The following is a 72,089-nucleotide window of genomic DNA, read 5'->3' as shown; positions in this document are numbered from 1 at the left end:
GTGGAAGAAAGGGAGTATTGCTTCCTAAAGTATTGTTCACACTTCTATGTTCACCTGTGTTCTTCTCTACAGCTGCGTAATGCATTTAATACTTACCACACCAATAAAACCAGCTCCAATGATGACTCAAGTTCACATCACCACCGAGGAGTACAGTATGTTTTTTAGGATTGCGACATGCTGCACATTCTCCACACAAAAACAAACCAAAACACACCATTTGGGATATTACTGTGTCTTCTCCACAGCAAAATCTCACTACATGGAAAGCCACCACTGCCTAACTCTGCCCCCACCCTGTTACCTAGCAACTGCCTTATCCTAGCTGAGGAAACACAAATGTCTGCTGATTTTTCTTTTCACTAGAGATCTTTATTTAAACATTTAATGACAGACAGACATGTGTGGAATTCATGCATGAAAACGATTCCAGACAGGAACTAAGCATATTCCTTCTTGCTGTGAATGGTACAAATTTTGCTGGAAAAGAAACATAATTATTTTGCAATAACTGAAACACAGTTTTTGTGTGAACTGTTTTGGTCATAACTGATTTGCTGGATTATGTGGTTCCTGTACAACCACTGCTTGACAAAGATCCATTTAGATAGATAGATAGATAGATAGATAGATAGATAGATAGATAGATAGATAGATAGATAGATAGATAGATAGATAGATAGATAGATAGATAGATAGATAGATAGATAGATAGATAGATAGATAGATAGATAGATAGATAGATAGATAGATACTTTATTAATCCCAATGGGAAATTCACATTCTTCAGCAGCAGCATACTGATACAATAAATAATATTAAATTAAAGAATGATAATAATCAAGAAAACTTGAACTGATCCTGTGTTATTTCGTACAGCAAGAGACCTTTTAAAATCCTGAACCCACTGATATTTCACGTCTGTTATCATCTATGCAGGTTATTGATGAAGTCTGTTACAGATCTAAATAAATAAAGGCTCTTTGTGGAATCTTCATGTGGATGGTTATGGCGTTGCTCTGAAGAAACACATTGGCACTTTTATTTTTAAGAGTGTACTGTTACTGTGTAACCGTAGTTGTCTATATATATATTTGAGCATCTGCCTGAATGACCTCAGTGCAAGTTACTCCTGTGCACAAATTAAATGAGCAAGTTTCCTTATTTCTTTGATTTCAGCACCAACTCAACTATGCTACCCCAATATTAAGTACTTTTTATCCATTAATGAACCTTCATAATCTACTTTTAGTGTTGCAAGTCTTGCCTGATGGCATTAGGTGCAAGGCAAAAACCACACTCAGGACTTGGCACTTGTTTGTCACAAAGAAACAGAAACTCATAAACATACACTCAATCACAGAGAATCAATTTAGCGTCACCAATCAACCCAACTTGTTATCCTTTATAATATGGGAGGAAGTCCTAGAAACGTGGGGAATAACACCATATGGACAATGCACAAACTCCACAGAGTGAGTGCCAGGCCCATCTTTGTACGCAGAGACCCTGGAAATGTGAAACAGGAGCCCTAATCACTGTACTTCACTATGTATTACCAATCTGTACATTCATTATTAGCCCTGCCTAATCTAGTTCACAGCGACAGAGCTGTATAGATTAGTTATATGCAAACACAATAATTGGAGTGGATGCAGAACAAAGTTTAGTCAACACAGAATAGTGTTAACCAAAATATCATAATTTTTTCTCCGCTTTCTTAATTTCTTGATATCTTTGATATATACTCTAAATTGCCTTAATTTACATACATTTTGGCCTCTTAGAACTAAAGTATAATCTTGCTCTCAAGTAATGCTCCAAAATATTTCTCAATTAGCCCAGTGCTCAATGAGTCCTCCTCCCTTAAAACAAAAGTGGATACTGGCAACACTGAGCGACCTTTCTGACTTGATAGACACCATGGCAACCCCTTATTTTTTTCAATTTAATTTTGATGATAGCACTTCAGTTATATTTTAGATACTGGTGCACTTGTGGTACAAATTGCTCATTAAAAACATTTGCATATTCTTGAAGAGGTTACATTTATCTGCATTCTGTGCCAAGCTATTAAAGTACTTGAAGGGTATTTAATGGGTACAAATAGCATTTCTCTAGTTACTTAGGGAGACGGAAAAAAATAATAATCATCTTATTTTTTAGAAGGATATCTGTTTAAATAAAATCAATGATACATTAAAATAAAATTAAAGTGGACACCAGATAAGGAAAAGCCATAGACAAAAATCAATATGCTCTTTACAATTAAATCAGATTACCTGAGTATATTTAAATATACTTGTAAATAAATTTGGAAAGACATGGTGGCATAGTGGTTAGTGCCACTGCCTTAGAACTCCAGGAGACTGGGTTTGAATTTTGGCAAGTCACCGTCTATTTGGAGTGTTTTGTGCACCTCTGGTCATCCCACTACAAGAAGGACATAGCAGTACTTGAAGCTGTGCAGAAGAGAGGAGCCAGGTACATTTCAGGACTCAAGGACATGTTATACGGTAACAGACTCAGTGAATTTAAAGAAGTAAAACCTCTATAGCCTTGAGCAGAGAACACAGTGTGAGGACCTAATCCAGGTCTTCAAAATCCTCAAAGGCATTAATAAAGTAAATCCAGCAGTTAAAGCTGAATCACATACTCAAGGACACCAGTTGAAATTAAGGGGAAGTGCATTTAAAACTGAAGCCAGGAAACACATCTTCAATCAAAGAGTTGTAGGACTCTGGAACAAACAACTGAGCCATGTAGTTGAAGCAGAAACCTTAACAACTTTTAAGAAGTATCTGGATGAGACATTGGGACAGCTTAGCTATTAGCTAGACAAACAAGCTTGATGGACTGCTTGCTTTCCTCTTGTTTGTCAAATTTCTGATGTTCTTATGTGGATTTTACACATTTAACGGAATGATTGGACCACTTAAATATTTCAAAGTGGTGCAAGGCTTTTGAGAGCAATTAGAAAAAGAATTCAAACAGGTGGAGTCAGTAAAAACATTAAATTCACCAATGGCACCTAAACCAAAAGTGGTAAGCAGGTTCCATACAAGTAAGTGGTGAAAAACCAAAAGAACACCTGAAAACAAATGAAACTTCTCAAGAAGCTGATCATCTTGTGATGGTGAGTCTTTTGATTTGAGAACTCAAAGTGCAGATGTCATTTTGAACCCTTAATATTTCACAGACACACACATACACTGTGCATGTGCAAATACAATCTAACTATGTACAGTGTTGTAGCAACACAATCACAAATTGGAAACATTGATGTTGTCAATGACAGAATCGCTAAAATGTTAAAAAATAAACAAAAGCAAAATAGCCTTACTGTTTTTTTCAAGGTATTAATTTCCTTACACATCCCAAGGATGTGCATGTTACATTGATTAATGATTCTACTCAGTAATCATGTTGATTAGCACATAAACAGTTCACTCTGGTCTCTAAATGTGGCATAAATGACCCTGTAAACTGGCAACATGCCAATAAGAGGAGGAAACCCTGAGATGCTCTAGAGGACCTGCAGATTTCCAAAATATTCTCAGTGCAATAGTGTGTTTACATGCACTTCAGTAATCTGATTATTCACAGAAACCTGATTTGTAAAATGGCATGTAAACACTTATTCCTAATGGTGAAATCAGATTAGCAATCTCTGAGAAACCAGATTAAGAGAGGTAGATTTATACGTAAATAATCTCATTATGCCCTGCGGTGGACTGGCGCCCTGCCCAGGATTTGTTCCTGCATTGCGCCCTGTGTTGGCTGGGATTGGCTCCAGCAGACTCCCATGACCCTGTGTTAGTATATAGCAGGTTGGATAATGACTGACTGACTGACTGACTAATCTCATTATTATCCATATAAACCCATAACTGGGTTGTTGTTAAGGATTTTTGCAACCTGTTCATGTCCGTTGCACTCTATCAGCCTGCGCACATATTTGCTTTGGACAACTTTCAGCAGCTTTGGGAGGAAGCGTTAGCGAAATACATTTCCAGAGGCCAATGCTCAGGTGATTGCATTACTCCTTTTCCTTGCTGAAATAATATGTCTCAATATTTCAAAAATCACTAAATATACAGTAGGTTGATGAGCTGAAAGTACAATGTTAAACTTAGCAACACCATCTCGAGGGAAGTAGGGTAACACGTTAATAATAAAATAATGTTATCTTGCATAGTCCAATTACTTTTTAAACAAATAACCTAATTCAATAATTAATTTATTAAAGTAAAAATACATTATTATTGCAACACCACTGAACAAGTTACATCAGCCAGGAAATAATCACCAAAAGAATAAACTGGCTTTACATCATCAATAGCAAGAGTGCTTATAAAAATGGCCACCTCAAAGAGTCACTTAAAGAACAGAAAATCCATCTATTGAGGCACTTGGCACTGATTCTATGTTGGTGTCAGAAGTGGGATATGGATAAGCCCTACAGTCTGACTTATCAGAGTACTGAGTGCTTTAGAGACCTAAAACAAACCTGTTGGCTCATCTGAGGAGGAGGTGCTGGAAAATCTCAAAAGCTCAGATCTGCAGTCTGCAATGTCATTTGCAGCAGCAGTACAGAGATAGAGACAGCTGAAAGACTATCATCTGTGCAGCTCCAGCACCACTTCTCCATCTGTTAAGGTCCAATAGGCCAGGTGCGCCGACACCGGTGGACCTTTGGGCTCATGGAGCTGGGGAAAAATGTGGCAGATCGAGTTGCAAGTGACCCCCAAGTGAGCTGTAAGAAGCAGGGCCGGTGGTAAAAATGCAAAGGAAAAGGACAAGGCAGATCATAAAAGTGTTGTGAAGCAGCGGTGAAGGGAGAGCTGCAAAGATCCAGACCTGGAATGCAGTTTGCAGCACCAGTTCAGTGAAGGAAAACAGCCAAGTGACTGGTTGCCTACAGCTGACCAGCATTGAACACTTCTGTGTTGCACTGCATGACCATACAACACTTAACATCCCAGTTGTGCCACCTGCCAGTGAAGCATGAAACATCCCTGCTGTGCCATGTGACAACACAGCGCTCCCAAACCCAAAACATTAGGGAAGACCAACCAGCCATTTCGTTGAGTTTGTGCGCCATTGCAAATAGTTGGAAGTGGCTGATGGAAACAATGGCTTTGAAGGGAGAGCTATGCAATGGCACTCAACAAGCTACATCAGCCAGGAAATAGTCATCAAAAGAATGAGCTGGCTTTACATCATCAATAGCAGAAGCGCCTATAAAATGGCAACTCTGCACAGTCACACATGCTTTTCCAAATAAAAGGCAAGCAGTCATTTTAAAGATAGCGAGCCACCTCAAACAGCCGTGTAAAGAGCAGAGAATTCAGCCATTGTAGCGTTTTGTGCCAACACTACATTGTTATCCAGCAACATTGAATGTAAGGCAAGAAGCACACGTTGGTCTTTTGCCAGGCTCAAACACACAGCCAAGTGGAAAAGAGTTTCCTGTGTGCAATCTGGTAACAGAAAACCTATAAATAAAGTGTCAATTTGAATAAACATATTTTAAAACACAAGAAAGTTATCACATGCATCATGGTTATTTCCGGATTTACAGTGCTGATTTTTTGTGCAGTTTAATGATGTCGGAATGTTTTGCCAAATGGTTTTCACCATTTCACCATTTTTACAATTTCAACTCATTAAATTTGAAGAACATTGGAAAAACCAAGGTGTTCTAAAACTTTTGACCTGTACTATATTTATACCGTATATGCACACACAGGTACACATACTGCATATATACAGTGGATTCAGAAAGTATTCTGACCTCTTCACTTTCCTCACACTTTATTTTGTTGTAGATTTAATTTTAAATCAATAAATGTGCCATGTTTACTCTTCAATCTACACTCAATAACCAATACCCTGACAAAGTGTACACATTTTCAGAAAAGCTTGCAAATTTATTAAGAATCTCTGATTCATATAAGTATTCAAACTCTTTTCTGTGGCACTCCAAATAGTGGTCAGGTGCTTCCTGGTAGCTTTACATCTCCTTGAGATGTATCCAGAACTTGATTGGAGTCCACTTCTGTCAAATTGAATCAACTGGACCAAACTGTGAAGAGGCACAGATTAGGGCAAGGTAGAGAACTGATTCTAAATGTCTGAGTGTTCCCAGGAACACAGCGGCTTCAATAACTGTGAAATCGAAGAAGTCAGGAACCACCAGTCTCTTGGTGGCTGGTCAAACTAAGTTTCTGGGCAAGAAGGGCCTTAGTCAGGGAGGTGACCAAGAACCCAATAGTAACTCTAACCGAACTTCAGAAGTCGTCTACTGAGATGGGAGAACCTATCGAAAAAGATGAACCTTCTCAGCAGTATTCCATCAATCAAGCTTTTATGCTAGAGTGGCTAGATGGAAGCCACTCTTAAGTAAAAGGCATGTAAAGTACTCTGAGAGCATGAGGGAAAAGATTCTTTGTTTTGATGAGACAAAACCTGAAGATAAGGCGAAGATAAGGCACTGCTAATACCATCTCTAGGGCAAAGCAAGGTGATGGCAGTGTCATGCTATGGGGGTGCTTCTCATTAACAGGACTTTGTGGAAGGTCAGAATTAAAGGAAGGATGAATGCAGCCAAATACAGAGAGGTCTTTGAAGAAAACCTGCTCTAGAGTACACATGACCTCAGACTTGGTTGAAGGTTCAGCTTCAGCATTATAATGATCTGAAGCAAACACTCAAGCCAACACTGCAGTGGCTTTGGGACAAGTCTCTGACTGTTCTTGAGTGGCCCAGCCAAAGCCCAAACTTAAAACCCCATAGAACATGCTTGGAGAGACCTCAAGATGGCAGTTTACAGGCATTTCCAATTCAATATAATGGAGCTTGAGAAGATCTGCCAGGAAGAATGGGACAAACTCCCCAAAGCTTATAAAACCTTACTAAAGCTGACTTAAATCTGTACTATACTGCTGCCAAAGGGCATTCTATAAATTAATGAATTAAGAGTCTGAATACTTAAATGAATGACAGATTTCAGTTTTTGATTTTTAAAAAAATTGTAAACCTTTCTGAAAATATGTTTTCACTTTGTCATTGTAAGTTATTGAGTTTAGATAGGTAAAAATAACAAATGTATCCATTCTACAGTTAAATCTATAACACAGTAAAGTGAGCAGAAAGTGAAGTGGTCTGAATACATTCTGAATTCACTGTTTATACACCAAAAAAGGAGAGTAGATTACACTGCACAACAAAGTTTTTGTTTCTTTAACACTGTTGGGTGTTTCTTATAGATTTTTGGGTGCTGATCATGAATATCACATCAAATTGGCCCATCACGTACCGTTTCAGAGAAATCTTCAGTTTTGTCATGATTTTTTCTTATATTTATATCCAAACATTTTCGCTCCCGTAAGTGACTTATCAACAATGGTTTGTGCAGCCTGGGAATGTCCAGGCATGGAATCAGGCCAGGTTGGAAGCTGTTCTGTGGAAATTGACATCCTGTGTATGCCTAGGCAGGTCTGAATGAGCTTGACGCTGTCTCAGCATGCTATAAAGGTGGCTTGCATACACCGATCCTGCTCATTTGGTTAATATAGATAGTCAGTGTGTATGTACTGTATAGTATCAGTATAGTAAAGTATAATATCTGTAGCAACATAACAGTAAGTAAGCTTGATGCTATAGACGTTTTGGTGTTGGGCGATATGTCTCGTCAATGCCGTAACAGCCGTGATACATTCTGCTATATCTGTGGCGAATATACACTTGCGCCTCAGAGACTTTGGATGACTGCTTTTGTGAAGAAAGCTTATCATCTGTATTTCGGCTGCAAAATTGGTGATCAAGATAAGGAATGGGTGCCTCACATTTGTTGTGCGACATGTGCTGTCAGTCTGAGAGCCTGGCTCAGAGGCACTCGAAAGACGATGCCGTTTGCTGTTCCGATGATATGGCGAGAACAGAAAGACCATGTGACAGATTGTTACTTCTGTTTGACTAATGTGTCTGGTTTCTCTGCCAAAAACAAGAAGTCAATTGAATATCCTAATCTGCCTTCAGCAATGAGACCTGTGCCAAATAACGACAGTCTTCCAATTCCGAAACCACCAGAGGATTGGACCTTAAATGAAGAAACTGCAATGCAGTGACATTGACCCGGATTTTGAACCGTGCTCATCAGGCGATCCACTTCTGATAACACAGTCTGAATTGAATGATTTGGTCAGAGATTTGGGTCTGTCAAAAGCAAAAGCTGAGCTACTGGGTTCGAGACTAAAGGAATGGTGATCACAGCCCGGAAGAGTGGCGTCTTTTCATTGATTTGTCAATGTTAAGCCTGAAAGCTGTTCTGTTACACAATAGCAACGTTTATCCTTCAGTAACTGTTGGCTATGCATCACACATGAAAGACACATATGAGAATATGGAACTGTTGCTGAAGCACGTCCAGTATAGCAAGTACAACTGGAATATCTGTGGAGATCTTAAAGTCGTTGCTCTGTTACTAGGACTGTAGGTCAGCTATACAAAGTACTGTTGTTTCATCTGTGAATGGGACAGCCGTGCCAAAGAGTTGCACTATTCTCAACAGAACTGGCCACTCCGTAAAAAGTTAGTTCCAGGACAGAAAAATGTGGCACATGAATCGCTTGTTGACCCGGCAAAGATATTTTTGCCTCCTCTTCACATAAAACTGGGACTCATGAAGCATTTTGTGAAAGCACTGAACAAGGAAGGCGAAGGTTTTCGTTATTTAAGATGGATGTTCCCAAGAATAACTGATGCCAAGATGAAAGTGGGCATTTTTGTTGGCACCCTGATCAGACATGTTATGAGTGACAAGCAGTTTGAAGATCTGTTAGTTGGGCCAGAAAAAATTGCCTGGAAAGCCTTCAAAGACGTTGACAATTTTCTGGGCAATTACAGAGCCCCAAACTACATTCAGCTGGTAGACAAACGTCTCAAAGCATACAAGACAATGAAGTGCAACATGTCACTCAAGATTCATTTCCTCCACTCACACTTGGACTTCTTCCCCACAAATCTCAGTGCTGTCAGTGACGAACACGGTGAAAGGTTTCACCAGGACATTGCTACGATGGAGAAACGATACCATGGCAACTGGAATCCGTCAATGCTTGCTGACTACTGTTGGACACTGCAACGTGATGCACCAGACATTGAATACAAAAGAAAATCAGGAGCAAAACACTTTTAATTCTGTTGAATTTAATAGCTTATGTGAAACATAAACGTGACTAAATACGTTATTGTCAGTAAACATATAAATGTCTATTTTTCAGAGTTCCTACGTGATGCAGTAAAACCAAAACTATATTTGTGCATACCAGTAGGTACCTGTCACAATCAGCAAAAACTTTTCAGGAAGCAAGACTTTAAAAAAAATTGTTGTGCAGTGTTATTGTGACAGGGTCAATTTTTTTATTTCTATCTCTCAAACAGAATAACACATTTTAGAGCATGACTTGATTTTCTTCAATACTCTGGTTTCCTCTTGCATATGTGTGTTAATTTAATTGGTATTTTTCAAAATTAGCCTTCTATGAAACAGTGTGCCATTGAAGGACCAGCACACCATGTCAAATTGGGTCCTGCTTTGTGCCTAATGCTGCAAGGATAGGCTGCAGTCACTATGACCCTAAACTGGATAAAACAAGTCTAAAAATTGACATATAAATGTACAATACCTTTGCACATTCCTCTGCATTATGTACTCTACATTACAACCTACTACAAAACATCTGATATTTGCTAGTATTGGTAGACAATATTCAGTCGTTACTTATAGATCAGCGTAATCTGTGATCATCCTCTACTTATTTTCAATTCTGACTAAGTACATACAAGCACTGAAAATATAAAAAGAAAAAAGGAAAAAAAAAGAAAAAGTAATAGCTTTTAAATGGCTTGTTTAAAGGTCTTGTTTCATTGATGGGTACCATCTGTCCAAGCGCGAGCAGCAGATTCTCTGCCTTTTCCACTTTAATAGTGATTAATTAAACAGCTAATAAGTTACATACATCACAGTTAACACACAAAAAATTACAGGAGAAAATGTTATGAAACAAATTAGCTTTAACAATGATAGGAAATTACTTCACATAACTAAATATTACACCCATTTCCGTTCGCAATATTTCTTAATGAATTCTCTAATTAATTTAATTCACACATTTTGCATAATTTGGAATTTAAAATGTCACTGGGTCAGATTCTACCATAGTCTTTTGCAGCCTGTCTGTTTCGACAAGAGACATATTAGCAAAACATGACCTCTATGCAAATTACAATAGCCTAACTGGTGTAATTTTAATTCCAATCCCTGATTAGCATGTTGTTAAGATATACACTGTATCTAATTCCCTTTTCATAGAATGTTTTCTTCAGGCCCATGTTATCTATTTACTTATTTGTTATCCTAAAAACTGATTTCTTGAAGTAAGGTATAAAATCTATTTGCAAAAAGATAAACAATAATATAGCTTTTAGATAAATCATGTATCCACATAAAAAGGAGCTCATTTATTTAAATGGATATATGTATATTACTGTTTTCAAATACAAAACAATATGTTAATATGTTTTCATTAAAACAAAAATTTGAATTATGGTTGGACTACTGATTCACATGAGAATAAGAGAGGTACAGTAATCTGTATGTTTAATTGAAATCATACATAAAATGCAAACCATGGCTAGGGTCAAAAGGTGGTATCCTGTCTACATGGTCTTCAGACATTTCTAAGAGTATGCAAGTCCCTCCTTGTGAAAAATGCCGTCCGTCCTACCACCTCACCGTCAAGAATGTAAAATATTGTTGTAGTCAGCCAGGAGTGGCCAGTTACTGCCATAAACTCCTCTAGCTCCTTCAAACTTGTGTTTGCCTCCTTATGGTCTTTCTAATGAACTCTCAAAATGGGTGGTTGTCAATTTTGGATGGATGTCCTGATCATTGCAATGACCTGATGGGGTATTATTTCCTTCACTTATGGTCCTCCCAGCCCTCCATGATATATGCAACATCTTTGAAATCTTTTATATTCCTCTTCTGTTCAAACATGATATCCCAGAGCTATAAACCATAGCTCATTGTGGACGACGGTTATCTCTGCACTATGCAACCAAGAAGTCTTCCATGAAATTTTGAAAATAACATCTAATTTTATGTAGGATTGTTTAGAAACACTTCAGTTGATTGCCGGAGAAGTTAAGTTACATTTGTATATGACTTGGAATGTGATTGGGTAAATTGGGTTACAGCTGTAAATCCCATGATATAGTGTGTCCTATCCACATCTACACACTACTCAGTTATTCAGATTCTTTAATCAGTACTTGTGTTGATCGGCAAAATTCACCAAAACGTTTTTCTCAGCGAATATGCTGTATTCACCAGTGACCTTGATCGATGAATATTTTCTTGGAAATTCACTTTGCGGACAGCTTAGTTGAAGATTTTATTTTCAATCACCCCATAATGCTTTGCGAGGCCAGAATTTTCATGCTTGCATACTGTAAAGATCCTTGCCAAGCTTCTTCGGACATGTATGATTTCACAACCCAATCAGTACTCCAGCCTTCCACCTTACATGCTTTTAAAAAAGATATAAATAAGTTGTAGTATTTTCATTTCAGGGGTATATTAGCTGACCAAATTGAGAATATTATGAGTACTGCCACCTGATATATAACATTGATCCTACAGAACCTTAGGGATAATTTGCATGCATAATTATCCATGTGCTGGAGCTATGATTCAAAACAAGCCCTAAAGGAGCCTTCCAGCTCCCCGAGACAGAAAACACGTGTCTCTGTGAAATAATATTAATGAAAGATTTATTACTGTTTGTATTTCTATTTTCTTCATGGAAAAAAGAGCAAAGCATCTGCATAGAGATCAAAAAAATTCCTGCTGCACTCTGTGCTGTGACTTCAAACAATGGAACAAGCCAATCTCACACTGCAGGTTATGTACCCAAAGAATGGAACTCTGTGAGTGTAATGATATAGATTTTTGACTTATTGTTAGTTTGTGGCCATTTGTTGTATTTTGTTTGTATTATTGTTCTGTCTGTGCCTTCTGTTGTTTGAGGCACAGTTGCGCATTGACTTGCCCTGCTCACAGCTCACTCTGATCATATTTTTGGCCACAATAATGTGTCTATTATAAGCCACTCAAAACTTGTCCAGTTCCTCCCTGCCCTTTGACTTCAAAGCATTTTAAGCAGTTTGATGGAATTCACGAACATTTCTGCAGTATTTGCTCATCACTACTTCATTAAAGTACCTTTGTCTGAGATTTCAGAGTCTTCTTGGGTATGATGGGACAAGCTTTTCACATCTGTGTTTGAGGATTTCCTGCCATTCTTTCAAGCACTGGTAAGTTAGATGGAGACAGTCAGTGGACAGCTATTTTCAGGTCACTCCAGAAATGTTTGATTGAGTTCAAGTGTGGATTCTGGTTGGACCACTCAGGACATTAACTCAGTTGTCCCTAAGCTTCTTTTGTATTATCTTTATGTTGTGCTTAAGGTCATTGCACTGTTGGGAGGTGAATCATTGGATCAGTCTGTGATCCACAACACTCTGGAGGAGATTTTCAATAAGGAAATCTTTACTTTGCTCCATTGAGCTTTACCTTGATACTGACTAGTCTCTCGGTCTCTACCACTGAATAAAAAAACACAACATGATGCTGCCACCACCATGTTTCACTATTGGAATACACAGAAGGTGAGTTGTGCCTATGTTCATTCAGACATGATGCTAATCTTGGTTTCATCAGACAAGTGAATCTTCTTTCTCACAGTCTGGAGCAAACTCCTGTTTGGCCACTCTATCATCAAGCCCAGATCGGTTTGCATGTTTTATAATGGCCGTTCTCCAAAAATTACTGAATTTGGGTGGCCTGCTCTAGATGCAGGTGTGTTTTTTCCAAACCTCTTCCATTTAAGAATTGTGGAGGCCACTGTGCTCTTCGGACCTTTCAGTGCTGCAGGATGTTTTTGTAGAATTCCCCGGATTGGTGCCTCAACACAATATTGTTTTAATACTCTTAAGGGTTCTTCCACAAAGCTCAGGTAATTCCTTTGACTTTATGGCTTGGGTTTTACTTTGATACACATTGTCAGCTGCAGGACCTTATTTAAACAGGCAGGTGCCTTTCCTAATCATGTCTAATCAATTGAATTTACTACAGGTATGCTCTAAACAAAGCCTCTCAATGATGATCAATAGAATGGGAGGCACCATCTTTGAAAAATCATATTTTTGGTTTGTTACTTTGGGCCACTGAAGGTTGCTTGATGAGGTGAAAAATGGATTTAAATGATTTTGGCATAAGTAGCCATACCACATGCAGTTCAGAAGAGGTCATCCACCTGAAGCTAAGCATGTTCGGGCCTGGCCAGTACTTGGATGGGACACCAAGCAGGAATGGTCTCTGCTGGAAGAGGTGTTGGAGAGCCCAGCAGAGGGTGCCTAACCTGTGTTCTGAATGTGGATGCCAATGCCCCCAGCACAGTGACAGGGCCACTGTGCTGTAAAAATGGCACCATCCTTTGAATGAGAATAAAACCAAGGTCCGGACTTTCTGTGGTCATTAAATATCCCTGGGCATCCTCCGTAAAGAGCAAGGTGAATCCCAATGTCCTACATAAATTGTCCACCACAGGCTGGTCATTTTGGCCCCTTAATCATCCCCTATGTCTGACTGGGTAACTGTCTCTCACTCCTTCACCACCTAACAGGTAATGTGTGGCGAGCGTACTGGCACAAAATGGTTGCGTTACATCATCTAGGTGGATGCTGCATATTAGTGGTGGTTCAAGGGGCTCCTCACTCACTGTGTAAAGTGCTTTGAGTACCTTAAAAAGCGGTAAATAAATGTAATGAATCATTGTGTAAAGGACCTGCTCACTTTATTTGCCATCCTTCTGGTATTGCTGAATTTATAGTACTCAAGTGATCTCTTCACAGGGCCTGTGTTATTTCAAATCAGGGCATTATGCTGCCACTGTTCACCAGTACAGACAAGCAACATCCTTCACACAAGTTCTTGTCATGTACCGGGCACAATGCAGTGGATAACCAAAGCTGCCAGTCATACTGCTTATAATATCACAAATAAAAGCTCAAAATTCTAGATGATGGCTTTCCTGCTCTTCTAGTAAAGTATCATGAATACATAATGCATTGTGCAAGTTCAAGCAATTCACATAAATGAAACACCCCATTGTATTCAAACTGGTAGAGCCCTGATTTTTTGCAGTAGGCCAGATGCCCCACATCAATAGCCACAACTACTAATTAGTGAAACAGCAGAGCTTTGTTTCACATACAGTTTTGTGAACTTGCCCTTAAAATTTATTTGTGAAATGTGAACCTCATCAAAATTAAGTTTTTGTAGGTTTTTAATGTTTTTTGTGCTGTAAAGCAATGAATGTAGTAATATTGTTCCCTTAAGGGTTGTTCCACAACTTAAACTGCCACTTCCTTCCTCAACTGACCTCCAAGGCAAACCCAATCTCTCACAGCTTCTTCTTGTGGCTCCTCAGCTCTAACCTGGCTTATGCACTGCCTGTCTGCACATTCACTTCACTGGTTTGTGAAGCTGCTTATTCAGGCTCAGAAGTAAATCATCTGCGCTGACTTTCTCCAGCTCCATAAGCCAATCCAACCTAGGATCCTTCCAGAGACTTGCCGACAGCTGCATACCCAGGCCAATGGATTTTTGCAGCAGGGAAGTGCATGTTAGTGCCTTCTAGCCATGCACCCCATTGCATGCTCTTAACCAGAATAAATTCTGAAATATTTTTGCACATGGAGAAAAAGGTTCCTTGTGAAATAAAAATTTATACGCTAAAAGTGTGAATTTTATTTGTGGTAAAACACCAATTACTTTGCAAATGTTTTTACATTATGTTTCGCTACAAATTCAATTTCAACTGGCCAATGTCATTTATATAAGCAGGATTAAGTGATTAACTTCACAAGGAATGGAATTTGTTGTGTTGTGTTTTGCATATTATACTGGATGCTTCAGTGGATGATGCCATTTTAGAAACTTTTGAGGAGGCTATTGAGGATGTTAAGACTACTTAAGTGAAGTGGCGAGGAGAAGGACGGGTGTTTTTGAATGAATAAAGAGATAACTGCTTTTCATTTAGTAGTTTCCTGTCTCACAAAATAGATATTACAGACCTAACATTGTATTCTAAATTAACCAGCCATGGGACTATTATTTCATAGACATCTATTGCACAATGCTGATTGTGAGATTTCAACTACAATGCAGTTTTACTTTCTTCCATTATGCAGTTTCACCAGTATTTCACATCTGTTGGATAAATTTATGCTGCATTTGAGAAAGAAAAACTGAGAGGCGTTTAACAGAAATATAGCAGGGTGACCAACAATTGCGTTTTACTGTAGGCATATTGCCCCAGGCACCATACAATCTGTGACATTTCAGCAATGTAGGCCATCTCTGTCCCTCTCTCCACCCCTCTCTCATATCATTTCTAGCATTGTAAGTAAACAGTTACTGTATATATGACTACTTGACAAATTTGTCTTGTTTTTATGGAGAGGTACTAGGGAGAATAAACACAAGTATAGAGGGATTTCTGTGGTCCTCAACCCAAACTAATTTGCTTGCATTCATGCATCTTTCAGCTCACTAATCCAATTTTGGTTTGTGGGGAACTTGAGCTTTTCACAGCAAAAAGTACATTCTGAATCAGTTCTGTATGAGACAGCAGTCCATCGTAGGCAGCACTCATATTCACACCCTTACCCTTAATTCATACTGGGCCAATTGACAATTATACTAATCTGCAGAGGCAGCCTTAGGGGTGTCCGGGGCCTAGGGCTGACCAACCTCACTCAGAGCTGGTTACGTCAAATGTTACCAGTATTTGTGGACTGTATAAACTTGCACACAGATTTAATAACAATAATGTTAACATACACTGGATTTTCTCATTACAGTATTCATCTAATTTTTTGCAAGATAACATGCGGACTTTATCAAAATATAACAATATAATCTATTAAAAAAGTCCAATTCATAATTCATGACAATACCACGACAGTGCGAAATGCGATGCAGTGTCATGCAGAAATTAGCAGGGTCTCTTCTAGAAAAGTACCCAAATTGCAAGTATACTCTGAGTCTCGATATGCAGGATGTCATAGTCATAACTCACGCTTATATTATGGCAGCCAGTTATCATTAGTAATACATGTTTTTAGTGCATTAATATTCGGACATATTTATGGCCTACAAATAAAATATGAGCTTCAGTGTTTCGAACAGGAAGTGTGAAATTAGCATAGAGGTATCATCATGAAATCTCTTACCGGTTTCTAGGTTCAGAGAAAATTCACTTTTCCGATTAGAAAAGTCATTGATGACATCTTCGTAGTCTAATCTGGATGTAATGTCTTTTTCTATAGATACGATCATCAGACTGCAAAGCCTGTCTTGAGACATGGTTGATCTACCCTGTATACTGGAGAATATAACTTGACAAATCCACTCAAACGGGACACGCAGATCTCAAAAGCGGGGGCCCCTGTAGACTGTGGCCGCCTGTGGCGGTCACCCCATTTGCCACCCCCAAACGCCACTCTTGCTAATCCCCTAATTGTAATGTGAGAAGTGTGAGGAAACCACTTTTATACTTTTAGTGTACTTTTATTTAATTCACACTCACACCAAGAAGTGCGGAAGTCACCTGCTTGGCAGTAATGCCCATAGCTTTCTAAAAAGTGGATCTTAAACTGCTCTTCATGACGTAATTAAGCAGCATTAGTGCATGTGATTATTATCTTGCCATTTCTCTCATTTATAGTAATGCCACTCATCTGTATTTAGTCAAAAATATAAAAACCTAGCTTTATCTCTGTGTTGATAATCTTGCAGGTCCATTGTTATCTTTAAGAACATAAAAACATTAGGGAAACAAATTTGATAAGATTAGTTCATTTAGCTCAGCAGACTAGGCATTTGAAAGTTCAATGACACATTAACATGGTAGAAAACAATTTGAATTACTGTAGAAGCTGATCATTGACTCAATATATTATACATAGTATTGATTGGTGAAATTCACCAAAGTATTTATTGCAGCAAATATTCTGTGTAAACCAGAGACCTTGCTTGTCGAATATTTTCCTGGAAAATGGCCCTGTGGCTATCATAGGCAAACATTTTTTTCCAAGCTCCTCATGATGCACTTGGAAGAGCTTGGTGATTTCAATCAGCAGACATTTGATTGTTTTATCGAGTGGAGGTAGGTGTACCTCTTTTTGATTTCTGCCTGCAGACCCTTGATTGTTTCAGAGTCTCTCTTGGTGATTTTAGCTCGTGGACACTCAATTGTTTCATCAAGCAGGGAAGGGGGTGTCCTCTTGGTGATTTCAGCACGAAACACTGTACAAAACTTTTATAGACAGTCATTTGGGTGTCACTCCATCTAATGGTGTCACCTGGTGCGATCCAAAGCCCCCTGCACCTCATAAATGATGTCTCGGATATAGATGTCCTTGTTGTCTTAATAAGCTAATCAAACATATTAAACAGTCCTGCGGTGGGTTGGCACCCTGCCCGGTATTGGTTCCTGCCTTGTGCCCTGTGTTGGCTGGGATTGGTTCCAGCAGACCCCCGTGACCCTGTGTTCGGATTCAGCGGGTTGGAAGATGGATGGATGGACATATTAAACAAAAACAAAATGTTCTTTGCATTAATAATAAAATCACAACACTAATGATTCCATAAATTACAAAAGCAACTCAGGGTAATCTCTTAACTGGTTCCTGACAGTAAGTCGTAAAGTTTTTATTGCTGGACAGAGTAATCTCTATATATATAAAATCCAATGTCTGTCTGTCTGTCTGTCCGCTTTTCACTACTTAACAGATTTAGATTGGGTTATTTTCTATAATTTGCTTGAACATTCCGGTTGATTTTACAACTTCTCTCATCGCTCTAAGTATCATAGTTCAGTTGCAGCACCAATTTATTCAGGCGAATCAAAGAGACAGGCTGCGCGCCAAGGGGAGGGGGCAGCAAGACCTGAGGAGTAGGGAGCTGGGTACGCCCATCCTCACTCACGCGCCAGCCTCCTTTCAAGTCGCTCTTCCTTTTGGTAACTGTTGGAGCCTACTTTGCCTCCGCTTAGCTATCGATACCTGTTTGTTTGGCAGACATTATCATCTAGAGATGGATAAAGAGTAACGTTTGAAGTTTTTGAGAGAGAGATCACAGCTACAAGTGTTTTAGAGAGTACCTGCTCATTGGCAGAGATATCACGGTCACATGCTCTTCTCCTCACATGGGGGATGCTCTCCCATCAGAGCTGAACACGATCAGATACAGTGGTAGTGTTTGACAGTGGAGCGTAACTACCTTCCACTTGGCCAGACATACCTTGCCAACTTTTTACATTTTTGGCAAAGAGATCACAGCTACATTCTCGCCCCTGATAGCAAAACCAAAAATATCGTATATCAAGAGGCCCTCAGATATGAAAACTATCAATATAAATTCTTCTCAATACAAATTACTTTTTTTTTTTTTAATTGATTTTTAAAGTTTGTCCTGGTTCAGTACTATGTGGGTAGAGACACGGGGGACAGTTAGTCTTATTATTATTTTTAAATGGCACCTAATCACCACTATGGATTAAGACTTCCCTAACTTTCAATTATATACTCTATTTTACTATTTTTGTTTATAATACTTTAAATTACAGTACTAAAATTCAATTATGTTACTAATACTTAATCTGTTTAGTTTTATTATCTGCAATTTACTGAGGACTGGAGTCTATAATGGAAGCAAATGGCACAAAGCAGGAACTAAACAATGAAAAAAAAGATTAAATTCTAGGGTACATTCACACGGCGGCACGGTGGCGCAGTGGGTAGCGCTGCTGCCTCGCAGTTGGGAGATCTGGGGACCTGGGTTCGCTTCCCGGGTCCTCCCTGCGTGGAGTTTGCATGTTCTCCCCGTGTCTGCGTGGGTTTCCTCCGGGCGCTCTGGTTTCCTCCCACAGTCCAAAGACATGCAGGTTAGGTGGATTGGCGATTCTAAATTGGCCCTAGTGTGTGCTTGGTGTGTGAGTGTGTTTGTGTGTGTCCTGCGGTGGGTTGGCACCCTGCCCGGGATTGGTTCCTGCCTTGTGCCCTGTGTTGGCTGGGATTGGCTCCAGCAGACCCCCGTGACCCTGTGTTCGGATTCAGCGGGTTGGAAAATGGATGGATGGATGGATGGATGGATGGATGGTACATTCACACACACCTACGTTGGGTCTAAATTTAGTTTCAGCCATAAACCTGATTTAACAATATAGGTCTCAGACTGTAGTAGGAAACCTATTTGGACACAAAACATATAAACTTCATATGGAAGCTACTTAATTACAAACTAGTTATTCTAAAAGAAAATTTGCCTCAGTGTCAATGAGTAGAAAAGTATACAATGTATTGATCTTATAACACTGTTTTTTAGTTGAATCTTAATCGAATTACGATTGCAATGTAACTATAATACAATTTTTAATAAAAATGTAACACTTCTATTCATTGTATGTTATAGTGGAAAACCTACATTTTTTATTAGGGCTTCTAACTTTACATTTTATTTGATATAAATCTCTTACTAACGTCTAAATGCTAGCTTGGCAAAAAATAAATTATGCATAAAGTAGCTTAGTCCATTAACTAAATACACTCAAGGAAATATCAGCATCATGGGGAGCCATAGCCTTCTAGCAGCTCCAGGTGCAAACCAGGAGCCAGCTGTGGATGAAGTGTCAGTCAGGTGCTGGGTGCACTCATACCAATGCTATGCCAAATTAAAGTTAGCAAATAGCCTTACTTTTTTAGTATATGAAATAAGTCCTCTTAGGTGGACTCACTGCAGTTTGCCTATTGGACAAAGATTGGAGTGAAAGATGCAATTACAGTATCTACTGTATCTGTTCCACAAGGCTTATTCACATCTGAAGAAAGATGGCAGCACTGTGATGGTTATATTTTTTGATTGCTCCAGTGCCTTCAATACCACTCAGCCATTTCTGTTAAGGGGTATAAACTAAGATGAGCCTATGGTGTCCTGTATAGTGGACTATCTGTCTGGCAGACCGCAGTCTGTGAGGGTCAAGGACTGCGTTTCAGATGAGCATGTCATAAACACTACATCACAACAGTCCTTTCTCCTTTTCTCTTCACCTTGTAAAATTTGGACTATAAATATAACACCAGGCCATGTCATTTCCAGGAATTCTTAGTTGATTCTGCACTTAGTGGGCATATTTATAAGTGGAGGTGAGACAGAGTAGATGAATCAGGTGGAGAACTTTGTGTCTTGGTACAAAGAGAACTGTCTGCAACTCAACATCAGCAAGGAACTGGCACCAAAGGGTCTCTACGACCAGTCACTTTTTAAGTAATGGTTAATAGTGTAGTACACTGCCTTAAGGACTTGGGGCCCACATCAGTGATAGGCTGGACTGGTCTCGTAACACAAAGGAACTATATAAGAAGTGACATTCTTCACATCTTTAACAACTCTGTGATGGTGAGTGAGATTTTCTGTGCTGGTGGTGGAGGTGTATCTGGGCTGATAATATCACTCAAAGAGAGGCCCATCGAATTAACAAGCTAATTAAAAGGGCAAGTTCAGTTATGGGACGCATTCTGGACCCACTGGAGGTAATGGAGGAGAAGAGAATGAAAACAAAAGTGAGTGCCATTTCGAACAATGCTATCTATCTATCTATCTATCTATCTATGAAAACTACAGCAAAAAACACACACAGCCATGGAGAGAATATGCAAAGCCAGCTCAGACACTGCATGTGCTGAGGATTCAAACCAAATCTCCTTCAATTGTCAAGCACCCTGCCTGACCAAGCTGCCCAACAACAACTGGAGTATGCATGGTATGTGTTTTCCCATTTAGTAGATATATTACACATTTCCACTTGAATGCTAACTTTCCCTAAGAGTTCTTAACAACAGTCCATTTTACATCCCATTATGCAGGCACTTTTAAACTAAAATAACTGTGTTCAGACCAGGCTTTAACTGGCATCCCCAAGCACTCTCACATTCAGCACAAGGGAATACTTAGAACAGATGATGAGGGTTACGAAAAGAGCAATCTCGCTTTTAGCCAGGGGAAGTAATACTTGTACATATTTGCAGATAGAGCTTCAGGGTTTGCTGTGGGCAATTGTTTAGCAAAATGTGTATTAAAATTGTCAACTCCTATTTTAATGGCAGCCATCAAGGGATATAAATCAAGCACAAGTTACACTGAAGGACATTATGGAGGGCAAAATGCAGCAGGAAATGTACCATGCTAATCAGCCAAATTTAAATGCCAGTACAAAACTGGTTTATAATATTCAAAATTTAATTAAACTAGCATTAATATTTAATCCAAAAAATTTAAATTCACTTATTCCCACACACAGTTACAAGTAGGCTGGAGCCTACCCAAGCGGTGCCGGGCACAAAGAAGGAACTACCCTGGGGTGGCTGCTAGTCTATCATTGGGCACAATTAGCACAGTGACAGGTCCAGGATTCGAATACAAAACTCGGGAGACTTGTAACAATGGCACTAATTCATTGCACCACCTTGGCCAAAGACAAAAAATGCAATTTCCAATTGATCGGCTAGGATTATAAATATCAATGAAAGGATTTTATCTTTTTCAAGGCACAATAGTATTTCTTTCTTTCTGCTTATCAGCAAAGTGCACCATTTCAGAGTTAAATATTAGAGACAAAAAATTTAAAAAGCTGATGCTTTGGGAATAAATGGAACCTGTGGTCTGTTACCAAAGGCACAAGGTGGGAGTTGCTAGTGGTGTGTTGGATATATATCTACTCTATATATATAAAATCCTAAGCCTAAAAGTGCAACAATTTTGTGCAGCGATTTTATGCCACATTTTAGTCAATGTTTTAAATCGGGCTTATTTTAAAACCTACATATATATATGTTTGGTATCATTCTTTTCAGAATGTATCGAACTTTAATGTGATGTTGTAGATTTTAAGAATCTTATTCCGTTTTTAAATTATAAAGTAAAATATCAAGAACTCACATCCCATGAGAAGAGATTTTGTGCCAACAGATTTAACCATGCCTGGGGCCGGAAATAAAAGACAAAGAATAGATAACAAAGACAGCTGCTGTACAGGCTTTTAAATGTTTGAAGCGCCGCATGAGATGTAGCGGTGGCGGCAGCGGCAGCGGCAGCGGCAGCAGGAAGCCAGCAGCTGATCGAGCAAACAAGAAGTAAAAAATAAACTGTATTTGTTTCCATTGTATCACCGATTAAGAGTGGGTTTCGGAGGAGCACGTTCAGCCCCCCTCTTCACAACATGAGCAGCAGAGACCTATAGCACAGGCAATGGGGTTGGTGAGCAAAGCGAGCAGGGGGCAAGCCCCCTAGTGTATATATAGTGTATAGTATATATAGATATATACACTGTGGCCAGTAGATGGTGCACCAAACACAAGCAGACTTGGACAGAAGTATAAAAGCACAACAGAGTTTATTCATGGGAAACCATTCTCTGTATGTGTTCCCCACAGCACCAAGCACAATTACAGCAATAAAGTACAGCAATACTTTGTCTTTCTCTGCTCTTCTCTTCGTCACAGCCTCCTCCACTCCTCCTGGCAAGCTTTGTCCTCCTTCCCTCCGACTCTAGCGCCCAGAACTGAGGCTGGCAGCTCCTTTTGCCTACCACCCGGAAGTACTTCTGGTGTTCCTTACATGTGGTCTGACAGCACTTCTGAGTGAGGCGGAAGCCCCATGTAGTAGAGCTCTCCAGTCCCTGCAGCACCTCCAGGCTGACAAACTCCAAGTCCCATGATACCATGTGGGAATCTGTGGCACAGCTGTAACCCAAGGGGGCTGCCATCTAATGTTCCAGGGGAGACAATGTCCTGTAAGGACATCCCTCCTCCCCTCATATACACATATTATATATATATATATATATATATATATATATATATATATATATATATATATATATATATATATATATATATATATATATATAGTATATGTACATACTACTACATTTACAGTGTAAATGTTGTCCCCCAATTCCAGAAAACTAAAGGTTTGTGATTTTTGCCCTGTAAAATAACATTAAAAAATTACAAAATGGTTTAAGGTACTCAAGGTAACACTATTTAATTGTCATTAGTGTAAGACAAACTATGCAAAGTTAAGTTATTGTCATAGCAATACTGATGCACTCCATACTGTGGGTGTACTAGAACTGAGTCTTATGTGAAAGACTGAAGCCAAAGAAAGGCTTGAGATGAGGCTATTGTTCTTATTCTGGATTGTGGTTTTCAGTTATAAGGGTGAGGAAAAAGTATAAGTGACTGAGCCACATCTAAATCCTATGCCTGTGCATGCTCAAAATCGATCCCAATAAAAGGCACACTATACTCTTCTACAATTATCTCAAAGATATGCAAATTAGGTTGATTGTTGCCTCTAATTTTTGGTAATAGCTTAAGTGTGCATTAGTATAACTGGATTATTGCATGTGCATGTGCATGTGACACTAAAACTGGACCTAAATTTGAATTGGACATGTTTGGTAAATAGAAGAGAAGGAAAAAAAAGAATACATCTAGGTTCTAGTCTTCTAACAAAAGATGTATGCAGCCTCAACAAATGAATTGTTAAATTTCTACCTTTAACCTATATATTTTTCCATTTGCAGATAATAGTGCAGTTCCCTTTTCCTTGTTGCTTAGCTCCTTAGTTCCTATTTTTAGATGCTTAGATTTGAGTTACACCAGTGACAGTTCCTTTAAAAGATCAAACTTCTACTGGATGAATAAAGGTGTCAGTGACAACTAATTAGTATTTGTCGCTCACATCACTGTAGGCTACTATTTAGGAAATAAGTGATCTGAATAAAAGCACAAAGAGGTGATAGAGGGCTAACACACATATTTGCTAACATTAAAAAGGGGTTCTTTTCAGATCACTAAGCCTAAAACTAACTGCAGAGGAAACTTACAGGTACCACACCCATCCAAGATTAGGGACAATTAAATCCTGGTTTAGCGGTACATGCTGATTTCATTTTCATATGACACACAGTCTGTATTTTCTATTTTTTTCAACATCTTGTTCTAATGGTTAATAGCTCCATTTATTGATTTTGAATTAATTAACAGTTTATTATTCTGTAAAGAACAGCCAGTAAATACATTTTGTGAGGAATTAAAACATTTTTGCCTTTTACTCTGCTGTACTTTACATTATCTTTACTGAAACCTTTGAATTATCGGTCTCTGCACTCCACCCTGAACTGTACACAAAGTTACTAACTCAGAGATCTTAAAGTACATATTGTTTAATATGATTAACACTTAACATCAGAATTAATATCAACAGGTAGTCCTGGTTATATGAGGTCATTTCAAAAGCCCTTGGGCTAACTGTAGTCCTCTAAGGGAAGATCCTCTGGTTTTTACAACACCAAACATAGTTTACTTTCCAAATCTTAATATAAAATAAAATTCTCAAACCCAATTAATCCAATTCACGGTCATTGATGTTCTGAAGTCGATCCCAGCAGTACTGGGAGTGAGGCAGGAAACAGGCAGAGCACTAATCCATCATAGTGCCCATCTACACACACCACTGGAGCGAAATTAACCTAATTTGGGAGGAAAAGAGGAAATCCCAGAGGGAAACCCACACATCCACACAGACAAAGGCAGAACATTCAAATTCTATACATACAATAACTGGATATGGAATTAGAACTACGAATGCTGGAGCCATCAAGCAGCAATGCTAACTACTGTGCAGCTCACCTTCTTTTCTTTACTATTCTTTACACTCTTTTCATTACTGGACATTATGAATTCTTCATAGTTTAGATTCATGAGGGTGCTGGAAACATTCAATATAAATTTTAGTCCTAATTGACTCAATAGCATCAGTCAGTTCTAGAAGATTTTTAATCCACACATTCAGGCTGAGGTCCTCCATTACACCTCATCTCCAAGGTGGGTGCTGTACTGAATTGAGATCTGAGGACTATGCAGCCAATTAGAGTAACTAATGAAAGTATAATTTTCTTGGAATCGTTTTAAGATGATGCATCCTTTGTGACAAATTATACTGCTGTAATTATCTATTTGTAAAGAGCTAGACTGTGGCCTTAAAGGAATGCACAAAGTCTGCAAGAACGTTTAGGTACACGTTGGCATTCAAAGTCAACTCCAGTTGGTTTTAAGAAATTCATTGTGTGCAAAACAAAACTGTCTCCACACAATTGCAGTTTTACCAGAGTGCTTGTTAACACACTGCAGAATGAAATCATGGATTCATGCTGTTTACACCAAATTCTCACTCTACCGTTTACACACTGCATGTGGTAGAAGTCAAGATTTGTCAGAGGAGGTTACAGTTTCCCAGTCATCAGGTCATTACTGTGTAGCTTTAGTTTTATGCAAAAGATCTTCACCCAAGAAACAGGTGCTTGCAGACTGCATTAGATTTTCCTACATGATTTCTTTGTACTATACTGCATTGTTTTCTTCACAGCCCTCACAAGCCTTTCAGGACTTGCTGCAGAGAAGCATCCCCACAGCATGATGTTGCACCACCATGCTTCACAGTTTGGGTGGTGTGCTTATGATAATGTGCAACATTTGACTTACTCCAAATATACCGCTTAGTCTGAGGGCTAAAAAGCTCAATTTAGTCTCATCAGACCATAGAATCTTCTCATGCTGAGATGACATGTGTGTTTTTTTTAACAGTGGCTTTTTCTTTACCACTTTCCCATTAAGCTGTGACTGGTGCAGCACCTGGGCAACAGTTGTTGTCTGAACTGTCTCTCCAGTCTCAGCCATTGTATTGTGCAACTACAGTACTTCAGAGCTCCCATAGATCTTCTTGGTGGCTTCCGTCATTAGTCTTTTTCTTACATAGATTTACAGCTCTGAAATACTCTTTCCATTTCTTAATGATTAATTTAACTAAACTGCAAGGGATATTCTGTGCCTTGAATATTTTTTTGTCTCCATTTCCTGACTTGTGCTTTTCAATCCCCTTTCATTGGTGTTGCTTAGACTGTTCTTTTGTCTTCACTGTGTAGGTTAGGTCACCATACTGACTCACCTCCGGTTGGACCTTCCAGATAAGGTGCATTTAGACTAAAGTCAATGGAAACCCATCAACTATAGGCACTGAAATAACTCTATAACTTCAGTGATGATTTAGATGTATCATGCTAAAGGGGGTGAATACTTTGGAATCAATTAATTTGCATTTTACATTTGAAATGCATTTAGACCACTTTGCAGAGATCTGTTTTCACCTTGACATTTCTTCTTCAGTTGATCAATGTCAAAAGGCCAAATTAAATCCACCTGGATTGAATATTTTATAGGTAGCCACATGATTGGCAGGTCTCATATGTTATCTGTGTAAATATAAGTATCCATTTATTGTAAATGATGCAGTATTTCAGAAAATTAAGTACACTTCTAAAATGTGGTTGCCGTTTTAATCTATTTGAAAATGTGTTCCTCATTGTCATGCAATGCATTCAAAAACTCCAATTTTGAATGTATGTCCTTGAAAATATAATACTGATAATTCAAGTGCTTACTTATTATGCTGTTAGGAGGGCTACCAAAATCATCACACCCTAAATAACATCCAGGTATATTCTGCCAACCTCAATTGGCTGTTTGATAAAGCACTGATATGAATAATAACTGCTTACCATCAACAATAAAGGAACAGCTTTCTCTTCATAACACAGAATAGTTTGATCTAGCCCTTTTGAAAACTATAGGTGAATGTTCACCTTTCAAAGAACTCTGACTAGTTTTTTAGTTTAATTGTGATTATTTATTACTTCCTTTTAGGTAGCTATAATATTTGGGATACTTTTCTGTAATTTTTTGCACTAGATATAAAAATGGTCCATATAAGTTTGAGTAATCTCACAATTTTATAGTCAAAAACACTGTCAGCCTTTATAGGTAACAAAAGGAAGACGTTTAGCACAAGATTGAGTTAAATCTCCATAGAAAAGGCAAATCACAGAGGAGAGCTTTCCAAAACAAATCCTCCTTAGTCAATAGATTTTCAGATGTAAACATCATTTTTATTTGTAATTGAACTATGCTTAGCATGCAATTATCAACTAACTTGCTGTTAAGTATAACTGATAGTGTACTTTAATACTTGTACAGTTTCCATGGTATTTGCCTGTATGCAACTGTGACTTAATTAAAACAATCTGCTAAATAAAACAAATGTAAACAGATTTGTGCACCCATATGCAATGAATAAATAGCATCTGAGTATCCATCACTGTGGTAGGGACTGACAAGTCTATGTCTTTTTACTTTCTCTAATTTTTTTTCAGATTGTGCATATTAATAGTTCTGTAGATTTTTTAAAATTTTTATTAATGTATGTTACATTTGAGAACCAGTTCCCTAGCCTCCAGACTGATGTCCTGTTTGCAAATGCCTTGCCCACGTAATACAATGAAAGAGAAAAAGAATAAATGTAAACAGCATATAGAGACTCAATTTTCAAGCCAATTGCACTTTTCAATGAAAGAGTGAGAAATACAGACAGCACACACTTTTATACTTAGTGGCAGCGCCGGATTAACCAATAGGCACATATAGCATATGCTACGGGCCCCGCAATTTCGGGGGCCCCCAAATGGTCGACCCAATATTTAATGAAAAAGTGTAGCATTGAAAAACTGGTCTTTAAAAATATTATCTTTACGTTTTTAAACTGTACATTTCTTACACAACAAAACTTTAGGGGCCCAACACATAAAATTCACATAAATATTATAAGATTCTTATTATAATCGAGAGTAAAATAATTATTTAGTCCGGTTTGAACTGTTCAGAATCTAAACTTCAGATGATGCAGACCAAAAGGGCCCCCAAATCTGAAATGTGCTACGGGCCCCCAAAGCTCTTAATCCGGCCCTGCTTAGTGGCAATCAACAGGATATGAGGACTGCCATAAGTCTGGCTGTGCCTGGCCTACTGGCTAGCAGACAGCAAAATACTCCCTTAGTTGAAGAAGCAACTAATGAGCTGTTGTGCTGTGGTTCAGTAAAAGAGGATCCCCATACGTAAATGAAGCAGTTAAGACTATATCTTAAAAGAAAATAGCAAAAGTGTATCCTCAACTGCATTATCTGAGTTTAGAATTTAATATTTTGAAGAGCACAAGATGCATGGAGACTGTTAAGTGCTTTGGAGAAGTGATGCTGATATTCATATTTTACTGGTCTAGATTTTCTTGGGCAAAGTGTTTCTATGATATAGTTATAAATAAGTATTCGGTTATAAATGTGTGTAATGGTCCTTATGAAGATGATTATATGGTATATTGATTTGCTATTGTTGCGCCTAAGTTAAGAATTGTTTAAAAAGTTAATCAAATCAGATGTAAACCGCATTTCTTCATTCCATGTCAATAGCAGTTTGATCTAGTGGCTCAAGAGATGGACTATAGAACCAGTTGAATGCCAGCTCAATCCCCTTACTTGTCTTAAAGTCTGAACTTAAGTAAGACAGTTAACCTTCTAATCCTCTAACTGTAGATGTTTGTACTTATTGAGTGTTGCATTGGGAGAATGTTCACTGTGCAAAGGCAAAATATGGTAAGTAAAGTTCATTCATGTTTACACCATGCAATTATTTCCCTCCAAGATAGATAGATAGATAGATAGATAGATAGATAGATAGATAGATAGATAGATAGATAGATAGATAGATAGATAGATAGATAGATAGATAGATAGATAGATAGATAGATAGATAGATAGATAGATAGATATGCCTTGATCCCCAAAAAGAAACTCAATATATGAATTGTATTTAAGATATTTAAGAGTTCTTGCATTATTGTCCTATGAAGCTTTTCAGTAAGGCTGAAGCCATCCATCCATCCATCCATCCATTGTCTCCCGCTTATCCGAGGTCGGGTCGCGGGGGCAGCAGCTTGAGCAGAGATGCCCAGACTTCCCTCTCCCCGGCCACTTCTTCTAGCTCTTCCGGGAGAATCCCAAGGCGTTCCCAGGCCAGTCGAGAGACATAGTCCCTCCAGCGTGTCCTGGGTCTTCCCCGGGGCCTCCTCCCGGTTGGACGTGCCTGGAACACCTCACCAGGGAGGCGTCCAGGAGGCATCCTGATCAGATGCCCGAGCCACCTCATCTGACTCCTCTCAATGCGGAGGAGCAGCGGCTCTACTCTGAGCCCCTCCCGGATGACTGAGCTTCTCACCCTATCTTTAAGGGAAAGCCCAGACACCCTGCGGAGGAAACTCATTTCAGCCGCTTGTATTCGCGATCTCGTTCTTTCGGTCACTACCCATAGCTCATGACCATAGGTGAGGGTAGGAACATAGATCGACTGGTAAATTGAGAGCTTCGCCTTGCGGCTCAGCTCCTTTTTCACCACGACAGACCGATGCAACGCCCGCATTACTGCGGATGCCGCACCGATCCGCCTGTCGATCTCACGCTCCATTCTTCCCTCACTCGTGAACAAGACCCCGAGATACTTGAACTCCTCCACTTGGGGCAGGATCTCGCTACCAACCCTGAGAGGGCACTCCACCCTTTTCCGGTTGAGGACCATGGTCTCGGATTTGGAGGTGCTGATTCTCATCCCAGCCGCTTCACACTCGGCTGCGAACTGATCCAGAGAGAGCTGAAGATCACGGCCTGATGAAGCAAACAGGACAACATCATCTGCAAAAAGCAGTGACCCAATCCTGAGCCCACCAAACCGGACCCCCTCAACACCCTGGCTGCGCCTAGAAATTCTGTCCATAAAAGTTATGAACAGAATCGGTGACAAAGGGCAGCCCTGGCGGAGTCCAACTCTCGCTGGAAACGGGTTCGACTTACTGCCGGCAATGCGGACCAAGCTCTGGCACTGATCGTACAGGGACTGAACAGCCCTTATCAGGGGGGCCGGTACCCCATACTCTCGGAGTACCCCCCACAGGATTCCCCGAGGGACACGGTCGAATGCCTTTTCTAAGTCCACAAAACACATGTAGACTGGTTGGGCAAACTCCCATGCACCCTCCAGGACCCTGCTAAGGGTATAGAGCTGGTCCACTGTTCCGCGACCAGGACGAAAACCACACTGTTCCTCCTGAATCTGAGGCTCGACTATCCGATGGACCCTCCTCTCCAGGACCCCTGAATAGACTTTTCCAGGGAGGCTGAGGAGTGTGATCCCTCTGTAGTTGGAACACACCCTCCGATCCCCCTTCTTAAAGAGGGGGACCACCACCCCGGTCTGCCAATCCAGAGGCACTGTTCCTGATGTCCATGCGATGTTGCAGAGGCGTGTCAGCCAAGACAGTCCTACAACATCCAGAGCCTTGAGGAACTCTGGGCGTATCTCATCCACCCCCGGGGCCCTGCCACCAAGGAGTTTTTTGACCACCTCGGTGACCTCAGTCCCAGAGATGGGGGAGCCCACCTCTGAGTCCCCAGGCTCTGCTTCCTCATTGGAAGGCATGTTAATGGGATTGAGGAGGTCTTCGAAGTATTCCCCCCACCGACCCACAACGTCCCGAGTCGAGGTCAGCAGCGCACCATCCCCACCATATACAGTGTTGACACTGCACTGCTTCCCTTTCCTGAGACGCCGGATGGTGGACCAGAATCTCCTCGAAGCCGTCCGAAAGTCATTCTCCATGGCCTCCCCAAACTCCTCCCACGCCCGAGTTTTTGCCTCAGCAACCACCAAAGCCGCATTCCGCTTGGCCTGCCGGTACCTATCAGCTGCCTCCGGGGTCCCACAGGACAAAAGGGTCCTGTAGGACTCCTTCTTCAGCTTGACGGCATCCTTCACCGCCGGTGTCCACCAGCGGGTTCGGGGATTGCCGCCACGTCAGGCACCGACCACCTTACGGCCACAGCTCCGGTCAGCTGCCTCAACAATAGAGGCACGGAACATGGCCCATTCGGACTCAATGTCCCCCACCTCCCTCGGGATGTGGTCGAAGTTCTGCCGGAGGTGGGAGTTGAAGCTACTTCTGACAGGGGGCTCTGCCAGACGTTCCCAGCAGACCCTCACAACACGTTTGGGCCTACCACGCCTGACCGGCATCCTCCCCCACCATCGAAGCCAACTCACCACCAGGTGGTGATCAGTTGACAGCTCCGCCCCTCTCTTCACCCGAGTGTCCAAGACATGTGGCCGCAAGTCCGACGACACGACCACAAAGTCGATCATCGAACTGAGGCCTAGGGTGTCCTGGTGCCAAGTGCACATATGAACACCCCTATGCTTGAACATGGTGTTCGTTATGGACAATCCGTGACGAGCACAGAAGTCCAATAACAAAACACTGCTCGGGTTCAGATCAGGGGGGCCATTCCTCCCAATCACGCCCTTCCAGGTCTCACTGTCATTGCCCACGTGATCATCGAAGTCTCCCAGCAGAACGAGGGAGTCCCCAGAAGGTATGCCCTCTAGCACCCCCTCCAGGGACTCCAAAAAGGGTGGGTACTCCGAACTGCTGTTCGGTGCATACGCACAAACAACAGTTAGGACCCGTCCCCCCACCCGAAGGCGAAGGGAGGCTACCCTCTCGTCCACCGGGGTAAACCCCAATGTACAGGCTCCAAGTTGGGGGGCAATAAGTATACCCACACCTGCTCGGCGCCTCTCACCGGGGGCAACTCCAGAGTGGTAGAGAGTCCAGCCCCTCTCAAGGAGATTGGTTCCAGAGTCCAAGCTGTGCGTCGAGGTGAGCCCGACTATATCTAGCCGGAACCTCTCAACTTCGCGCACTAGCTCAGGCTCCTTCCCCTTCAGAGAGGTGACATTCCACGTCCCAAGAGCCAGTTTCTGTAGCCGAGGATCGGACCGCCAAGGTCCCCGCCTTCGGCCACCACCCAACTCACACTGCACCCGACCTCCTTGGCCCCTCCCATAGGTGGTGAGCCCATGGGAAGGGGGACCCACGTTGCCTCTTCGGGCTGTGCCCGGCCGAGCCCCATGGGTGCAGGCCCGGCCACCAGGCGCTCGCCATCGAGCCCCACCTCCAGGCCTGGCTCCAGAGTGGGGCCCCGGTGACCCACGTCCGGGCAAGGGAAAACGCCGTCCAAAATGGTTTTTCTTCATAGGAGGTTTGTTTAACCGCTCTTTGTCTCATCCCTCACCTAGGACCAGTTTGCCTTGGGTGGCCCTACCAGGGGCATAAAGCCCCGGACAACAGAGCTCCTAGGATCATTGGGACACGCAAACCCCTCCACCACGATAAGGTGACGGTTAAAGGAGGGGAAGGCTGAAGCCACCTCTTAATTTAAAATATAAGTTTAAGCAAGGGTTTTATAGATTTACTGAAGCTGTTTGAGAGTAAATTTCTCAGAAACATTAATAATTCTTCACACAAATAACTTTTGGTAGACTAAACAGGAATTCTGAAAGTATCATCTGTGACATTTAGTGAACAGGAATTGATAAGTTATGCCAAGTTGTTGTCAATTTTTTGCTTATGCTATTATGCCCCGGCAGGCAGTGGATAACAAAATCACAACTTATGAGGTCATTCTGCATCATTAACCCAACATGATACCCTAAGTTATTTCATTTGTCCAATTTTGGAAAAATGAAAAAAATGTAATAACCATGGTGGTTTGTAAGCTGAATTGAATAACATGTCAGAAAAATAACCAAAAGACATTTATTTGTGTTGATGTAAATAACAAAACTATATTTAGTGGATGTTTAAAACTATAAAATTATATGAAGTTGACTAACCAAAGTTACAAAAATAAACAGTAAAAGGAACTTAATACAAACATATTATTTGCATACACATGGGTACAGTCTACTGTAACTCTTTGTTTTGCTTGCCATTTCCCCTTAGCAATACAACTGAGAAGTATTACAGTGTGAATTTAACAGGTTTCATTTATATCACTGCAAAAAAATACATTTTATAAGCACTTTGGTGCTTGTTTACCTGGTTGTGCAATTGAAACATCCCAGCCAGGTATTTTTTTTAACTTTTCACAAAACATTTTTAAATCATCTTTCTGCATTTAATGTGCTCAGTTTGATCAAATCAACTATTTGTTAAATGTTTGGCACTTTTGATGAGCAGACAGCAGTGTGAATGTCAGAAACAAAATGTTACTTTATCATTCACTGTGTGTGTCTGCTCACCAATAATTAACTAAGCTTCATAGATTGTCTTTGTGAGATATTATTGCATTTGCTTTTTTTGACAGAATTGTGCTTTGTTCTTTAAATATGAAAAATTAAAAAAAAGAACTACTAGGAGCCTTATTCTGATAGGAGAGAGGCGAAGTAAGTCCAATCTTTTATTATTCTACTCATTATTTATCTCTTCTTGTATTTAAAAGAAATGAATGATGAATGTGAATTTTGTGTTTAAAATTGGAGCAGATGTGTGAAATTATGTGACTGTATTAAATCTGCTCCATTTCAACTACATTACTTAAAAGAATACTTCATCCAAAAATTATATGCTTAATATGTTTCTTAAACAATGTAGTTTGTAGTGATGGTAGAGAACAATTTTATCTCATATTTTCATGCAGAATTGAGAGAAAAAAGTTTATGATATAACAGTAGCCATTAGTGACCAATGCTGTAAAACAGCAAACAATACGAAAAAAGAAAATCACATGTTACTCATGTCACATAATATACATGTCAGCTATCCAGTTGCATGCATAAAACATGCAAAATGCATACTTTTGTGCTAAAAAAATGTTAAACAGTTTCTTCAGGAATTAAAGCCTTATGGGGGCAACCTTTTGACTTGAAGACTCGGCACTCTCCTTCATTCTTTGATCAACACTCCTGTCTTCTTTTCAAAAAGTCAAATGAATGAGGTTTTAGTTTACTGTTTTTGATGTGTGTTGAATATTCCAGAAATAACTATTTAACAATATTTTAGCAAAAAAGCATGTGTTTTGCACATTTTGAACATACAACTGGTAAATGACGTGAATTATGCGACACAAATAATATGAGATTTTTGTTTTTCCCATGGACGTTTCTCACATAATTTGCTATTGTATAGCATTAGTCACTATTAGATTTTTGCTATGTCATAAACTTTTTTCTCTCAATTCTGCATAAAAATGTGAGATTATTTTTTTTATCATCCACCACTACAAACTACATGGGGTAACATATAAATGAAATATTACTTTTGGGCGGAGTACTCCTTTAATTTCTAAAGAACAGGTTACACTCATTCATCCTTTAATTGCTAAAGAACAGGTTACTTCAGTAGAAAGGCAACAGCACGAGTGACAAGATATAATTAATGAATCATTCATTCTCCGAACCACCCTATTCCAATACACAATCACAGTGGCCCACCCTGGCCAAAACAGATGCAAAGGATTGACCAAACCTGGATAAAACACCAGTCTGCTAATGGGTATGCTCACAGACACAAACTCATCACATTCACTGCCAGGTTAATATTCTTGATGTGAGAGAAAACAGAGTGATCAGAGAAAAATTGTGTGGTCAAAGAGAATATGTTCACACTGCATGCAGACATGGGCTTGACTAGGATTTGAGCAAAACTCTTTGAAACAATGAGGCAGCAGATGTAAATACTAAATCAGCCATTATTCTTTACTTTATTTAGAACCGTGTGTTAAAAATAAAAGCTATTAAAAGGTGCCTCAAAATGAAAATCAGGTAACAGTAAGAAACTAAAATTGACAGAAAGAATAAGATTTTTGAGCAGCTGTATTACAAGTAAAGAACGGAATACAATTGTCTCTGGGACTCGGAGGTGCTTGTAAAGCACACAACATAAAGAATGGTGAACAAAATACAATGTGAACAGAGACATCTGAAACTGGGGGTGATATTATACAGAAATGTGAACAAGAAAGGAATAAGACATAGTCAGTATACACAAAATAGGATTCAATGTATCTTCTATTTTGTAAAGATACTTATATTTTGCTTTTTTTAATTTGCTGCATTGATTTTCGCATACTGAGCACTTTATAAACTGCATTATAATTTTTTTTCCTGTGTTAGTGGTGCAATACTGTATAAAATAAAATAAAGATTGGTTGATTAAGGTATATATTACTATAGATTAATTATCATATAGTATTGCTCACAGCACAATAAAAACCCTATGTGGCTGCTAGTTTTAATCACAACTAATTTTTAAATAAGACAATTGATATTTTATTCCTGAAGTTAGCCTTAAAACTCAAAAATCCCCAATAGTCTGAAACATGCTTAGCTGAAAAAAGATGTCACATTTGCTTAATTATATGGGAATTTCATTTTTGAGGTAGTTAAGATCTAGAAGAAATTGTTAGTGTCCATTCATCCATCCATTTTCCAACCCGCTGAATCCGAACACAGGGTCACGGGGGTCTGCTGGAGCCAATCCCAGCCAACACAGGGCACAAGGCAGGAACCAATCACGGGCAGGGTGCCAACCCACCGCAGAATTGTTAGTGTTTTACTTGAAAAAAGGTTGCAGATTCATAGGTAAGCATATGTAAGAATACAGTAAATATAAAATGCTATAGAGAATGATATGAGTACTCACTCATTGGTATTTTCACTTGAGTCTGCTCCTTAAGTTGTCTACCTTAATAAAAACTGAATGGTCAACATGGTGCTGCTGTGTTCAGTGCTGCTGCTGCTGCCTCCCAACTTCAGACACCCGGGTGCAAACCTCTGCCTGGACAAAGTCTGTGTGCAGTTTGCTTGTCATCTGAGTCCCTGTATAGGTATTCTCCTGCATTTTAAAAAGTGTACATTATTGTGGTTGAGGGCTCTAAATTTGATCGGTATAATGGATGTTTTGTATTGGCATTATTTTTTGTCTTATGCTACCATTTGCTGTAACAGATTTTGGCCCTCTGCAACCATGTAATGGAATAATCTGATAAATAATGAATAACAGTACTGAAGAATAACAGATGTGCTCCTGTCTAAAGGACTCACACATCCTTAATTTCCCAGCAAAAGTATACTGTATACTATTTTTATATTTTACACACACATTCTTATATAAACAATTGAAAATGACAGTGCTTCAGGCAGGGCAGAACACACTTTACAGCTAACTGAAGGTATGTGATTAATGGCAGTAACTGGCTTTTAAACAAATGAAGTTAAACAAAAAGCTGTCATAGGTCAGAGCGTTGAAAACTGCCCAAACATTTCTCATTCAAGCAGTGCTATAATTAATGAAGAGCAGACTTGTAACTCATTGTCTGTCAAACATGCAGGTCATTACATTTATTATTACACAAATAACAAGGGAGGCACACTGTTTAACTCTATTACCATATGGATTCAGTGCCCTCAGTTCAAATTCCATGCCCAGGTGTTGTTCTTATGACATTTACACATTTTCACCATACATTTTCCCTAGTTTTCTGGCCATATCTCCAAACATATTCTGGCTACTTTAACTGGAATCTCTAAATTGGCCTGGTGTGGGATGCATGTGTGTGAGTTGACCCTGTAAAGAATGGGCATCATGTCTAGCTTATTTCTTCTCTTGTACCTGATCCTCTATTAATACTGCATTTGAGAGTGCTATGTTATAAATACCATTTTAAAAACTCCAGTTTCCAAGGATATGTTGTACGTTGATTGTATCTGAACATGTGAGGCAGCACAGTGGCTATAAAAAGCAATAATACTGATATTTGCACACCATTTAGAAAGAAATGGTCTGAGTCAAGGGGTGGCATGGTGGAGCATTGGTAAAGTTGCTGCCCTGCAACAAGGAGACTGGGGGTTTATACCCCAAGTACTCCTTGCATGGACTCTGCATGTTCTCCCCATGGCATTTTTAGGATTTGGCGTTATCTGGGTCTTAGGCTCCTTTATGGTTTTCAATCACAATGATACACGTATATAACATGGTAGAGCAGGGAGGATAGGGTCCCCCCTTGGGGTTTCAAACTTTTTAAATATCTGTATGTAAAACTGAAGAGTGGGGGGTCCCCCTCCCCCCTTAGGGTTTTATGCTTTTTGATATTCATACATAACATCGAAGAGCAGGGAGGTCCCTCTTCAAACTCAGTAACATAAATATAGATAGATAGATAGATAGATAGATAGATAGATAGATAGATAGATAGATAGATAGATAGATAGATAGATAGATAGATAGATAGATAGATAGATAGATACTTTATTAATCCCAATGGGAAATTCATAAAAAGAAGCGGTGGGGCAAGCTTGGGGTTTGAAATAAAACTGAATAAAAACAGTTGAAAAGATAGGAGCTTGCCGTTATACATCAAGGGCTTAAGCCTCTGGAGCCCCTCCCTCCAGACACAACTGGTTCTCCCCATGTCAGCTTGGGTTTCCTCCCATAGTACAAAGGTATGCAAGTTAGGTGGACTGGCACTGCTAAACTGAGCGTAGTGTGTGTGTGTGTGTGAGAGAGAGAGTATTCATCATAAAAAGAACTGGTGCCCAGTTGAGGAATTGTTCCTTCCTTGTACCCAATGCTTGCTGAGATTGCTCCAGCTTCCTTATAACACTGCTCAGTATAAGCAGGATTGAAAAAGGATGACGGGATGGGATAGTCTGTGTCAAAGCAAAGTGACTGAAAACAGAGCAGTAGTCTTACGCTACCTTTCAAATCTGGCCAATGTGAAAATACTACGAGTCCAATTACAAAGGGGGATTGTTTTGAGGTGTCACTTAATTTGAGAGAGGGAGTGTTGCCTACACTGTGGCCCTCCAGGCCAAGGTTTATCTTGTTGTGAGCTGCACTCTTTCTAAAATGTTAGTAGCTTTACATTTAAAGAATACAGGATCTTCGAAGGTGTGTCAGAAAAGGTGACAGTAAAGTTTATGGTAAACTGGTTGTGCAACCTAATCGACAAGACCTCTGCAAGGGAAAAGAAACGAGTTTGTCCTGTATACTTAAAGAGGTGTTCGTTTCTCTTATCCAACAGTAGCTCAGCCAGACTACGCGTAATATGAAGCAGCCGCGTTTCCTTTCGGTGCTGCAGGCAGCCAAGCCGCGGAGAGGGGCTGAGCTCCAGCCATGGGGAGTGTTCTCGGCTCCTCTCAGGTATTCCTCACAAGGGCAGGTTTCCGGAGGGGGTTAGTGAAGCACGTCGCACAGCAATTTTAGAAGTTCGGCTGGACGCAAAGTGTAAAACCTGCAACACTTTTTTTTTGTCATGTGCCACTTTTACGGCTGAGGGATTTTTACTACCCTGGTAATCTGCATAACTTTTGGTACTCATGTATGCCAGTCTGTGGAACGAGGTGCGCCGTGGGGAAGAGTGGGTACAGGCTCATTTGCCCTTTTCTTCAGTTGGCTTTACCGTGGGACTCGACTTATGCCCACACATGGCATTTTATTTACAAACTTGTGAATTTTAACCCTTGGGTTTGAGGCTGGGCACTTCATCAAAGTCAGCTGCCCACACCGCCTGCCACGCAAGCATTCCATGACAGTCGTCAGCACCGAGGGAATAAATCGGATTTTTTTTTTTCCTGGTTTGATAACCTACAGCTATTTTAATTTTTTTTTTCAGATCATAATTTTTATTCTCAAAACATGATGAAAATAAGGAAACATTTAAGAGGCAGCGGGAGGGTGCTCGCTTTTATCTTTTTCGCCTCCGTCCTCTGGTTACTTTTTGACATGGCAGCGCTGAGGATTTCATTCAGTGAAGCAAACAGCAAACTTAACAAGAAAGAGATGAAGCTGTTGGAGAAAGTAAGGCAAGGACAAAAGGAGCCCGCCAGCCATGCGCCTCTGTTAAGGAAACGACCCATCGGGTTGCTGTCGAGGAAAGAGGACAGACCCCGAGTGGAAGCGGGCGAGCGCGTCGCTCCCCCGAAACTCGACAAACTCCAAAAGAAGAAAGGCAAAGTCTTCTTCGCCGCCGATGCTGCTGTAGGCGGTGGGACTCCAGTCGGTAACGCGCAACTTGTGCTAAACAAGACTGGGGGGGCAGAGAAAGCCAGAACATCCCCCCACGTGCTCGATAAAGAAAGACAGCCCAAGGTATACAATAAAACCGAGTCCGAGATACAGCGAAATAAACCCACTGGCTTCAGCAAAGATGCGACACCGGGACGCGCGCAACAGGGGAACAGGTCCTCGCACTCGCCAGGAAATCCTAAAGTGGCTCTCGGCACCGCCAAAGACTCCAAACAAGCCACGGAGCATGTTGTACCCGCCACCGGACACGACCATAAAAAACTGGGGCAGAATGAAAGCCTTGGGGCCGAGCCAGAGAGCGAAGGGAAAGCGTCGCGACTGGTGATTAAAGCCGAACGCAGCGCGCCTAATAAGACACAAGGCTCGCGGGATGAGAACGCGGCGAAGTTCGGCGTCGGCCCTCCGGGGATCAGCGAGCGCAACATCACCGGGGCTCCTAATAAGGTGACTCGGCTCGACACAGGGAAGCATAAAGTACTGCCAGTCGACCTCACCAGCAATCCAAGAAACCCCGAAGCCCCAGGTCAGTTCGGGCGTGCGGCGGTAGTGCCGATGGAGGACGAGTTGAAAGCCAGGCAGAGATGGAAAGAGGGCCATTTCAACGTGTATTTGAGCGACGTGATTCCCGTAGACCGAGCGATTCCAGACACCAGACCAGCTGGGTAAGGAGATCCCAAAGATTACAGTGTTCTTTTTCTTAAGCGTACTTAACTGTTTGTCTCAATGATGCGTTTTCCTGTTTCTTATACAGTTTTAATTGAAATAATTTTACAATAGAAGGTGTCGTTCTCACGTTTTAACGTCAGTTTCTTATTAGAAACTGTTGTAGATGTAACCTATATTTTAATTTGCAGGCCGATTTCTTTAGCCGTATGACACCTATGGACTGAGACTGAGGCCGCGACCCTTACTTGGCCTGGTTTGCACCCAGCTTTAAGCCAATTAAATTTGCTGCCAGGAGGGACACCGACGCCCCCTCTAACCAGAACTGGATAATCGGGCTAGAAAGTGAAATAAGAGTAATCAGAATCATACTTAACTGGCCAAGTATGCACGCATACAAGGAATTTGACACCGTTTTTTTTTTGACGACTCTCCAAATAGAGTTACAAGATAGGCAGACACACAATTGCTAAGTATACACCTGAGATAAATACCGGGCACAGAACGGAACGTGCAAGGCAGTGCAGGAAATACTGAACACTGGAAGCCGTTATGGAAAAGAGGATGGTGGCAACGTTGGATGCCGTCATGAAAAATGTCCCCGTCCCTTCAGGAGGTGCTGTCTTGCACCACTTTTTGCCACAGGTCCATTCCGCCTTGGTGTGCTGAGAAGCACTTGTGGGGAGCTTTTCGCCCACCACTATAAGGCAATTAAGTGCTTCTTCCCAGCGTGTCAAACGAAATGCCTATACTCTTCATATTAATTTTGGAATTTCTGCACATTAAGCTGTGCATTTATTGTTTATTTATCTGTACTTAGGGCAAAAAAATCAACCACCTTATGGGTCTGTATCATTGTTTTTTATGTTTCTGCTGTTCCATGGAAACTAAATTTCTCCTTGTGGTTAATGAAAGACAATTAGCTATATGTAAGAATATTGCAGGATATGATGGGCATATTGACCAAAGAAAGCTGTATTTGAGTTTGATGGCCTTTGGAAAGAAATTGTTCTTTTATCTGAATGTTTTGGCATTGTTTAGTCTGTAATGACTGGCAGATAAGAGAAGTTCAAAGAGGTTGTGACCTGGAAGTGTGGGGTGAGTGATGATTTTCCCTGTTTGCTTCATGACTGTGGAATAGTGCAGGTCCTGTAATGTGAGAAGACAGGTACCAGTGACCTTTTTGGCAGAAGTGACTTATTTATTATAGTCTTTTACTGTTTAGTTGCTGATCCAACCTGTACTGTAATAGATGAGCTTAAGACACACTCAATGATTGCAGTGTAGAGCTGAATCAGCATCTCCAGTGTGAGCTTGAAGTCCTCGGTTGTCACAGGAAGTACATCAGCTGCTGTACCTTTTTATGGTGGATTCATTGTTGGTCTTTCATATCAAGCCCCAGGTGATCATGGCTTCTAAAAACTTTTCCACACCTGACACAGTATTTTTAAGAATGAAGAAGAGAGGTGTTGCTCCTGAAGTCCACTGTTATTGCCACAGTTTTGAATATGTTTATCTCCAGATTGTTCTGACTGCAAACAAAGGGCCAGCCAGGTGCTCAACCTCCCTTTTATATACAGACTTTATATACAGACTCGTCACCATTTCCAATGAATCCAATGATAATTTTGTCGTCTGCATATTTGAGGATTTTGACAGAGGGGTCCTTAAAGGTTTATAAGAGTAGTATAGAGGTTTATTAGTAACAACACAAAGATTAAACAAAGATGCAAGAGTTGTGTTTATTAGCTGGAGTTTTTGTTTCTTTGTGTTCTTTTTAAATTTACTAAAGCAAGATTTCTGGATTGGTAGCCGAATAAGAACAAATATGGTTAATTTTTATAGTGGTAAAAAAAAAAAGGATGAGTAAGGTTAATTCATCAGGGCCACAAGTTTGTCCATCCTCTTTTTATAAATTTCAGGCTCACTTCTTGAATTATGTGTTCAGAAAGCCAGAGCCAATGACAACGCCCCTGGAATCAAGGCCATTACACAGGGAACCTCAGTTATGGTCCTGGTGGGCCACAGTGGTTGCAGGCTCTAATTAAGAAATAAGTTGAAGCACAAACCTGCAACCAACGCAGATCTCCAGGACGGCAGTTGAGGACCCCTGCCATGCATCTATACAACAGTAGTTTTCAAGTTCAGTCCTGGAGGCGCCCCATAAATGCTGGTTTTCATACCAAATAATTTCTTATTTCAATTGGATACCTATGTTAATTACGAAAGTTGCTGCTTCCCAGCTTGTGTGTGTATTTTATTATTATTATTTTTTTGTGTATTAGTTTAGAAATCACAAACTGGGTATGCTAAATTTTTGCTGAATGAAGCAGGAATTTGTGTGTTAGAAGTATAATTGATTTTTTTTTATTTAAATATGTTGTTCTTTTTACCTTTTTGGTTATTTATCTCCTTGTGTTTATATAAAATTGAATGTCTTGTCTGTGTGTTCCGTATATAATCCTACACCTTTTGACCAATCTGAAACAGATTTTGCATACAGACAAGACAGAATACTTTGGAACACAAAATTTTGGACCTAGGGGCACCTGTGGGTTTTTTTTTTGTTCTATGTTTTCCCCACTATGTGCTACAGTTTGCACACTAATGTCACCTGATGGTTCATTGGAATTGGTTGTTCGGTGGGCTTGATGAAGAGAGGAATTGAACTTCAACACATAGGATAATCAAAGGGCTGCTGTTTAATCCCTGCTTTGTTGGCTGTTATTCATAATTTAAGCACTATTTTCTGTCCAGGTTGAACCAAGAGAATAAGTCAGACATCACAGTGTTCATGGTTACAACCTAGCAAGGAGTTTCTGCAATTCTGTAATCCAGTGGGATGCAAAAAGAGTACATTCCCCAATCAAAGGAGCAGAGACATTGATAGGGAGGCAGTGTGAATGACAGATGTGACAACTAGTAATAACAATAGGGTCAGCCTTTTGAAAAAAATTAATAAACCTTTGCTTTCTTTCCTTAACCCATTCTACAAATATTCCTGAGCCATGCTGGGTACTTAGTTAACTAATAAGCACACAAGTTGGTAACACTAAAAGAGCAGCTCCTTAGCATTCAGTGTTGATTGCACTGGTGTCTGCTCTTCCTTGTCATTAATTATCAGTATTTGATTATAATTAAGAGAGCAGACTCCACAGAAAAATGTATTTTAAAAAAAAAAATGACATAATGAGTTAAGGGTCTAAAGATATGTCAAAAATAGAAATATTTCTTAATTTCTTTTAAATATAAAACTTGCACTAATGTACTTTTCTGATGGCAAGATAAGAGAAGAAATTAAAAAGGACAACTTAATTAAACAATGATTACAATAAAATCAATAAAATAAAAAAAAAGTTTGTCGCTCTAATATTTATGTACAGTATGTTATATGTGGATCATGTTTTATTCAGTGTTTTATTTTACCTAGTTTTTAAGGTTTTCATCATCATGATTTTCCTTCTGCTTTTCCAGAAGTTCTGTATAGTTAATCCATTATTTGTAAAAGGAGGACCTTGGTGGGTGTGATGCTGAAGTAGCTGAAACTTTTAAGCGTTCAGTGTCCTTTGCCCAGGTGTCTGCTCTACTCATTATTATTATTATTATTTTTACATTATTAGGATTGCATAAGAGGGGAAAACTTCACAGAAAATAGGAAATCCTCAAAAGAGAATTACGTATTTAAAGATTAAAAAAAAATTACATATTTCTAAATGTCTTAAATCTAAAAATCACACTGCTCTGCTTTTCTAGCAGAATAAGGTGAGACAGAAACAAGCTAATTAAATGAGATTAGTCAGAGGCAAAATTACTTGCTAATTGTATAACTGTTCAGAACAAAATTCTGCAACCATAGGGAACCTCAGGGAGGAGTTTGAGGACCACTGGACACAGATTCATAGATTGGCCAAGTCAAAAACCATCAGCTACTGCATGCTTCAAAAAGTAACTTGGTAACTCATGGTTGTGCATTTGGCTTTAAACCATAAGTAAATCATAAGTTTTTCTGTTTTAGATAACCACTCCTCATCTACCCCTCCCCCTTACTATGTGTCTTTCAAAATGGCCATAGCATTTTATGCTGCAAAAATAAAATATCTTCTGAAATGTTATTCACTAGTTGCTACAATTTTCTCATTTTTTTCTTTTTTCTTTTTTTGGGGCTAGTTCAAATCATTTCCTACAAAGTGTTTTGTTGATGCTGTCCATAATCAAATAAATACGGACACATTTGTCATCAGACATTTTGTATCACACTGGGTGCACAGGTACTAATGGAGGGTGTCCTTTATCAATTCATGGCCAAAGTCTGCATGGCTGAAGACATTTGTGTATGTGTGTGTTTGTGGATTTGACACCGTTTGAGGAAATAAATACATTAATGTTCAAAGTTTATAATTGTAAAGTTTATTTTTCAGTTGTGGCAGGTACTTTAGATTCATTATTGTGCTCTTAGACACTAAAACAAGGACTACTGTTTGTGAACTAAGAGAGAATAAAATAACGCAATCATATAATTGTACCACCTAAAGAAAAATTTTGCTGAATGCAGTGTAGTAACCATTAAATTCAGCAATGATGATGATAATAGATAGCAGTCGTTTATTTGTTATTCAAGTTGCTTATTGCTTCAGAGTGAACACAGACAATAGGTTAATGTAATACAGTTCTTCCTTATAGCACATAACTTTCAGAATTATGAGAAACATGGGATATAGTATGGGTGTGTGCATGAGTGAACTCTGCAATAATATGACACCCCAGAGTAGAGTTGTTTTTTTACCTTGTGCCTGACATTTCTGGGGCAACCTCCAATCCCATAATTCTTGGCCCAGAGCTTGACATGGATTTGCCGTTTCTGAATTGTCAGCCGTGACTATTGAAGATCATCCAATTAAGCAAAAAAATGTGCATGCTACTTAAATTACTTAAATGTACTATTTACAATTCTCAGATAATTTGCAGTACAGGTATGGAGTAAATCTGCTTTTTTAATAGTTTAAGCAGAAGCAGGTTCATTAATTTTCTCTGGACCACAGAATGTGCTGTAGTTGTGGATTTTACTGGCACTCTTGTAGTTTAGGGTTCAGATCCTTTTGAACTATGCCACATAGGGGATTAGCCATAACTTGCATAACAAACAAGTTCTGGTAACAGATAGGTATACTGTTTGCCTCTGATTTGTTAAAAAAAAAACAACTAGATGAAAGAACCTAAGAACCAAATTTAAACTATGTATTTCTTCCAGAAGAAGGTTACATTCTTATCTACTTTTCATTCTAAACAATTTATCAGAAGCTGATTTCCCCTTTTTAACTCTATTGGAAAGAAAAATATTGGTGCCACCATGTGAAGCATAATTGCATAAGAGAGCTTGCCATGCAGTTTTCAGGTTTTCCCGTTGTTGTAATGGATGTCCTCTGATGACTTCAGTTTCCTGTCAAAACACAAAAGAATGTCATCAAGTTTTCTTGCTATTCAGATTTGTCCCAGTGTGTATGGTCTGCAATGAACTTGTTTTCTATCCGGTACTCATCCCTGCTGTTTTCTGTTTAGGGATTTACATTAAGCTTTACGTGAAACCATTAAAGCTGCTTAACCAGTGTTTATCTACACTACAGTAGTGTAATTTACTACCTGTATTGAATTAGCACATTAAAACTTTTTTCCTTCTAATGGAAAATATTATACAGTATAAAGCGGGTGACTGGTAATAGAGAGGAAAATGTATGTATAACAGTTTATTAGTTACTGTTCTGTTATGAAGTTGAATGGCTTTTAGAGAGCTCTTAACAAGCACCTCAAGTATGAAGCATATGGCTGTGTGAAATCCTTGAGTAACACTCATATCTATTAAATTTTCCAGAAAAACAGCATACCATTGAATTCCTAAAAGGTGTTGAAACTGGTGTATAAAAGTATAATTAAGTAATGTGTTTAATAAATATAGATATTAGCTTACAGTTTGAAGTTTGAATGTAATAGGTCATTCTTTGCATACACATTCCCTTATCACACAGTTAAACACTAAATTATTGCATGCATGATATGTGCAAATGATGCTATTTTAAAGCAAGCAAGTCAAGAACCAGTTGATTGTGTGTAATTGAGAGAGAGACATAATAAGGCCAAATTTTTAAATGCCTTTAGTTGAAGTTTAAAATGGCAGCCTCAAAAGATGCATATCAGAATGCTCAGCTCAACAATTTTTTTCAAGAAAGTGGTAAGACAACCAATGACCCAGCTGAGATCATTTACTGTCTGTGAAAATTAGAAAGTGAGCAAAAGAGGCCAAATGTTGGGTACTGTGCCACTGGAGATATATCTCCAGGTCTGATAAATCCTGGTTTTACTGATTCATGCTGGAGAAGGATATCTTTTCAGGTGACAACATCTCAGTCTAATGGTACCAGGTATGTTTTTATGACATGCATTAAATTCCTTGTCACAAGCAGAGTAAGTATGATTGCCACATCTTACCTGAACATTGTTACCCATCAGGTGTGTAGCCCTTCACGCATCAGTACACTCATTTGTGGATAAATCTTTTTGGCAAGATACGACGTTATGTCACATGCGCTAGAAAATCCTGAAATGGTTTCAGGAATATGACTGAGTTCAGTTTAATACAGTGGTCTCCACAATCACCATATCACTATATATTTCTGTCATTTCCTGTTGAATAAGAAATTGGTCTGAATTTTTCATCTAACACCTTTTTAATAGTTTTACAGTTTAACTAACAAATACCAACTGTTACAATAAAGTTAGTGTCTTGCATGTTTTTATTTCATCTTAGTAATATTGCATTTGTCTGTGGGAAGGATACATTTTGAAAAAGAGTTCAGAAAGATTTTTATTATTTAATTTTCTAAAGCATTTTTAATTAATTAAAATATACTTAATATTTTGTAAAGCAGTGTGTTCTTTGCTTTTGTAGGTGCTCTGAAAATCTGGTGCACAATGAACTCCCCACTACCAGCGTAATAATATGTTTTGTTGATGAGGTTTGGTCAACACTGTTAAGATCTGTTCACAGTGTTCTCAACCGCTCACCATCTCATCTAATTGAAGAGATTATTTTGGTTGATGACTTCAGTACTAGAGGTAAGTGTGTAAAATTATTTTTTGAAATTACATTTATCAAAATGTTGCCAATGAGGACTTGCTAAGATGATGCTATCATTTTCTTTCTTGAGCTGTCCTGCCTAAGAAGGCAAACGTACAGTCTTACCTCGCAATACTGGGAATACAAGCCCCCAGTTTTCTTTCTCCAATAAAGGGAATCTCCTTTGGGCAGTGGCAAATATCAAATATGGCCAGTCAGCCTGGGATATGGTTTTTCTACTGCACAGTGGCTTTCTTTCAGCTACTCTTGCTTATGCAGCAAGCCATGCAAAGGCGTTGCCTTGTTTAAATTTGTTTTGCTTTGCTTTGTTTCTATTATATACTGTATTTCTTCCTTATGCACAACCTCTGATTTTTTTCAGAAGTGACTTCCATTATTTTGTGTTAGAATTTCCTATATGAGACAACTAAATATTAAAGATGGAATCAGTATATCATCACAGTTCCATGTATTAAGATTGATGTTGTAAATGTTTGCAGTCCATGATGGTTCATAAATCTGAAGAAAGAATTGCACTCATGGATGCAAATGATATATGGTGATATTTTTAAATACTTTATTTTTTCCCTTTGATCATCTACTGATCACCAATGTGGAATTAAAAAAGCACCAAGCCACACAATAACTCCACACTGGAAAAGTAAGTCAAACTCTCCTCCGTGAAGAAAATAGCATTGATTTGGTGTTTATGAGAACAGAGGTAATACAAAGCCAGAAAAATAAAAAGTGATCAGTGCACAGTGTGGGTGCTTGTCCGTTAGTTAGTTTCTTCAGAAACTGCAATATGTGCCTACATTGCTTGCCAGGGAAAGCCATGCAGCTATACCACTGAGAGTTTTTGGAAAGTAAAGCTAATATTAATAATTGTTTTTTCACAATACTTATATGTGAACTTGGGTAATTACCAGCATTCAGAGTAAAGCATTACATCCATGACATTACCTACAATAAGGAAATCAATTCACAAACAGAAGTGATGTTCTCTTTGCTAGTTGTTAAATTAGGTTTCTAGTACTTTTTTTGAGTACTAAAAAAGGGAGTTAAAATTGACCAAATAGGATACTTTGGTTTGATTGCATGATTCTGGAGCCGCATGGTAGTGGTGCTAAAGACGGTGACTCCACATTTTTTGCTGAACATAGTGTGGCAGGAGGCTGGGGGGCAGACCCAGCCAGGACGCCTGGAAGGAGACCTATACGTCTTCCGGGCCACGAGGGGGCAACCGCCCTGAATAGCAAGGGGATCACGGGGAAGTAGCAGGGAGGCTCAAACCCATGGGGGTCCGTGGCTACCGCCAGGGAGTGCCCCAAGCATCATGAAGCCTGGGAGATCGACACTTCCGCCACACCTGGGAAGTTGGAGGAAGGTCCTTCCGGCAACGCCCGGAGTGCTTCCAGGTGCTCATGCAGCACTTCCGCCACAACAGGAAGTGCCGCCGGAAGAACGTCAGTGAGCACCTGGAGCACGTCCGGGTGACTATAAAGTGGGCCGCCTTCCTAAAGTCAAGGAACGAGAGTCGGGAGCTGGAGGTGGGCGACGCTCCAGTGACAGGAGGAAGAAAGGCGGCCCACGGACATTGGAAGGCCAGAGTAAGGGTGTTTGGTGCGGGAAGCACTGTGTGTGTGTGGGACTTGTGTCTTGGGGGACTTTGTCTTCTTTAAACGTGTGTGATTTAAGAACTGCCAGTGTCCGTTTGGTGGTGTCCGAGCTGAATCCTCACAATAGCAAGAATGGGGAACCATTTCTATACCGTTACTTCACACTTCTTTAAAACTGCAGTATCGTAGCAAAGCCACCTTTCTGGAAAAATATGGTCTTCTGTTGGCTTCTTTTCCTCAAAAATGAGAAACACTTATGGTTGCTTTGGTTGGCATTTTATTTTTTTTTCATTAGCAAAATAGTAAATCTCTTCTCATGTTCTAGTTTTTCATCTTCACCAACTGGCAAACCGCTTTGACAAGAACAGGGTATTCAGCCCAACAAGCTTGCCAGTCATGTTCACTTAAATTCAAATTCAAATCTCAACTTGACATTGTTTTGGAGATAGTCCCTAATATCCTACTCATTAACCTACTGCTCAGTTAATTATTCCATGTGATTGTGGTTCTTCTGTGGGTCTGTGTGTGTGAAGAAAACATTCTAATATTTGTGTGAAACTTCTCCTCATCAAGTTTTCAACTGTATTCTTGTGGAAGAATTTATTTTAAAGGCTCCATAGCCACATTTGTATAGTCTAAAGGCAGTAGTTCCTGGTACAAGATCATCTTTCTTTTTTTTTCTTCAGGTATTGTCACAGATTGTGCTAGTCTTTGTGTAGTTCATCTTTGCCCTTTCTTTTGCAGAGAATATACCAGATAAATAGGTTCAGTGCAGTTTTTTCAATGCTGTGTGAGAAGTGGGTTTTGTATTGTCATCATTTCTGTACATTCATCTGTCTGTCTATACTCATTAGGGATATTGAAATCCAAAAAAATTAGGTAAACATTTAAAGCACATAATCCAAAACTTGTGTGCTCCATTACAATGTAATGTAACGTCTGACAGATAATTTACAGAGTATATTTGCTTATTCTGCTGAGCACTGAAAGGTCACATGGACCGCATTGTGCATGTGGAATGTTTCTAGTATGATATGAAGAGTCCAGCAGTTATTCCATGGTTTATGCTGACAAATATAGGTATTTATCATTCCATAATCCACAGGGATAAATAATATATGGACAAAATCAAATATGTAAAAGTTTGGTATCCATAAGTAAGAGGAACCATTTGCCAAAACATGAGGTGCTAAGCCAAATTTGTGAAAGAAGACCGCTTGCTTAACAGGCTTTTCTTAAATTTCTATGATCCCCTGTGCAAAAAAATGTCATTTGACAGTTCATTTATTTATCTTTGATATTGCTCTAAATGTGCTATTTGAATAAGACACGAAGACATTTTGACCCAATGCATAATCTGGGAAAGGACAGAAAAAAACTCCTTCGGCAAGAGCTTCTGGCATTTTCCTTTGCCAAGTTCTTGTCCTTATTCTGAAATGGAGAGATGCTTATACACCCCACTAACATGCATGTAAAACAACAATGATATCAGAACCAGGAACTAGTAAGAGGGTGTGGGGTTTGGTCACAGTAAGTCACTAGAATATAAACATAATTTTCATTTAAAGAGAATTTTGAAATTAATAAAGTACTATAGTAAAGCAATGCGATAAGCATTCATGAACTCCCGAAAGCTTACATTCTGAGAGCCGGAGCGCTGTCACTGCCCCAGTAGTAACAGACTAAGAATACTGTAATGGCACAAACATACTGGCTTTAGACACAGTACTTTAAAAACACATAGTTTTCTTTTACAAAAACTTAAAGGGCAAACAACATACTGTTCTGCATGCAACCAACCTAACAATGCTTCTATAAGCAGAAAAAGCAGTAAATGATATCAACAAATGTTATAAATACTGCTCATTGTACTGACTGCATCATGTCCTGAATCTGAGAAAGTTCTAACCCTTCTTTTGCTTTGTGTACCCATACTACACACTCCGGTATATCAGTCCCTCTTCTTTACTTACTCACTGCTTGACTACAGTCTTACTGTTGCTTGTCTGTGCTGTAAAAGGTGCCAGTGCAGGAAAACTGTAAACTGTTCTTGAGAAAGATTGTTTGCAATGCCAAGAGGACTGCCTTGCCACCAGGCTGGCGAAGTGCAACATGGATACCATGGATCCCTGTAGCGTTCTCTATCCTTAACTGGTTCACCCTCTGTGCAGTATCAGTGAGATTGGGTATTTCATGACCAGTTGGGGGATCATCTTCAAGAACCATGGACCCAGAGATGTCCAGTCTCCTAGCTGGAGGATCTGCTTTAAACAGCTGCTTAAAGTAGCCAGCTCATCAGGTCACAACTGCAGTGTCATTTGTAAGCGTCATTCATCTGCCCAGACTGTGACGACTCTGAGGAACAGATTTGGATGTGTGTAATGCTTTGATTCCTCAGTAAGCAGGACATGGGTTGCTAGAGCACAGATGGTGTGACTTGCTCAAATATTCCCCAAACAAACGCCTCCTTATCTGCCTTCCGAGCCCTTGAGCCCTTGCAGCCATCCTTATCAGTTCCCGGTACAGACTGAATTTGCCAACAAGCCATACACTGCAACTCCTTTCAATGAAATACCTCCTTGTGGGAACACCTTCCAGTTCAAAGACTAGTATAACTAACCACTCCTTGTAGAGCAACACATAGTACTAACTATAAAGATATTATATTAAGTTTTGAAATTTCTGCGTACATTTGTGTTTGAGTTTTGTTTAATTCTTCTAGAACTGTTGTCGTTTTGATAAACCTTTAAACAGATCTTTAATTATGTTATGCCTCCATTATGTTTTGTGTAATAGATTACCTGAAAGACAACTTGGACAAGTATATGTCTCAGTTTCCTAAGGTGCGCATCCTTCGTCTGAAAGAGAGGCAAGGTTTAATCCGTGCTCGACTTGCAGGAGCTGCAGTTGCTAAAGGTATTCTTTTAAGTAGTTTTCTGCTGTTCGTTTTTTCTCCTGTTTATTTTTTATTTTACTAAAAAAAACACCTGTCTATTAAATTTTGATGTATACTAGAAAATAGTAAATAATATAAAACATTTAAATTGGGTCTTTGGGAAATTTGGTATTTGGAAAAATAGGCATATGCTGTATGATTTATTAAAAACAGATGAATGTCAATATTCCCTTAATGATTGTTGTTAAATCAGCTACACAAGATCAGTACATAATTTACATTGCCACAGGGTTTTAATATATAAGTATTAAATTGTTGTGCATACACATTCATCTTGTGAGAACCTTAAATTTTCAGTTCCTTTGGGAGTATAGGTGTTTGCTTATAGCAGATGTTAGTAAAAAAAATATATGTATATGTTTAACAGTCCCTTGCGTTATATATCCATTATGTCTTTGTCACACTGTTTTGTATTAGTGTTGTCGTGTGCAGATTACAGTGAAAATTCTTACTCTTACTCACCACTCTCTTACCATGATTTTTATTGAGTAGAAGCACAAATCACCTTACCTGATATTCAGTTATGCTCCCAATTTATGAAATGTTGGAGAACATATTTGAGAAAACTCCAGTATTATTAATTGGGCTGTGAAGCAGAGACAGAGATGATGACAAAGGTGTCCTGAATTGTCATAGTGTACCTCATTTCCACAGCTCATCCTGAGCTATTCTGAGTCTTTAAATACAGTAGATAAAATGTATGAGTACGACTAATAACCCCATTTAGTATTCCATGCATCTTACACACTAGAAATTGCACTTATATGTATAAAGAAAATTGGAGAATATTCTAACACTTTTTTTCTGGGTATGTAAATAGAATTTCTTTAATACTGTTTCAGGTGATGTTCTGACATTCCTGGATTCACATATTGAATGCAATGTGGGTTGGCTGGAGCCACTTTTGGAACGCGTGCATTTGGATAGAAAAAAAGTGGTGTGTCCAGTAATTGAAGTAGTAAATGACAAGGATATGAGGTAAATCTTAATGTTCAATTCTATAACATTAGAGTTCATAGCAATCATGTTTTTAGCAACAATGAGAAAAGGAGTATGTCATGTTTACAATAAGTCACAATACCAGTTAATCCTACAGTCATTACATTTAAAATAACATCTATTCATCTTTTAGAGTAGAAAAATGTAAGGATATGAGTTACTGTTAATTGGCTTTTCAACTAAAAAAGAATGTATGCAAAATGCATTTTATGCTTTGTTTTAGTTATATGATAGTTGATAACTTTCAACGAGGAATTTTCAAGTGGCCTTTGGTCTTTGGCTGGAAGGTAATCCCAGAAGATATTGTCAGGAGAGAAAATATAAAGGATTCAGATCCAATAAGGTAAAATATATAATTCATTACATTCTCTAGATTGATGTATAGTATGTTCAGGGGACCAATATGCATCCTCAGCTGCGTGGTGGTATTGAAGTGGATCTATTTTTTCAATTGTTCATGGTGTGGTTTGGTTAAATAAAGTTTGTTTTTTCATTTTTGCACAGATGTCCTGTTATGGCTGGGGGTCTGTTTTCAATAGATAAAACATATTTCTATGAGCTTGGAACCTATGACCCTGGCCTTGAAGTATGGGGTGGTGAAAACATGGAAATCTCTTTCAAGGTTTGTGTATCAGTTAAAGTGCTCTTCTAAGGCAGGATTGTCTATACGTCCACTTTACAAAAGTAGAGTTAAAGGAAATTAACACTATAGGCAAGTTCACTACCCTCTGAAAGTTCACTACAATTTTAACAAATTTAATCTAATCCAATATTGGATGCCACAGCAACTTTAACCCATACCAAATCTTTTATTTTGCTCCAGTCCATATTAATTACTTCTGTGATCATATCTTAAAAAAATGCAGATGAGGTTTGCATGTTTCTTGGTAATGCCCCATGGATCTTCCAATCATTTTAATTTATTTTTTACTTCTAAATCACTATCTGACAATAAAACCAAATGATCCAAATCTGCCATGCTTCCATTAAATTATAAATGCCAAGTAGTATTATAAAACCCTATTATTAAGGTCAATTCAGGAATTTTGGAATCCACATTTTAATTATAAATAAAATAAAATTACATTACCATGCATTTTCAGTGAGGCAAGTAAACCCCTTTTCTCATGGTCAAATTTTATCTTGTCCCTTCAGACTTGCCCTGCAGTAATCTAAATTAATAGTTTTTTTGTTAGTCCAAGTGTCCCCTTTTTCATTCAATTTCAACAAATTGATTCAAGGTTAATTCACTTGCATCTTATTTTACTTAAAATGGGATTACACCTAAACTAAAAAAATCCATGCTCATTTGTACCAGAGCATGTGCTATAGCTTTGTTTTCAGACTTTACATTTTATCAGTGGGTTTTGCATCTGATGATGGTTGAACCCTTCTACCTCTCTGTTATGGCTTTTTCTGGAAGGTTTCCTTGTGGTTTTGTATAACCTTCCAAATTCCTTTTTTGAACATGAAATTAACATTACCAAAAGTCTTACAATGCAGTGTTACATGGTCGTTTTGACAATACACATTTGCTGCAAAACAAGAAGTGCCATTTTATACTAAAGATTTCCACTTGTTCCAAACAAAATGCTGTTGCGGTGAATGTAAATATTTATATGGAAACCCAACAAGCTGCCCGGAGTCTGTTGCATATCATGATAGGCCACTGTAAATTATAAGAGATAATTATAAATTTGTTCAAAAAAAGCTTTGGTTATGGACTAAATGTTGAAAGGGAGTATTGGGTAGCTGGCCTTTTTTGAAATGAAAATCAAGGCTATGGATCGATGTTCATTACAATTAAATTATGAATTGCATTCTTTTTTATTTTCTCCATTTAAATTTACATGTTCTCCATATTAATTTTTTTGAATTTCTACTCAGTAGATAAACACCCATGATTCATATTTCCACAATTAGTTTACCTTGTAATTATGAGGTTGTATCACCACCACCACCACCACCTCTACTGTGTTACTTTTACCTGCAGTAGTTATCCTCTGGCTTGTGCCAGCCCTTTCTGCTAATATGTAATTGTAGGTGCTTGTGAAATTTAAGAGGTTTAGGAGTTTAGTTTCTATTAAAATGTATTTTAAAATGAAATGAGACCAACTATTTTGTTATGGTTATTGCAGGTCTGGATGTGTGGAGGAGAAATTGAGATCATTCCATGTTCCAGAGTGGGCCACATTTTTAGGAATGATAATCCATATACATTTCCAAAGGATAGAATTAAAACAGTTGAACGGAATTTGGCTCGGGTTGCTGAAGTGTGGCTGGATGAGTACAAGGAACTGTTTTATGGCCATGGATATCACCATTTGCTAAATAAAAATCACATTGATATTGGAGATTTGACAGAGCAGAAGAAACTCCGTGAAAATCTGAAATGCAAAAACTTCAAATGGTACCTTAATAATGTTTATTCGGATTTGGATGCACCCTTATTACGAGCTGATGGTTTGGTAAGTTACATGTTAACTTTTTGTAGAATTGATTTAACATTGTCAGTTATTTCTTGAATCATATTTATGACCAAGGGAACTATTAATCCATCCCAGTGCCAAAACATGCAAAAATGAAGGTAAACTGCAAAAAAGGATTTAATGGAGAATTGAACAACAGCAAGAGAACAAAAAGTAAAAAATAAACAAAGTAACAAACACAAATGAAATTATTTGGTTTCCTAAACTTCTTCTTAAACTACTCTACCCATTAGTACTGGTAACTGGTCCACATGCTACTCCACAGTACACAGCATTCTGGCACTAAGATAGCTTTATTTATACTTTTGAAGTTACTTCCAGGCCTATGCATAATTCCATCTGCATCTAAACAGACCTACATTTGCACCAGGAACAACTGGCCTGCAGTCTGTCTAGTGCCTCCACCACTAGAATCACTTGCTTTTTCAGCTCCATCCTCTACTTCTTTCTCTCGTCTACTACATGCATATTGTCCTTTGCAACTGCTAAATAGCTTGCTCCCAGTGTCTTTTGGAAAAGTTATATTTTTTTACTCGGGTCACTCCTTCCATTCAGTGTATGATGGTGCACCTGTCTACGACATATCGAGGGAACCTGGCAGATACACAAGATACACCCTCCATGACAGGGTATTTTTTTATTGCTTCGGCAAGGTAATTTATGTGATTTCTTACCAGTGTATGTTTCCTTTCATGTAACAAGGTTTTAAAGACACTTTCTTTGCTTGCTCTGTATTGTCCTTTGTTGCCTACAGCTCCAGCTCTAAACCTGTCACCCTACTGCATGCAATTTTTAAATCATTACAAAGAAACTAAATTGCTAATTCTTCATCAATTAATTCCATGTGCCAAAATATATTCATTGTGTGTTTAAATAAGACTGTTCATTCAGGTCTTTTATTAAATGCCCAAAAGTATTTTAATTAAATGTGTATCCAGTTTAACTAATACATTTTTAAAGCTTAAATGGGTCACATCTCTGACACTGCCAAAGTTATAAATCTGCAGGATGGATTACAGAACTAAGTTTATGTACGTTGCCTGATGGATATTTTGCTTTTTTGTGTTTTAGCTTTTCAACAGTGGAATCAGAAAATGTCTTACAATACAAAACCATATTCCTTCATTTGAAGTTTGCAATACCAGCAATCAGGTAATATCAATAGCACATGTAATACATTGTTCATTTGAGCACACTTTACAGCAGATATTAGATAATGTTCCTGTTAGGTTAAAAAAATCCTTTTTTTTTTTTTTTTGTTTAAATTTTCCACTAAATCTTTTTAAATACTTCAAAGCATTTTGATTATAGATATTAGTTGCATTTCATTTGCATTTTTAGTTCTCACCTTGTGCTGTTTACTGTTGAACATTTTACAGGCAACTGTCCATGAGTGAAATATTTCTGTCATAGATCAATTCCTGCTATTTGTAGTGGCTTGATTTTAATGGTATTTAGTAATATTACAAAAGTGTAATTGTGATTTAAAGTCGATTCATTCAAGGGTAAAAACTGCTAAAAATTTTGACTCTCCATTAGCATCAAAGCCTAAAATTAATACTGCCTCATTATACAATGGGTTTGTATAAATATATACCAACATAAAAAACTTAGTTAACACACTCAAAAGGTCTTCATTCTGTTCAGTCATAGCTTGGCTCCATCGGTTAATTTGTAGTGTCTTTTATAAATGTATCATGTCTAAACACAATCTAAGATGAGGTAGAAAGACAGACTCTAAGGTAAACACTGTAATCCAACAGGCCAATGAAATCGGAATAATGAAGTGGTTGAGAAAAAAAAGGTGCAACAGTTGCTGTCTTTGATGACATGCTGTTTGTCGATGCTGCTATTCAAACTTTGTGAGCACTGATGAAATCTTCTGGAGCATTGTACTGGCTGATGGGAGACGAAGTTCCCATGTCAGCATTTGCCACAAGGTTCCAGATAAGATGGGGTAGGAGTGGGGATTTAAATTTAAATACCTTTTTGTTTTGTGCCCTCCCCTACCATAACTTATTGAAAGGAGGAGGAGCGAAAGCTTTAGATTCGTCAGAAATTTTGATGTACGGTTTTAGACGGATCTTGACATTTTAGGGTCCCCTGATACCGAAAACATCAATATCTCGATGATGGGTGTGTGTGTCAGTCTGTCTGTGTGTGTGTGTATCACAATTTTTTGAGGATGGTCTAGAGCTAAAACGGCTGGATGGATAAACACCAAACTCCAAACTTAAGCTTGTTATGAGATGACAATGTGCAGATTAATTTTTGAGCCAAATTGTGCAAGAGAAAGAGGAGCCCTCAAATACTGTAATTCTTGCAATTAATTATGAATTGTTCCTGTCAATTGCTATCGTAATAACCTATTTTTGATCAGAAAGATCAGCATTAGAGTAGTAAATAGTTACTGAAATTTTATAGAATAGTTTGGGTCACTTGGTTCCAAAAATCAGTTGTGCAAAATTGACTACTCTTGCAGCTACAGCACCTGGCAAGCACATAAACTTTATAGAGTACTTGCTAAACCACGGGTGGGCAGATTCAGTCCTGGAGGGCCGCAGTGGTTGCAGGTTTTTGTTCCAACCCAGTTGCTTAATTAAAAACCAATCCTTGTCAATTATTTAATTTCATTGCTTGTTAGTGCTTTAACTCTGTCATGTCAAGTCATTCTTGTATCCTAGATTTCTTTTTTCCTTTCTAAGGATATCATCCAAATGATTTGAAGTCTAAAACAGACGAGTTATTCTCAGTGCTTCACTTTTTTCTCTTCACTTTTCTTCCACGTATTTAATTAAACCCAATAGTGCATGATAAGTACACACAGGTGTAAATGGAAAAAGGCTAAATGGAGAAATGCTGGTTTCTTTTGTCATTTGCATCTTATTGCTAATAAAGAGCAATTAAAAACCAAGACTACAGCTGTTTAAGACTAAAACAAGCAATAAGGGTTCAAAATCTTAACAAGAGACAACTAAAGTGAAGCAGAAGTGTTACTTGAGCAATAAGAGCTTCTTATTCCACCCCTGTGCTAAATGCATCTTCTTTGAGCTTTGCTGAACTTTGCTCCTTTCACTTTGCTTCTACAAACGACCTTCATTTGCATAAACTGGCACACCCCATTTCTCTCTGAGATCGCTGTCAGCATTTGTTGGGGTTAGAATGTCATTAATGAGAAATAAATTAATAGATACATTTACTTTTTCTGCAACGTTACTGATTTTCAAATCTGTCACGGCATTTTTAAGATTTTGGGGTATTTAGTTTTTCTGTTATGGGGAGTATTGACACAAATATTGATATATCAAAATGCCCTGTCTTAGTGGATACCTCCAGCCCTAGATGTACCATCATATCAAATTTCAGCTTTTTAGCTATTATATATATTTATCTTTCAGCTATATATCTAGATGTATAGATAGTATTAGCTGTCAATGCTGATCCTTTTGTATTTGTATTCCACAATAACTGTCTGTTACTTTTGGAGATCTTCATGTTTTAGAATATTCAAATATTTGTGCTTCAAAAAATCTACTTTTTTAATAAGGTATGCTCTAGGAGATGATTGTAAAGTGTCATTACACACCATCACAAGAAAAAAAAATACATTTCAGATTACCACTTTCCTAGTGAGCTTGAGAAATATTTGAAAAGTTAGGATGATAGTTTTGACCGTTTGTTTATTCAATGTGTGTTTGTTTTATTATTAGATTTGATGAAATATGTTTTGTAAGCCATAATTATTTGTGACATGAATGGAACAATTATTATGGTAACTAGTCTTGGTATAAGTAAACTTTTTTTTCCCTTAAGTGAAATGGCAAGATTACTGACATTAAATAAATAAAATAGACCTTTAATTCAATATATTTAAAAGTAAAGGGAAGATCTTCAAGTATGTCAATCAGCTGACTTTTTGATTTCATAAAAAGTTAGATACTAGGCTTGCATTTGTAGCAAGTGCCAAGTAGTGACATATAAAATAATGACATATTCAGAGTGGTTACTTAGTGTTAACTTCATTGTTTAGGAATTTTGCAGGCTGGCTTTGATTTCCCTACATTTTTTACAAAATGATGTAATATGTTATTTATTTTGTAAAATTTTTCATTTTTTTTATCCATATAAGTATATCTGAAGATTTTAAGAATTTTAAAAAAAGAAGAGTAAACAGAGCAGTATTAAAATATGTGGCAGAGAAATGTAGTTGTTGTTTGCCTTGAGTGATAAACAGGAAAAAAATAACAGGGAATCTGGTTGCAGATGGTACATGTTAGAAAGACTCTTTAGAATGCAAGTACAGATTGGATTTGTGCTGTACTTTCAAAATTGAATAGTTTTTTTATCCATGTGATCATTATCTGTAGACTCCTAGACCTCTCACTTCACAAACTAATAGTTTCTGTACTTCCTTACCTAATGATCAACTGCTGTAAGCTAGATGACATTTTGTTCACATATTTTCATAATATTTTAAAATAAATTGGTATAGAATATTTATTCAGATGTGATTGCGTGACATAGTGGTTATCACGATTTTATAGCCATGGTGTCTTGGACTTGACTACTGCCATTTGGCATTGTCTGTGTAGAATTGGTACATTCTTTTTGTGTTTTTGAGAACCTAAGAAAGTTTCATGAGAAAAAGCCATGCAAAAAATAAGCAATTAAGTTGTTATCAGGTAATCTGAATTGCCAGTTGTGTTAGTCTGTTTATATGAGTGTGACAAATGATGGACTAGTATCTCCTCCATAGGTTGTTCAAGCCTTGATTATGATGAAAGATGGTTAATGATCACACAAATTATTTTCAAAAATGAAATAACAATGCTTATAAGCACAATAATAGATCTACTTAGAACACATTTTAAAGAACTATTGTTTTTTTCTTTATAGTATAGTTTTTCCTTCATTATCAGAAATATAAACCAAATTTTGATATTTGAAAAGCACAATAATGGTGCAGTAGCTAGTACCACTCCCTTACAACTTCAGAAGCTTTTGGTTCAATTCCTAGTTTTGGGTCCATCTGCAGAAAGTTTACAGATTTTCCCACTACTAACATTTCCACATTACTCCTGTTATTTTCCTCATAACAAAGGTTTATTTGGCAATTATTAATTTGTCATGTGTGATCCATTTGTGGTTGGTTCCTTTTTAATACTGTTATACATGATCTAGTATCCTTTTAAGGGTTATTTCTTGCACTGTATTTGATGTCACCAAGATGGACTTTCTTACCCTTTTCTAGTTATTCATGTTGTGTGTCTTTCTCTTGCCCTTAATCACAGATACAACATTTGAACTACACTTGGTTAAGATTAATTAGGCAACAGGATAACTGTTTAACAATAATGGACTCAAATGGGGCTCTTGGCTTGGAACAGTGTGATAATGCAAAACATCATATTCGGTGGCTTCACAGATCCCTGATTTCTGATCCATTATTAGTAAGTCCAGTTTTATTGTTGCTATGTCATTTGAAAAGGTAAAAAAAGAGTATGCCATGTAATAAATGAATATGTTTACATTTCTTAATATAACTTTCTGTGATGATTTCAAATGTAAATATTCTGATGTACAAAATTCAGGTGGTCTGGAGATTATATCAACAAATGTATTAGAATAAAAGTACCCTTTGGTATTTGTACAGTTGTACATTTTGAGTTTCAGCAACACACGTAGAACTGACCCCTGATTCAACTCATCTGTAGCATTTTTTTTAGGAAACGTTTCCTCACATAGCCTCTTTCTTCTAGCATAAAGATTTTATTGAACCACCGTTCAGCCTAATGTAGCATGTCAAACTGAACAGACCAAGAGTTAAATTAAAGTTGAACTACATGCAAGTATAAACAAGAACTTGGCACTGTCAGACTATAGGTAGAACCTGTTGGAAGACCTAGGTAGGGAAGGACAGATAGAATATCCAGAGAGTTAGAGTCCCTAATATGTACTGTATATTGACTTTTCGTAAATGACAAGTCCAGCATTGTTGTCTCATGGGTTTATTTAGAGAGTAATATGGATAGACAGGCTACTCTGAAGATGTTTTGTAAGTTATATATGAAATTGTACCCTTCTCTCTTCTCAGGTACAGTAGCTAAGCCAGCGTAATATGATCAGTGTATTTGGTTTGATTAATTACTTGGTGGGCTTTTCAGTGTGAAAAGGAAAACATTTAAGATAGACGAGTTTTAGTAAGAAATGTATTTTGACAAGTAAGACATAGAAGACTAAATAGCTTTCTGACAGAAACGGTTTATTGTTTTTGAAGCTCCTAGGAATATTTAAATGTCTGAAGAATAGTTGAATAGACTACTTGCATAATATGACTTTAGTATCAACATGATGGCTTAGCATTATTATTTTTCTGTTGCATTTATAATATTCCAGAAAAGAGTAAGGTATAAAAGTAATGTTTTGCATAGTACATGTATCACTGCAAAATTATAATGTATAGTTAGGAAGTGGCTGCTGGTTCAGCTTCTACTAGTGAATTCAAAATGTGACAAGTCACCTAGTCTGCTTATGCTCCTTTTTAAAAAAAAAAAAAAAAAAAAGTAATATATGGTGGTATTTGTAAGTCTCCTTGGTTAAAGATGTCATCCATATTCAAAATAATATTTAAATGATTGAATCCATTGTCTGATTTAGGATTTAAATTTAGTTTCAGTAAGTATTTTTCTGTGAATAGTAATGATAATGAATTGATACATTTATGAAATCCTTCAAAAAAGTATTATAAAAATTTGCATACTTTTTATAATCTTAAAAATTAGCTTTTTTGCCAGTTAAATTCATAATAATAATTGTTTGCTAATATTGTTTAACAAATATGTTTTTAAATAGAGATTCTAATTGTGGTCTATTTTCTTTAGACAGACCATTTAATTTTAGAACATCTTCAACGCCCTATGTGTTTAGAAGCTAAACCAACAGAGAAGATTCCATATTTGCAACTGTGCAATCCAAGCAATCCATTCCAGAAATGGCAGTTCACAAATTATTTTGTACAATAATAATACAACTAGTTGATGGTCCACAAAGACTTTAAGTGAAGATCTCAATTTTGAAGAACTTTTTATTTACATGCCATACCTGCTTATGGTTAAAGAAGAACTTATTGACAAGAGTGTACATAATTTATGTAACTAAATTATTTGTGTTTTGGTTTAGGTTTAGTTAGCTGGACTCAACAATGTAGAATAAATGTACTGTATTTAGGTGGGGGAGACTATTTAAGAATATCTTGGAAAAAGTTCTTACTCTTGCTGCTTTTTTGTACAGTTCACAATGGTTTTTCATGCAATTTTCTGACCCATCATATGTTAATTATTGGAGTTATTAAAGAAATTACTTTTATTTGAAAAGCTACATTCTTTGCTGTACTCTTTTTATTGACTATGGTCTAAAGTGTAAGTAATTTTGTTAATTGTGTTTACTGTATATTTATATGCATAGTTTGATAGACATTCGACTGCATGGATGAAGATGTGGTGCTGATGTGCTTATGGATAAGGGGAATAAAATGGAAGTGTGTGTATGTATCATTTATGTATAACTGACAGCTAGTGAGATTTTATATTTATAAAATAACGTATAAATGCAACTCTGCGTTAATAAACTGGGTTTAGGTGGGTGGGTGGATGAATGTTTTACTATTTACAAAGAAACGCATCTCAAACCTTTATTTTCTGCCCTTGTTTTTGAATGTGAAAAGTCTTAATGTCTAAACTTTCTCCACTAGAGGTCGCATTTGTTCAAGAAATGTGTTTGTATCTTCTTGCACTGTTACCAAAATGAAAGAGAGAGAGAAAACTTGTATTTACATTTTTAGTAAAATTGTCTCACCTTAGTAATTAAATAATGTTTGCCTTCTAATGATATGCTGCATTTTTGTGCCTTAAATGTCATGAATTCCTGGTGAAATTTAAAGTATTGCAATGATGCTTAAAGAGTTTTAGAAATGTATACAATATTCTTCATTAGTATGTTTTCATTAATTATGTTAAAATTTGAGAAAAAAAGCCTGAAACTGATTTGATCATAACACGTGCTTGAAAAATGGTAGCATTATGGAGTAGAATTCTGAATGTTTAAGTAAAATATTTGTACATTACGTACAATAGTGCCTTAAAACAATTGAACTGACCAACTCACTTGCATCTACAGGGTGGGGCAGAAATAACTCCCACATTTCAAAGGGGGATTGAAAAAAAATGGTACGAGGTATCACCAAAAACTTTTTATTTCCCAAATGTAGATATAAAAAAGTTTTTTTTACTTATAAGTTTTAAAAATTATATCGTCCAAGTGGTGGCCTTGGTGGCTGATACACATTTGGAGCTGTTCTTGGAAGTTTTCCATCACTCTCACTAGCATGTCGGGCGAAATTCCTTCAATTTCTTCTTGAATGGCCTCCTTTAGTTGGTCCAAGGACCGAGGACGATGTTTGAAAACATCGGCCTTGAGGTACCCCCTTCAGTGCAGATCCTGTCGTCCTTAGCTCTTTGAACCCACAGCAAAATCGTTTTACAGTGTGGAACACTTTCATTAGCACGTAAACCAAACCGCGTGCGAAACGCCTTCTGCGTCACAGTTACAGATTCGTCATTTTTGAAAAAAGCCTCCACTACAAAGCCTCGATGCTCACCCGACCACGGCATGGTGACGACTGAAAACTTTATTATGTACCCTACCTAACGGAACAGACCGCACCCCTCTACCTGCTTTGGGAACCCCACAGTGATTTTTCGAAATGTGGGAGTTATTTCTGCCTCACCCTGTACACAAATATTTGCCTTAATAAAGTATTTGGAAATAAAAAAATAGTACTAGTCTAAAGAAGTACTAATCTCTTTCAGCTCACAAAATGTTATAGGAATGTTCTCAGAAAGGGGAATTTACAGTTGCATTGCATAGCAATAAGAGATTGCCAGAAAGCCATTAAAAAAAAAAAAAAAACTGGTTAATATGAAACTGGCAGCATTTGAAGCCCTGTACTAGTAAATGATTAGTCTTCCTGAAGCAAAGTATAGGACAAACACCTACAATTTTTAAAGCTTATTTGGTATTGTAATGTTTTAGCAATTCAGTGTTTTTTTTTTTTTTTTATAACAGTATTGAAATATATTTGAGAACTCCACATTACAATATTTATGATAATTTATATATGTATCATAATTGTGGGCATTGGGTTAAACATAAATGTTGAATTAATATTGCAGTGTATTTACTGTTCTGAATGTTTATACCCAAAAAAAAAGCCCCACAATTATTCTTAAATAAAGAGATCCGACAAAAGATTTATGTATGAGTTAATATATGTAATAAACCATTATGCACTGAATATTCTATTCTTCTACAGTATGGCAGTGTGTGCCTGGTGTGAATTTTAACGTTTGATATCAGTTTAAAATTTCATTATCTGAAAATTAATAACAGTCTATACAAAAGATTTTTTATTAATCTACAGATCAGTAATGAGCTGTTTCTAATCTTCTTGTGTTAATCTGTCTGTAAGAAATCAATAATAAATGTATATTGCAAAGGCACAAGTCCTTTAAAGGTGAATTCATTCATAAATGCTCAAATAATGATCCTGTAATGAGAAAGTAAACATTTTTGTTGTATTATGTTAAATTGTAATAACCAAAGAAAATGTTCTGTATACTGTATGTTGATTTCATAAAGAGTATTCTTGGAAACTCTCGGCACAAGATAAAATTTCAATGAAGAGTGCCTGAATACATCTTTGTGTGTTTTTTATTCTAAGAATTGTAACAGGTAAGAGGGCGCGCCACTGAGCCCTAAACAAGTGACACACAGACACAGTTAAAAGCAAAGGGTTTTATTATAAAATACCTCAGAAAAGGTTTTTTCCAGGTCGCACAAGCACAAATAGACACAATAGTCTTCTTCCATTCTTCCTTCCGGTTCTTCTGTCTCCATCCACCTCCCTCCAGCGAGTGTTGCCTTCCTTCCTCCCAGCTCTGACTCAATGGAGGAGGCTGAACGACTTTCTTTTATGTCGGACCCGTGAGTACATCAGTTGCAAGGGCGTAGCCCAAAGGAACCACTTCTGGTTAAAGGCAGAAGTCCCAAAAAGTAGCAATTGTGAATCCCTACAGTACCCCCTGGCAGTTCCCATGGGACCCACAGGGTTCCACATGATACTGCTGTCCTAGGATGATGCCACCTAGCGGATGGAGGATGAAAATATTAAAAATTAGGAGCTTTCCCCCATACTCCCTTATCTTGTCCTCCCGTCCAGATAAAGGTCTCATACTCCTCCTGGTTGAGATGCCAGATAATCCGGCTTGGCACTTACAGAACTTATTACTTTTTTTTTTTTTTAAATAAACTGTATAATTAAGCTTAAGTATGCTGATCTTACAGTTACTAGTGTTATTCCACTAATTTGTTTGTTTATAATATTATTTTGAAGAATTCTATTCCATTCACATTATAAGTACCGGAGTTAAGGTTTTAAGACTCGGTCATTTTGATACCAGCTTCCTCCAGTCACCTCTTACAGCAAACAGAGAATGGTGGCTTTGTTCTTAATTCAGCATCATAGGCTTAACAAGGGTATGGAAGTGGTAGCAGAAAACATAAAAAAAGTCTAACGATTACAGACAACTAAGATTTGAAAGACAACCTGCATATTTACAATTGTTGATGATTTTCACTTGTAATTTATTTTAATTAACCATGTTTTTGATATTAAAAGGTAACAGGTGGCACAGTGGAGCCCAGCTTCCTGGTTTTGAATATTGCAACCACTTTTCTATATGCAACATGCATGGTTTTCCATGAAGTTTCCTCACACAACAAAAGATGTGTATGTTGGATTAACAGGTGATTCTAAATTGGCCCTTTGTGTGTGTGAGTGAGTAATGTAATGAACTGGCATGTGTCCAATCCTGGTTACTGTATTGCACCCAGTGTCACCAGGGTTAGGCTGTGCTCCAGCTGTGTTCTTAAATTGGATTAATCAGATTTGAGAATGTTGTGCTTAGTGTTAAGGAACATGTGATGTGCTGTACATTGCAAGGACAGGAATTAAGGTTTCTGAGTTAGTAACCAACCATTCACAGAATATGCTGCAATGTTTAGTTAGTAGTAGTAGAAGGATTCATACTTTGTAAACTGCTTACTTATGGTTCAGGAAAACAAATATCGATTTATGTTATTACTGTTTCAGTTTTTATTTTCAATGCTTAAGTCTTGCTGCATGGAAAATTGTAGTAAATAGATCTTATGGCTTCTTGTAAATATAGCAAATGCTCCTGCTTTAAGTCACCGCATAATAGATTCCTAAAATGCATGTTCTTAATTTCTAAATTCAAGAGATGAATACTTTTCTTCACAAGAAGGTGCCGTAGGCCATCTTTAACAGAAAAAAACAAATTCCGAGAGCTCCAAGAGGAAAAAAAAAATGACTTGATGAATTAACAGGTCTCTTTCCTTTCAAAATACAATATTGCAATATTTAATACAATATTATTTGTATTAAATATTTTGCAGTGTTATGACCTTTGCCTGGGTCTGTTAAACATATATCAGTAGGCACATTCTCAGATTAAAACGATTTAGATTAGATTTTTATGACACTCTTTATAATGTATGTCTGTTAATTGCCAATGAAATAGAGTAGAAGTAAAAGGTAGAGATCTGATTTAAAAATGTTAATACGTTCACAAATCTTACAAAGAACAAAGATTGTAAAGCTTCATTATTGTTAATTAACTTACTACATAAACGTAATTCATATTGCAATCACAATTTTTCTAACAAGTGTGCTAGAGAACTATTTAAGGAGAGGGAATAACTTCATTATCCTCACTGTAAATGAGCACTAATTCAATGCAACACTTGCTTTGTTCCCCTGATGTTAGAAATATTGATATACACCCAACAGTCTTTTTGTCATAAGATCATGCATGCATCATTGATTCAAACTCGTCAATTCTCTGCTTGGTGTTTCCTTTTCTGATTTTACGGTATGACACTGTGTTATATTTAGAGCAAGTATTCTTGTTAATGTCAGGTTTCTTTACTCCTGCAGACATAGAACCAGGGACAGGGCTCGTTGATTGAGAGTCCTGTGACCCATTCTCCTGTTGCGATCTTCCCCATAAAACCTGTTCTTCCTGGTGGTCTTCAAATTCCTCTGTTGTTTCTTCATGACTGATGTCAATGCTTCCTGAGTGGGCTTTTTCAGAGTCGTCACTTTCTTCATGACCAAGAGTAAAATCTACTATTTGGCGTTTACCAGGGTCATCCGAACAAGTAGGCTGGAAGGTTTTTGCTTCTTCACCATTTACTTGGAATTCTTGTTCTGATTCCTCAAGACTTCCTGTATAAACAGATCAAAAATGCAAAAACAAAGTTAGTTTGGTCCGTTTTGGTCATAGAACAGACTTGTGTACACACACACACACACTGTGGATCAATTAATAGTTGCCAATCAATCTAACCATTGTTATGAGAAAAGTACTATGGAGTAGTTGTACTAGGGTGTTGTACCGTGTTAGCCATTATGAATGTAGAGAAAAGCCAAGCAAAATGACACCTTTTATTGGCTAACTAAAAAGATAACAATATGCAAGCTTTCGAGGCAACTCGGGCCCCTTCTTCAGGCAAGAAGTAAGATGTAAGTACCGTTGATATGCTAGTGGTGGGAGAATCTGCAAACTTCATACAAATAGAGACAAGGTCTGAAATTGAACCAGGAGCTTCTGGAATGATACTAATTATGTAATAGATGTGTTTTTATGTCTCAAAACTATGAATAATACATGTAATTTAAACAATTTCTTTTATTTTTTTTTTTATCTCTTTAGTATGGTTGGGTGTAAACAAATGGTCTTAATGATGCGAAAGCTTGTTTACATCTCAAAGAGCATGTTTTCTTCCCATATTAGTCAGATTATGTGGGTCTAATCAATAAAAGATATGCTCAGCATTTTTTACACCGTATATTTGATCTACTATCACAAGCAGTGCCATAATGTGAAATTTCCTTAAAATGTCTACAAAGACGTCTAGTATCTTCTAATGGAAAAATGGTCATATAAAAATAATTACAATAGTATCTGTCTAGACACATGAATATAAACACGACCATTGGTGCTTTAGCATCCATTACCTAGCTCCCCGCAAAGTATTCAGTCTTGTAGTAATGTGCCATTTTAAAACTAATGACCGCATCCTCTAAAGCTATTATTGGTATAAACAAAATTTTGCAATGAAGCACTTACAAAGAAACATTTATATGTTTTACAGGAGATAAACTGGCTGATAAAACTTAATGGCACACAGTCTTACAGAGTTCTGTGAAAGAGAATTTATTGTGAACAATGGATGCCTGTCTTCGAAACTTCTTAGACTAAATTGGCTGGCAGAATGTTTCTTTTCAGTGTTCTCATTATTCACTACAGTCCCTCATTTTATGGCAGACCAAGTAGCTCATCAGGAGTTGCAGTGTCATTTATTATAATACAGTTTAATGTAACTCCCTCCCTGGCATCCCTGGCTAGAGGAAGCATAAACAGAAAATGGATGGGTAGATGTTTTTACTTTTATTGAATTGCTTGTGAATTTGTATTATCTATTTTTGATTGTGTTATAAACAATTTCCCACTACCATGGAAAGTAGTGCCTGTGATAAATATTTATATACTACTGCTCACTTTCAATCCCTAATAAAGATAAAGTGCTACATCTGTTCATAGCAATAAATACTAATGTACAATGAATTACAGTAGTGTTACAGACTGTATGCTACAGTCCCTCATTTTATGGCGGAGCAAGTAGCTCATCAGGAGTTGCAATGTAATTTATTATAATACAGTTTAATGTAACAGACTCTATATCAAAAAATGGATGTCTTCACAAAACCACTGTGCTTTTTTATATACAGTAGTTTCCAGGTCTGTTTTTCTCATTTAGGTCTGTAAGCTTTTTTTAAATATGTTAAACGCATTATAACAGTTTACATGTGTGAAAAAAAGGAATAAAATGTAAGAGCAATTAAACAGAGTAAATGTAAATATTTTGTAAATAAGCAATAGACAAACAGTGTGCACAAGTCCTGCAACATTTCATTATTTTAAAATTAAGTATACAGAAAATGAAATTGTCCACCAATATACATCTCAAAAAACAATTTTGTTTTCCTATTTATTTTATGTAATGCCAGATATTCAGGTAATCTAGCGTGCTGTTTCTGTTACTGACACGAGTATTTTTAATGATGCTTTCTGTGCAGTCTTTGTAAGTCAAGCCTAGTATGGTGGCTTGGACTGAGGCTCTCCTCAATGTAAGGATATTGCTATAACTAAAGAACAGTCATTATATAAAGCTGTAAATCTAGGCAGAATGGTGATCTTCATTCAAAGTGACATATATTAAATGTGTATTCTTTGACATTTGACCTGTTTAACTGAATTGTATTAAGTAGAGTTCTCCTGTTACCTACTTTATTTATAAAGTGTGTCTTCCAAGTTAAGTCTTGATAAATTTAACTCTTGGCATATTAGGCAGTATCAATACTCGCATTATATAAAAAGTGTCTCATCATATAAGTAAGTAAGTCATCCTCATATTTAAAACTACAAATTTGTGGCTAAAGCCATCATAATATGTAAACAGCTTACTTACATTGATTATCTGACAAGTCACCTCAATACCCTGTCACTGTTTCTGTAATTGCCAGTTGGTTTTTTTTTGAGTACTAAAACCAATACTTTTTTTTTTTGCTGTATTATGGAATCTATAATATACCGCAAATATAATAATCTACACCATTCCTGAGTTTATTAAATGTATCTATCCATTTTCCAATTGCAGCATGTTCATTACAGAGAGAGAGACGGACAAGCACCATGTTGACAACGACTGAGAGAATAATAAAATGTTGATCTTTTAAGCAGTGAGGTAGGTAGGCTAATGTTTAAAAAGCAGAACATGCTTTTTCTTGGCTTACTAATTGAGCTTGTTTAGAATACTTGCTTAGTCTGTTTTTATGATGTCATTCATTATACCATATCATAACATTCTGAGAGCCATATAACCCAATTCAGGATCTTGATTAAGCAAAGACTATGTCAGCAGCATATATACACAAAATTACTTCTGCAAAATGTTTTTTTTTTTTTAAACTTACAAGCTTAAAAGTTAGTGATAAGGATTTGCATAATTACCAGTGAAACCACTTCTCTTTCTTACCTTTCTCAGAGATGTCCTGAACCACAGTCTGCTTCACAGATTCAGGAGTATCATCACATGTGGTCTGTTCTTCTGCATTTGTGACAGGACCACTTTTGCCAGGTTCATGGTTCATAATGTAAGTATCTGAAATCTTTAGATTTTCTTTATTCACAATGGTTTGTTCACTGATATTTAATGCAGGTTGAGACTGATTTACTTCTACTTCACAGATTAGTGGTGTGTTTACATCAGGTTTGGATTCTTGTCCAGTTCTGTCATATTCCAAAACATGCACTTCACATTCAACCTCAGAAGGAAGTTGGTTTGCCTCAGAACTTGTTTGAGGACCTTCTGGAATTTGCACAGTCTCAGCAGTATCAGAACCTGATTCTGTGCTATATTCAGTAGGAGAAGTGTCCAAAATGATTTCATTGTTTCCATGCTTAGGTTCTTGAGAAATTATAATTGATTCACATTCAGGTGAGCCAACGTCTTTGAACGACATGGGTTGATCTGATTGATACTCTGAAAGAAGATCACTAGAGTGAGCTGTCGTAGTCTCTATTTTTTCCTTTATTTCACCAGATGGTTTAAAGTCCTCTCCAAGTGTAGTTGTGGTGAAGATTTCAGTACAGTCAGGAGAAGGTGTATGTTTGTTAATTTCAGCGTTAGCCTCAGGTAGTATAATATCAGACTCACAAACAGCTGCACTTGTATCTGTATCAGGATGAACTGTTGTTTCATTAGCAAGGTGAGAAGGGGTACTTACATTAGAAGCCCAATCTGGTACAGGTGCAGAAATACTGATCTCAGAATTAAATTCAGATACTGTTGCATCCTCTTCAGCCGTGTCTTGTTCTAAAGCATTTTCACTTCCTTTGGGAACAGGTTCATAGTCAACTACAGACACAACACAGTTGGGTGGTAAATCACTCTGTTGATTTGAAGTGGAGTCAGATTCAACTGTTGAGACAGTATAACTATTTGCTACCTCGTCAACAAAACTTGAAGCAGCTTTAGTTTCCAATACTGAGACCCCACTATTAGATTCTGCCTCACTGTCTTGCTGTCCTGTAGATTCAGATGCTATCACTGACTGACTGCTGTTGAATGACAGATTATCATTTTGAAGTGAAGCAGTTTCAGATTCCACTGCTGCATCACTATTGGTTGCTGCCTCAATGTTTTGCTGTCCATTAGTCTCAGATGTAATCACTGACGTACTGCTAAGTGAGGGATCACTGTCTTGAATTAAAACAGATTCAGATTCCGCTGCTGCACGTCTATTGGATGCCTCCTCAGTGTCTCGCTGTCCATTAGTTTCAGAGTTAATCACTGGTGTATTGTTAAGTGAGTGATCACTGTCTTGAGGAGAAGCGTTTTCAGAATCATCTGCTGCACGACTATTGGATGCCACCTCACTCTCTTGCTGTCCATTAGTTTCAGATGTAATCAGGGATATGTTAAGTGAGTGAGCACTGTCTTGAGGAGAAGCAGTTTCAGATTCCTCTGCTGCATTACTGTTAGTTGTCGCTTCACTCTCTTGCTGTCCATTAGTTTCAGAGTTAATCACTGATGTATTGTTAAGTGGGTGTTCACTCTCTTGAGGTGAAGAGGTTTCAGATTTCAGTGATACACCAGGGTTGAATGTTAGCACACTATCTGGACATACAGAAAGTTCACATTCCATCACTGTGTCATCACTAAGTGGCACATCACTGTTTTGATGTGAAGTAGTTTCAGATTCCTCTGCTGAGTCACTACTGATTGTTTGTAGATCATTGTTTACAAAGGATGCTGTTTCAGAAGCCACTGCAGGTACAGCATCATTAGAAGTTGTTGTAATATCCATATTTAAATCAACATCACCTTCAGTGGATAATGGCACATTATCTTCAGGTACAATAGGTTCAAAAAGTGTGGTATTGTTTGGTATATCAATGCCTGCATTTGATTTAGCTATATGTACTGCTGT

General features: G+C 38.1%; 1 protein-coding gene across 1 annotated transcript; it reads left to right on the top strand.

Moving 5' to 3' along the window:
• The first annotated feature begins 38,056 nt into the window (after positions 1-38,056).
• On the top strand, positions 38,057-64,645 carry LOC114655452 (polypeptide N-acetylgalactosaminyltransferase 5). The gene is made up of 10 exons (XM_028806452.2): positions 38,057-39,723; positions 46,665-46,831; positions 51,248-51,367; positions 52,250-52,385; positions 52,630-52,749; positions 52,911-53,028; positions 54,545-54,874; positions 55,967-56,047; positions 60,187-60,345; positions 61,777-64,645. Exons 1-10 carry the CDS (start codon positions 38,672-38,674, stop codon positions 61,915-61,917), a joined length of 2,424 nt encoding a protein of 807 aa, XP_028662285.1. The 5' UTR covers positions 38,057-38,671; the 3' UTR covers positions 61,918-64,645.
• Positions 64,646-72,089: the final 7,444 nt, after the last annotated feature.

The sequence above is a fragment of the Erpetoichthys calabaricus genome, chromosome 8 (assembly GCF_900747795.2).
Source record: "Erpetoichthys calabaricus chromosome 8, fErpCal1.3, whole genome shotgun sequence".
Lineage (NCBI taxonomy): Eukaryota > Metazoa > Chordata > Cladistia > Polypteriformes > Polypteridae > Erpetoichthys > Erpetoichthys calabaricus.
This window is presented reverse-complemented; position numbering and strand designations above follow the sequence as displayed.

What these genes read in the sequence shown, in the direction of transcription:
- LOC114655452 (XM_028806452.2), top strand. Translation starts at nt 38,672, where the DNA reads ATGATGAAAATAAGGAAACATTTAAGAGGCAGCGGGAGGGTGCTCGCT. An exon ending in ACATGGAAATCTCTTTCAAG is followed by an intron (nt 53,029 to 54,544) that starts GTTTGTGTATCA and finishes TGGTTATTGCAG; the next exon opens with GTCTGGATGTGTGGAGGAGA. An exon ending in TATTACGAGCTGATGGTTTG is followed by an intron (nt 54,875 to 55,966) that starts GTAAGTTACATG and finishes TTTGTGTTTTAG; the next exon opens with CTTTTCAACAGTGGAATCAG.